This window comes from Lytechinus variegatus, chromosome 2 (genome assembly GCF_018143015.1).
Source record: "Lytechinus variegatus isolate NC3 chromosome 2, Lvar_3.0, whole genome shotgun sequence".
Lineage (NCBI taxonomy): Eukaryota > Metazoa > Echinodermata > Echinoidea > Temnopleuroida > Toxopneustidae > Lytechinus > Lytechinus variegatus.
In genome coordinates, this window is record NC_054741.1 from 3,605,093 (window position 1) to 3,659,223 (window position 54,131).

The 54,131-nt window shown below is 36.8% G+C and overlaps 2 protein-coding genes across 2 annotated transcripts; both read left to right on the plus strand.

The window, feature by feature from the left end:
• Positions 1-783: 783 nt before the first annotated feature.
• Positions 784-42,271, plus strand: LOC121407086 (probable ATP-dependent RNA helicase DDX27). Its single transcript, XM_041598013.1, has 18 exons — positions 784-905; positions 3,307-3,501; positions 12,847-13,057; positions 13,605-13,696; positions 14,563-14,668; positions 15,678-15,851; positions 27,300-27,450; positions 28,065-28,164; positions 28,319-28,460; positions 29,890-30,026; positions 32,771-32,869; positions 33,270-33,352; positions 34,277-34,371; positions 35,348-35,554; positions 37,054-37,142; positions 39,364-39,487; positions 40,364-40,472; positions 41,463-42,271. Exons 1-18 carry the CDS (start codon positions 819-821, stop codon positions 41,554-41,556), a joined length of 2,295 nt encoding a protein of 764 aa, XP_041453947.1. The 5' UTR covers positions 784-818; the 3' UTR covers positions 41,557-42,271.
• Positions 42,272-44,899: 2,628 nt separating this feature from the next.
• LOC121407088 lies at positions 44,900-48,149 on the plus strand. Its single transcript, XM_041598014.1, has 2 exons — positions 44,900-44,978; positions 46,959-48,149. Exon 2 carries the CDS (start codon positions 47,006-47,008, stop codon positions 47,594-47,596), a length of 591 nt encoding a protein of 196 aa, XP_041453948.1. The 5' UTR covers positions 44,900-44,978; positions 46,959-47,005; the 3' UTR covers positions 47,597-48,149.
• Positions 48,150-54,131: the final 5,982 nt, after the last annotated feature.

The following is a 54,131-nucleotide window of genomic DNA, read 5'->3' on the forward strand; positions in this document are numbered from 1 at the left end:
TTCATCGGTTGTTCGCTTCTTGCGACCAGAGAGAAAAAGGTGAAAAACTTGATCAAAATCGTGCAAATACACCAAATTTTATCCTTGTGATGAGAAAATGGAGGTAATGGAATACAACAAAGTCCTTCTTCTGCGATAAAAGTGGTACTTTGCGGAGAAATGATCACAAAATCAAGTCAGTTACTGAGCGGGGCCGAGCCGAGCACCGACACAGTTAATACACGCGCGCCTATGGGAATCGCGAGCTGTCGAAAAAACGCCTAAAATTACACTTTTTTTTTTATTTCAGCGAAAAAAAAGTAATAGAAAGTGAAGAACATTACCATCAGACCATATCTCTAGAAAATCTTTACAAGAAATTTCGAAATGACGGAAAAATAGACGCAAATTTGTGAGAAAAAAATCTCGTAATGGGTGGGACAACTCGGCCCGCGGTCCGAGATGTCCCGTGGTCCGAGTTGTCCCTGATTCAATATCACCAGGTATTCATTGACACTGCTGTTTACATGTATGGCGCATCATGATAAATGGGCGACACGAAATGAAACGGTTACTGCAAATACCCTGGCCTTCCGTGCAATCGGCTTCCCTGACACCATGGACCTAATAGGTCCATGCTGACACAGACCCTGATTGATTTTTTTATCAACAAGTGTGTCTCCATGCAAAGACTAGCACGTACTAACTCTGTACAAAACTTAGTGGGCCTTTAATTCAGTATCAGAAAACCACGTGTAGCATCATTCAGCGTGTACAAGTGAATAGCAGTACCGGTTCGGACGCATGCACGATAACAGATTGTGATAACAGGGAGCAAAATGGACCTCCCATTTGGTCTCATCGGCACTATTGGAGAAGATGACAACGTGTCTATTGACTCTGAAGAAAGTAGTAGTGATGAAGAGGTAGATATGTTTGTATGCAAATATTTTTGTCTTGTATTTTTTTAAATAGGTGTAAATTTGTAGGCCTATGTAATTAATATGTGATTTTTTTCTACGTCAATCATTTTTTATCGGTCCCATGCACCGATATTCACGTGAGGTGCTGAAGATCGGTGACGAAGTCGAAGTTCTTCTCCAAAAATATAGCCAGGACTCGGCTTGTAGAAAGTGAAAATCATTTACTAACTTGTGCTTACTATCTACGAAGCCAGGGATTCCATTGCATTCATCTACATGTACTGCCAAAAAACCTCAAACTTCATTTTCACCTCCGAAATAACGCAAGATTTCTAGTTTTCTACTTTTAATTTTTTTAAATAAAGAAGATCTAACCTTTACTTTTAGCTCTAAGTCTAAGGCCAAGTAAAAAAAGATAGTAGTTTATCGGGCGCTAATGCAGTTTCGCACCGGCCGGTTACCAGCATACCTCATCACCAATATTTGTTCCCAAATGTCATGACAAGTCTCTCAGTCACATTTCGATGTCAATATATCCACCACTTTTCAAAATATTGTGATCGGGAATGGCTGTATTTCGGCTTCGATCTCAACGTCGTTGATCGACATGGCGTAGACATCGCTTCGCAGATCGCTTGGATTCACCGTGCACCGTAATGTTGATATGAACTGAAGTTAGCAACCAAATCATGCGAAAATGTGGCGAACAAACTGCCAGCATGCCGCATGCGAATCTATGTTCGCATGATTTGGTTGCTAACTTCAGTTCATATCAACATTACGGTGCACGGTGAATCCAAGCGATCCGCGAAGCGATGTCGATCAACGACGTTGAGATTGAAGACGAAATACAGCCATTCCCGATCACAATATTTTGAAAAGTGATGGATATATTGACATCAAAATGTGACTGAGAGAGTGAGAGACTTGTCATGACATTTGGTAACAAGTATTGGTGATTAGGTGTGCTGGTAATCGGCCGGTGCGAAACTGCATTAGCGCCGTTTATCGTCCCGGTTTTTGAGAGCAGTGATGAGGGAGGTCCTTACTATTTGCTATCTTAATTTTCTTACTATTTTTTTTTTAAACAAGGAGGCATTTTCTCTGCCCATTTTTTTACATCAGTGATGAGGGAGGTCCTTGCTATTTACTATTTTTGGGGCTATTTTTTATTCAAATGATTCAGTTCTTCAGGTTTATAATTTCATGGAGCTCAATAAATCGCTCTCCTTATTTTTTGAGGAGCTCAATTGAGCTCCTCAGCTCAGAATCGCTCTCTGTGAGGAGCTCAAATCAATTCATTACAATACATGTAGGATGTAGCCCTATGATAAATTGTAGATTTTTCTTAAAATTGTATGCAATAGCTGTGTTAGCTATTAATTAATCTGTGGTGAAACTAGGCCTGGGTCACGTCATTACGTTTACAAGATGTCGTACGCACTCCTGCTAAAAAATAATGGAAAAAGAAATTGCTAAAATTTCACATTTTACATCTTAAAATTCATGAAATGGCCTTTTTTCCATAATTCCTTGAAATTTGATTTAGTTGATAACTATCAGAAAAATGAAGAATATTCACCTCTTTCCCGACTCTGATTTGCACTTACCCCAGTAAATATTGTAGTCCTACACCCTGTAGACTTCCATGGTGTTGCCATGAAAATCTACATATGGGACTACATGGGACTGCAATATTGACAGAGTTCACAGAGTCGGGAAAGAGATGAACATTCTTCATTTTTCCGATAGTTTTCAACTAAATCATAGTAATTTCAAGGAATTATGGAAAAAAGGCCATTCCATGGATTTAAAGATATGACATGTGAAATTTTAGCTATTTTTTTTTCATTTTTTTTTTAAGGAGCGCAATTTTTTGCTCTCCTTATTTTTCGCGCTCCTCAAAAATGAAGGTCTGATGATTGTCAGGCCGTGTCAAGCTTGAATTATGTGATCGATGCATGCTCAATATTGATAATAAATGAGTAGAAATATATATGATTGGAAATCTATGGAAAATGTATTATGCAATGAAAATCATATATGTATTACTATAGCGGTACTGTATTGTTGTAAAGCAAAATGTTCATCCACATCGATTTTCAGACAGCTGACAGGCGCCTCTACTGCAATTGGTCATTATCGCATTATGTTTGATTGATTGTATGAAAGGTTGATCATATGAAATGTTTTCTAGAATCTAGAATGTGGGTATTCCCTGCAACATAGAATTTGTAAAAACAAGAGCTAGGCATCTTGTAGTGTAACCTCTCAATGATGCATAAGTTTTACTCTTGAAACTCCTGGCTAGTTAAAACTGAGTTTGGTTACGTTAAATGCTTTCTTATCTTCAAGTTTTACAATCAAGCAACACCTTTGAATATATGTTCGTTCCTCATTGAAGGCTGCCCAACCAAAGAAGGTGACTGGTAAACAGAAGAAGAAAGCTGTGGATTTTTCTCAGGATTTTGAGTTCACTAATTCATTATCAGATGACGATGACCCGTGGTCAGCTGACCTCGTCTCTCACGCTTCATCTCAGAGGGTTTCAACGTCTTTAGAACAGAAAATAGCAAAGATAAGAAGAGACAGAAAAAAGGTAATTTCATTTTCTGCTGTCAATATTGTAGTCATGAATGTATTTGAAAAATCCTCCAAAAGTACATTTTAACATCTTTTGAACAGAGAATAGCAAAGATAAGAGAAATGTAAAATGTACCGGTATTTAGAAAGCCCAAAAAGTACATCATGTTGAAGTTATTAAATTTGATCTTTATTTGTGTATTAAAGTGAATATCATGATGTTTTTTATCTTGCATGTTCATGTATCTATGGTATCAATTCATGTATCTATAATATCAATGTTTTATCTTCTATCTTAATAGAAAAATATCTTTTGAATATTTATTTTTCTGGGTCGGGGTTGAAAACCTTCATAGTAAATTACATGTTTTCAGGAATCATGGCAGGCTGGGATTAAGATATGTTTCTCTGGTAGGCACATGATTCATGTATTTTTGGTCTTGTAGTGGCAAAACATATGAAACTAGATTTTAATTCGTCATTAGGACGAATTAGGTGGTCTGTCATGATTTTTCATTCAGTGTCGGCTGATGTTGTATGAAATGATTTTTTAGATATGATTCATAATCTTGATCATAGACATTCTAGGAATAAATTTTTACCATTGCTAAATGTGATTATTAATGTGGTGATAACAACCGTCATGATGACAATGATAATGCAATACGGTAAATACGACATGAAGTTTGGAGCACGTAAAATGCCTTAAAACTCCTCAAAAATTTGATACGATTTACCGAAATTGGCTTTCCAAAATTGCGCTATGAAAGGAGCCTTCTATTTCAGAGCAGCAAATTTTTAATCTACAGTTTCATGTTTTGTATGGAAAAACTTTTTAAAAATTGTTTATTCTGTCAACATTTTTTCTTTTAAGCTTTCAAACAAGAATTTTCACAATGTTCAAAACGTCTGGTAAATTTGAATTATTTTTAATGAGAAATTTTGCAATGCTACAATTTCACAGCATTCACTTCAAAACTCACTAGTGATGTATCTGATGAAAGAATTAAGTAGATTTTTTTTTTTTGGGGGGGGGAATGTTTGCAAAATCTAAACTTAAAAAGTTCCGGAAAAACTACGAAAAATGTCCTACACGAAAAACCGCAAAACCAGTGAGCTTCAAATTTACAGGAAGACCGTAAAATTGGTTAATAACACATTTTCTCAAAAAAAATCTCCAAAATTAGGCCCACAAAAATTTTGCAAAAACTTAAACAGGTCACAAAACATTGATGCTGCGGTCAAAAGTGAAAATTATTCCCACGTTATTTGTAGAGAATTGTTTCGACTACATCATATCAAAATTTGAGAGAAAACTGACCACTAATAAAAAAGATACAGTCAAATATGCATAAATACGTTGACGTATATTGCAAAAATGTGTAATTTTTATTTCTAACATAATTTTGTGGTATTTACACATTCTCCAAATGAGATATTTACTATATGCAAGAGCGAGGAAAAATTGGGGGTCAACGGACTCCTTGAAGAGCTACAGTGAATTTTATATAGGCATATTTTTGGCCACTTTTGACTTATTTTGCGAGTTTGCACGCGCGTGTAAGGCACATTTGAATTGACGCGCATTTGCGTATTATTGGTCGTAAGAGGCTGAATGAGGTATCAAATTAATCAGAAGATCATGGACGATGGACAGACACAAAATAAATGACAACTCGAAGAGGCATAGCGATGGTAGGAGCAAGAACGCGCGCGCACAGGTATACACATGAGTGTTGTGACATCATGAAACAGAAAACACTAATTTTTAGTTCCGACGCCATGTTGATGACGTCACGATGTTTTTAAGGGTCAAATGTGGCATAAAATCATATCTCCAATTCATACTCTATTCGAATAGGAAAAATAAATTGGGGGTCAACGGACTCCTTGAAGAGCTACAGTGAATTTTATATAGGCATATTTTTGGCCACTTTTGACTTATTTTGCGAGTTTGCACGCGTGTGTAAGGCACATTTGAATTGACGCGCATTTGCGTATTATTGGTCGTAAGAGGCTGAATGAGGTATCAAATTAATCAGAAGATCATGGACGATGGACAGACACAAAATAAATGACAACTCGAAGAGGCATAGCGATGGTAGGAGCAAGAACGCGCACGCATACCTGTGCGCGCGCAAATTTTTGACATGCTCAAAATGGCCTGAAACGTACCCAAACTTGACCACGGTTGATTTGGAAAATTTTAAAATTTTGACGCGCGCGTACGTGCGCGTCGTGACCTTTGCATGACCTCTGTTGACATGTCCTGATGACCTGTCATCTGAACTTAATATGGTGCAAATATGAATGATTTATGATGATTAGTTGCGATGATATGATCAATAATTTAATTTTACAAAATGGCGCCTAGATGACGTCATCAGGATTTGATGACCTTGAAAAGTTTCGTTTCGCGATTCCACAATAATATCCATACATGACATGAAAATCAAGAAATTTGACAGGCCCGATTTTGAGATAACCTGGCGACAAAATTTGGCAATAAAAATAAATAAAGTAAAATCTGACGAATATAATAGGTGATCTGTCATATTCATGACAGACCACCTAATAATAAAGGGAAAAAAAAAAAAAAAAAAGAGAGTCAAGCGAGGTTTGAACCACCGACCCTAGCGTTACCAGGCAGATGCGTTATCCAGTCGACCACGATCTTCCGGACAGACAGGGAGCGCAAAACAGGAAACATATTGTCAATGTAAATTGTTGCAAGTAGAAAAATGTCATGATGACAAACCTAGTACAAATTCCAGTTTTGAGAATAGTACAAGCTTTAAAATGAAACAATGCACATATTGTCTAAAGGGTACATTCTAAGGTAAAACATATTTAAAATTTGGCGAGAAAAGACCAATATTTACGTAATTAGAATCAATTTACATGAGTGTTGTGACATCATGAAACAGAAAACACTAATTTTTAGTTCCGACGCCATGTTGATGACGTCACGATGTTTTTAAGGGTCAAATGTGGCATAAAATCATATCTCCAATTCATACTCTATTCGAATAGGAAAAATAAATTGGGGGTCAACGGACTCCTTGAAGAGCTACAGTGAATTTTATATAGGCATATTTTTGGCCACTTTTGACTTATTTTGCGAGTTTGCACGCGCGTGTAAGGCACATTTGAATTGACGCGCATTTGCGTATTATTGGTCGTAAGAGGCTGAATGAGGTATCAAATTAATCAGAAGATCATGGACGATGGACAGACACAAAATAAATGACAACTCGAAGAGGCATAGCGATGGTAGGAGCAAGAACGCGCACGCATACCTGTGCGCGCGCAAATTTTTGACATGCTCAAAATGGCCTGAAACGTACCCAAACTTGACCACGGTTGATTTGGAAAATTTTAAAATTTTGACGCGCGCGTACGTGCGCGTCGTGACCTTTGCATGACCTCTGTTGACATGTCCTGATGACCTGTCATCTGAACTTAATATGGTGCAAATATGAATGATTTATGATGATTAGTTGCGATGATATGATCAATAATTTAATTTTACAAAATGGCGCCTAGATGACGTCATCAGGATTTGATGACCTTGAAAAGTTTCGTTTCGCGATTCCACAATAATATCCATACATGACATGAAAATCAAGAAATTTGACAGGCCCGATTTTGAGATAACCTGGCGACAAAATTTGGCAATAAAAATAAATAAAGTAAAATCTGACGAATATAATAGGTGATCTGTCATATTCATGACAGACCACCTAATAATAAAGGAAAAAAAAAAAAAAAAAAAAGAGAGTCAAGCGAGGTTTGAACCACCGACCCTAGCGTTACCAGGCAGATGCGTTATCCAGTCGACCACGATCTTCCGGACAGACAGGGAGCGCAAAACAGGAAACATATTGTCAATGTAAATTGTTGCAAGTAGAAAAATGTCATGATGACAAACCTAGTACAAATTCCAGTTTTGAGAATAGTACAAGCTTTAAAATGAAACAATGCACTTGGTCGCATTTCATAAGTTGGGTATGCAAAAAGGGTGGCGTATGAACAATTTTCCACACGGTGCCATGGATAAATTGTTGCTACATCACAGCATCTTAACCAAATTTATTGAGTAATATCTCATTTTGAAGCTAGAACTATAGGCTAAATATATTACTATGAATTAGATCAATACAATATCAGGAACAAAAACTATAGCACATTAAGTTTGAAGTAACAGGGGTGGCGGAGCGGTGGATGTGGAGCCGGTGGATGCGGTAAATGATAAAATGTTAATTAAACCTAATTAACAACTTACTATAATATGTAATATGACTGATATCCTCATATTTCTGGGCATTTTAAAGCAGGGAACAACTAAATGTCATAAAAATTTGACAATTTTGAAAATATGCAGCAACGGAATACATGTGTATGTCAGCTCTGATCTGCAACCTTATCAATTAGTAAACCGGAGAGATTTGGTTAATTATCTAATTTGTAATCTTAATTTTTAGTACAAATGTTGTGTATCATTGCAACAAACATTTCTACCCATGATGTTGTCATTTTGCCAAGCATACAAATACAGTGACAGGTATTTTGGGGGCAGAAATGTGAAATTAAATACTGTTAATTAATTAGTATAATTAACATGCATAAAATAAAAGATTATTATTTTATTTTTGGTACAGATTTAATCATTGATGTTTCAAGATTATAACTGCAAAATACTAGGGTGATCCAATGTTGCATTAACTTTTGACACCATTTTATGTGCAGCAGGTCCAATTTGAGAAAAATGCATTTCAAAATTCACATTTACATTGACATCTATGTAATAATTAGCTGTTAATTAGTCATTTTAAGGAAAAATAACGGTATTCAAAACTTAAAACTTTTTCATTATGTAGAGAATGGTAATAGCTATAACATATCAAATAATAAAATTTTTGACCATTTTTACCCTGTTCGCGAAATTGGACCACCTTATGACATGCGACCACATATTGTCTAAAGGGTACATTCTAAGGTAAAACATATTTAAAATTTGGCGAGAAAAGACCAATATTTACGTAATTAGAATCAATTTACATGAGTGTTGTGACATCATGAAACAGAAAACACTAATTTTTTGTTCCGACGCCATGTTGATGACGTCACGATGTTTTTAAGGGTCAAATGTGGCATAAAATCATATCTCCAATTCATACTCTATTCGAATAGGAAAAATAAATTGGGGGTCAACGGACTCCTTGAAGAGCTACAGTGAATTTTATATAGGCATATTTTTGGCCACTTTTGACTTATTTTGCGAGTTTGCACGCGCGTGTAAGGCACATTTGAATTGACGCGCATTTGCGTATTATTGGTCGTAAGAGGCTGAATGAGGTATCAAATTAATCAGAAGATCATGGACGATAGACAGACACAAAATAAATGACAACTCGAAGAGGCATAGCGATGGTAGGAGCAAGAACGCGCACGCATACCTGTGCGCGCGCAAATTTTTGACATGCTCAAAATGGCCTGAAACGTACCCAAACTTGACCCGCATACATTCGTAATTCCGAAGGTTCGGTTATTCCGAAGGTTCGTATTTCCGAAGGTTCGTAATTCCGAAGGTTCGTAATTCCGAAGGTTCGTTAATCCGAAAACGAAATAAGGTTCGTAATTCCGAAGGTTCGTTAATCCGAAAACGAAATAAGGTTCGTAATTCCGAAGGTTCGTTAATCCGAAAACAAAATAAGGTTCGTAATTCCGAAGGTTCGTTAATCCGAAAACGAAATAAGGTTCGTAATTCCGAAGGTTCGTTAATCCGAAAACGAAATAAGGTTCGTTAATCCGAAAATTAAATAAGGTTCGTATTTCCGAAAATGAAAATAATTAATTTTGGTAACAAAAACGATGTTGTCATTACAAGATTACACGATATTATGCAATGATATAGTAATAACGATCGATGATGTGTGTTTGGGCCAAAGCATGTATTTCATTAAGAATGGCGCCCTGATCAAGCATAGGCCAATTTCGATTTTATCTGAGCAATTGCTGCCTATAAGCAAATGGTTTAATTAAAGATGCAGGGGATCAAGTGTGTTGGAAGCGTGCGAGCAACCTCTAGATAATAGGATTTGTATTGGAGGGGATGTCATTTTTAATAACGACTTCTGCTGGTAATAAAAATAAAAATAATACTCATAGTGGTCCTTGTGAGATGTTGAAAGCGCGAATCGCAAGCTGAAACTAGTAGACATTTCATGTAACAAGACGTGAAGTGAGCATTCGGAGCATTTTTTGTAATCGTGAGAAAGATGTGTATCTTTCTAAAGAATTAATGCGAGGGCGAGCTGTAATTTGTTTATATACTGACCTGGGGCCCGTTGCATGAAATTTTTTAATATTTTCCAAAATGGGAAAGTTCCTTTTTCAAAATAAATATGCCGTTTTTCATGTTTTTTCGAAATAAAATACTCTTTTTAAAGTATACAAGTTAAGTTAAGTTTTCAGGCTGGAATATTGAAAAATTTCAGCTTGCGCTTTGAACTCTCATTCGATTTGTGCAATATGCATCCTAAAGAGGTCACTAAATGCTTTCTTTAACAGGTTCCTTTTCTGGTCAGTATGTTCAAGCTCGCGTTTTGCGCTCGTGTTAATTCTTTATTTAGATGCACATCTTTTTAATGACAGCAGAAATCTGCTCGGATTTTAAAAAACTAATTTTCATCTTTATTGAAATAACCTAAAGTTTAGCTTGTGATTCACGCTCGCAACACCTCGCAATAATGCCATTTTAAGAATAACTGACCACAAAAAACGTTATACAACTTCACCTTTGAATTTGTTTTACCAAGCCGCTCGCTCATTATATTCTCTCCCGAAAAATAAAGCCTAAATATACATTTTGCCATAATAAGAAGTCACTTCAAAAAAGTTATTCTCTACTTAATCACTATCAAACAGACAATGACTTCAAGCAGATGATAATCTTCAGGTGAAAATATCACCACAGTCCCAATTTTGACGTATGAGTTTCATTTTTTGGCTTTACCCCCAACAAAAATTCGTTCGGCCGCCCTTGCCTTCCCATCCTCATATGATAACTGAACGGCAACAGTGTCCCCCGCCCCCTCCCCTTGCCTCTGCCTCTGCTTTCCAGGTTTTCATTTTTCGGATTAACGAACCTTATTTTGTTTTCGGATTAACGAACCTTATTTCGTTTTCGGATTAACGAACCTTCGGAAAAACGAACCTTATTTTGTTTTCGGATTAACGAACCTTATTTCGTTTTCGGATTAACGAACCTTCGGAAAAACGAACCTTATTTCGTTTTCGGATCAACGAACCTTCGGAATAACGAACCTTTTTTCGTTTTCGGATTAACGAACCTTCGGAACAACGAACCTTATTTCGTTTTCGGATTAACGAACCTTCGGAACAACGAACCTTATTTCGTTTTCGGATTATCGAACCTTCGGAATAACGAATCGTCGGAATTACGCCACAAATGTTCGGATTAACGAACCCTTTTTCGTTTTCGGATTAACGAACATCGAGGTATAGGCAATTTACGTGTTTCGGAATTACGAACCTTCGGAATAAAGAACCTTCGGAATTACGAAGCTTCGGAATTACGAAGTGTAACCAACTTGACCACGGGTGATTTGGAAAATTTTAAAATTTTGACGCGCGCGTAGGTGCGCGTCGTGACCTTTGCATGACCTCTGTTGACATGTCCTGATGACCTGTCATCTGAACTTGATATGGTGCAAATATGAATGATTTATGATGATTAGTTGCGATGATATGATCAATAATTTAATTTTACAAAATGGCGCCTAGATGACGTCATCACGATTTGATGACCTTGAAAAGTTTCGTTTCGCGATTCCACAATAATATCCATACATGACATGAAAATCAAGAAATTTGACAGGCCCGATTTTGAGATAACCTGGCGACAAACTTTGGCAATAAAAATAAATAAATAAAATCTGACGAATATAATAGGTGATCTGTCATATTCATGACAGACCACCTAATAATAAAGGAAAAAAAAAAAAAAAAAAGAGAGAGTCAAGCGAGGTTTGAACCACCGACCCTAGCGTTACCAGGCAGATGCGTTATCCAGTCGACCACGATCTTCCGGACAGACAGGGAGCGCAAAACAGGAAACATATTGTCAATGTAAATTGTTGCAAGTACAAAAATGTCATGATGACAAACCTAGTACAAATTCCAGTTTTGAGAATAGTACAAGCTTTAAAATGAAACAATGCACATATTGTCTAAAGGGTACATTCTAAGGTAAAACATATTTAAAATTTGGCGAGAAAAGACCAATATTTACGTAATTAGAATCAATTTACATGAGTGTTGTGACATCATGAAACAGAAAACACTAATTTTTAGTTCCGACGCCATGTTGATGACGTCACGATGTTTTTAAGGGTCAAATGTGGCATAAAATCATATCTCCAATTCATACTCTATTCGAATAGGAAAAATAAATTGGGGGTCAACGGACTCCTTGAAGAGCTACAGTGAATTTTATATAGGCATATTTTTGGCCACTTTTGACTTATTTTGCGAGTTTGCACGCGCGTGTAAGGCACATTTGAATTGACGCGCATTTGCGTATTATTGGTCGTAAGAGGCTGAATGAGGTATCAAATTAATCAGAAGATCATGGACGATAGACAGACACAAAATAAATGACAACTCGAAGAGGCATAGCGATGGTAGGAGCAAGAACGCGCACGCATACCTGTGCGCGCGCAAATTTTTGACATGCTCAAAATGGCCTGAAATGTACCCAAACTTGACCACGGTTGATTTGGAAAATTTTTGAAATTTTGACGCGCGCGTACGTGCGCGTCGTGACCTTTGCATGACCTCTGTTGACATGTCCTGATGACCTGTCATCTGAACTTGATATGGTGCAAATATGAATGATTTATGATGATTAGTTGCGATGATATGATCAATAATTTAATTTTACAAAATGGCGCCTAGATGACGTCATCACGATTTGATGACCTTGAAAAGTTTCGTTTCGCGATTCCACAATAATATCCATACATGACATGAAAATCAAGAAATTTGACAGGCCCGATTTTGAGATAACCTGGCGACAAAATTTGGCAATAAAAATAAATAAAGTAAAATCTGACGAATATAATAGGTGATCTGTCATATTCATGACAGACCACCTAAAAATAAGAACAGATACAAATGAAATATATATCAATATAAATAATAGTATTGCTATGTAGTACTTCAATCAGGAAATTTTCATCCATTACTAGTAATAGATAAAAATATTCTTAATGTTTGTAGCATGGGATATGCTACAAACATAAATATTGTTATGTCCTTCCCCTCCATTTGATAGAAAGAGGCTGAAGAAAAGGACAAGAATAAAGAGAATCAAGGGGATGAGAAACAGGAAGATGGAGATGATGATGACGATGATGAAGACGATGATGAGGAAGAAGATGATGAGGAAGAGGAAGAAGATGATGTCCAGGGCTTTGATGACTTTGCTAAATGGGACAAGGTTAAGGTCAAGGCAAACAGTGAAAAGAGACTGAAGAGAAAGAAAGGTATGGCAACACTAGTAGTTTACAGTGCATCTCAGAAAAAATTGAAACTGATACTTTCTGAAATTCTGATTTTTTTTTAAATAGACCTTATGCATATGATGTCATAATCTTATAGTGCCCTCCCTCAGATAATATAGGATTTAGAAGTAAATGAGTCATAAGAAATGTGCCAGCTGCAGCTTACCAATGCATGCAAGGCAGTGGCGATGACTTCAGCCTCAAAGATGACGGGGATATGACGTCAATGCTTAAGGTCTATTGAACTGTATGCCAAATGACCTTTCGATGGTCTCTTTTCAAATTTTTTTAGTCACTCATGCATGGATAATGAATTTTTCAAACTGGATCAAATGAAAGTGGTGAAGTTCTAATGAGATTCATAGGTGTGTATTTGTTGGAAGCAGTGTACAGAGTATCGAAATGAAGTGTAACAATTTAACTGTTACTGATTTTACATGCACCACAGTCAGTGTTCGCAAGGTAAAGTTCTTGAATGATCTTGGAAATATCATCTGTCATACATTTGATAAAAAATATTTCTTTCAAGGAGAGGAAGAAAAACCATTCTTTGAGGAACTGAAGGATGATAACAAGGCTCTGTCGTTCACAGAGATGAACCTGTCAAGACCAATTCTCAGAGTAAGTACAATTCAACTTGAACAATGAAAATTTTATCTACCTTTTATCCAGGAAAAATAAATATTTCAAATCTGTAAAGTGAAGATGTAAATTTGTCTTTCACCTGTTAACGAGAGTAGCTAATGAACAGCCTGTCTTATAAGTAACATCTTAGATGCGATACATAAAATTTTAATTTTTGTTTGTATTTTAATTCATTCTCATAATATTGTACAAGCATGTTTTGTTGATAATAACAAAGAATAACAAATAATATTAATTGCAAATTTACAAACTAATAGATTGTATTGATGGAAATAAGTGAAAAAACAACTTGGAAATCAACATATGATTGAGAACTGGGATCAAAAGGAAGTTATGGTTATTATTAAATGAAAAATATTAATGAGCAGCTGTTCACTGAAAATCAGTTCAATGGAAAAACACTTTGCCAGCCATCAGAAACCTGTAAATCAGCCCAAAAACCTGTTTCTCAAAGTGGCCTTATTTTTCAAGATGGGTGGGGCTTGAATTACACAGGATATCTATTGCTGGATTATCTTGCCATAGAAATTTTTAAAGGGTTTTTCCCCTTATTGTGAGAAATGAAGTCCTGTCGCCCTTTAGCCAGTCCATCATAACTTCTAGACACGTCTAGTCTTAAAAAGAAAAGATGATATATACCATCCCTATCATCTCACAAAGGAAATTCAGTCTGCTGTGAATTGCTGAAAGCAAATTTCACTGTTTTCATCGACTTCTGTATGGACCAAAGGTCAAAGAAGTTGCCGAAAGGGGCATGATACCACTCAACACGTTAGGGGAATATCATAATGAAAAACTGGATAATTAACATAATCATTAATATTTTGACTTCTATGCTATAGGCTGTCAGCGGACTAAATTTTACTGAACCCACTCCCATCCAGTCAGCCACTATCCCTGTGGCTCTTCTTGGTAAAGATGTCTGTGCTTGTGCAGCGACTGGAACAGGTATGTGATAATAGGCACTCTGCCTGGGACGAATACTAAGCTTGACACGAATGTCCTTTTTATTATTTGATTGCTCAAAGGATGGACAATTAAATAGTTCAAACAATTAAGATTCCTGGATTATCATGAATTTAAAATTGACCTATTTACAAGACCTTCCATTGCTCGCACTGGAATATGCAAGACGACTCAGTCTTGTGTCCCAGTACAGTACCTAAGGCATGTACATCAACACAACTGAATGATGTACGATCGCCGGTGTGGCCATCATCGACGTGTGGTGAAAAAGTTAGTGTTTGGAATCCATTACTATCTTAGCATTAATTTGATTTGTTACTCTTGCACGTTGTTTTCAAATATGAAAGATTAGTGTTTCATGTAACATTTTCAGCATCTTGTTTGCTTACAGCTGTTATAAGCTACTGAAATTGTTTCGTCTGAGTGGTTGAGAGTAAACATGTCAACAAAAATTGCTAAGGCACTTGGTGAAATGCCTCAACTCTCTCAGGATCATATCTTTGTGTCAGTGTAGCAACGCCTTTAGCACCACACTTGCCCGCTCTTCACCGGTGCAGAAACGCCCTTCTACAATGCGCTCAACCAAGGGCGTTTCTACAAAAGTATGGTGCCAAGGGCGTTCCTGGAATGATACAACAATATGATCCTGATCTTACTGATACTGAAATCATTAGGAATTATTTTTTAATCATCTCTAAGATCTATGTTTGAAGTTGATAAATTTGCCAATCAAACTGAAAATGAAAAGTGAATTTGTGAATTAGTTATTACAAATGCTGTTTGATAGACTTTCCTTATGTTATTTTTTCAGTAATAGACTTTTTCATGAAATAGGGCAAGTTATGAGTTTGGTTTTTTTTTCAATGGCTCTAAATGTAATTTTCTGACAGCAATGTCAAAGATGCAAGTGTGAAAATATTTGTTAAAAAAGAAAGGTTATCTTGAGTCTTTTTTCTTAATAATGCTGTGTTTTTTCCTCTCTTTCTTGTAGGTAAAACTGCTGCATTCATTCTTCCAGTGATAGAGCGTCTGTTGTATAAGCCTAAGCAGGCCCCGGTTACACGAGTCCTCGTCCTGACTCCTACCAGAGAACTCGGAGTTCAGATCTTCAACGTCACAAGGCAGCTCTGTGAATTCACCAATATTGAATGCTGTCTTGCTGTTGGTATGTTTAAAGACAAACATTTTGCTCTGGGCCTGATAACGTAATGCTTATCATTTGATCATGGCCCCGGTTGGGGACTAAAATTGGATGGAAAGTTATATTTAGTGTGAATGATAATGTATTGTCCCTAATACTCCGGGGGCGGGGCATTATGGCCCCCTGTTGAATTTTTGTTGGTGCTTCCTAACGCCTCAATGTTTCGAAAGAAGAATTTCATGACTTTTTTCTCTGATCCTCCCGCACATTTTGATACCAAATTTATGGCGATCGGACCTACCATGCGGATGTCAGATTGCGTTTACCGAACACATGTCACTGAAATTTTGCTATTTCTCTATATGACTGTGTGTAACCCTATGGACAAAATCAGGAGCTTTTCCAATTTATGTAAATACTTTTCTAGTAATTATCATCATTGTTTCAAATAGTGTAAATATCACACACACACATCCGCACAGACACCCACACTCACACATCTGAAAATGCTTGATGAAACACAAAGAAATACATAAGAAAATTGAAAAACAATACAATACATGAAAAATAGTTACCACAACCTGACAATCTTTTTCTTCCAGGAATTGATGAGGGAGTTATGAAAGACATTTGTACCCAAAATTGCTATTTCTGAGGCTTTATTTAGTGAGAAATACCCAAATCCATGATTTCTCGCATAAATTAATTGATTTTAAAAAATTAAGAGGACTTATGTAAATTTAGCTGTACAACTTCGTAGATTACATAATTCTTGACTCTTTTGCAAATTTTGAGGCAATCGGGCAACCATGGCTGAGATCTCGGGGGGGGTTAATGGCCCCTCCTTGGTAATAACCAGCTTTTTAATACCACAGGAGTATAAGGGTTAATGGATCTAGGGACTAGAACTTGCTGTAATGCATGGAAATTGCCAAAGTATACAAAACCGACTACATTCTGTTAAAGATCATATGCACTGCATATGACTAAGTATGCATGTGATTTACAAAAAATGATTGGCTTGGTTTGATATAATAGTTGGTTGTACAGTGCGTATCAAAAAAAAGTTTACACTTTGAAAAAGCCCTGGGAATCGAAAAATATACAACATGTGGGTAATTTTTTCACATATTATCTTGGGTTTGGGTCTCATCTATCCAATGAAAGTAAAAGTTTTGACAGAATGTTACGCTTGAGTGAGCACTGTCCATTTTTGTAAAGCTCGCAGAAATCTGTTTGCGCAGAAATGCTCATTTTCATACTGTGTCAAGGGGAAAGGGTGAAATCAAACTTACCCTGCAAAACATTTCTCTTACATTTCCCTTGCATTTTTAGTCACTTGAAATAAAACGGATACATTCAAGCATTTTGTAACAATTTTGCCACCCAAATTGAAATTTCAACACTTAGTAAGCACAACCTTTACCCTATTTGTGCCAGCTGGATCTGGGGGCATAACTGAATCTGAACAAAAGTTTACATCAGACATCTCCAGCAATTTTTCACTAAGTTCTTATCATTTAAAGTGGGTTTACATTTCATTTTTCATTTGATACTTGTTTCTCCACACTTTTCCCAAGCTTGACAATGATTAACAAAATAAAAATCAAGCCTAAGCCATTTCATGTAAATCACAGCTCTGTGTAAGCAAATATCGTCACAATGGCCTCGGTGTGTGGGGGAGTGGTGTGGGGCGCAATGCACTCTTTGAAGTATTTTGTGCAAGGAAACAAAGGTAAAAGATATCCTCAAATCAATTTTACTAGCTAAATTCCAAGTGTTCTTCATGATTAAGGTCTACTTTTATTCGCATAACTATTTCAAAGTTCTGCGCAAATCATTTTTCACTAACTTTTCAAAAGTAAGTGGTGCTCACTCAAGCGGAAATATTTTTTGACAATTATAACGTCATTTGCTTAAATGGATCTGTACCAATGTTAAAATTTTGAAAAATCTTCCCGATATTACAAATGCATAATTTTACAGGATTTTTTCTAAGTGTAAACTTTTTTTTGATACGCACTGTATAGACACACAAAAAAGGTTCAACCCCAAATATAAATGAAGAAATACAAAAATACATAAATATATATATCATTAAATACATGAATAATCAAACAAAACAACAATAAAATTGTAAAGAAAATTGGAAATTAAAATTAGAATAAGAATTAAAATCAAAATTCAAATCAGCATTAAAATTGGAATAAATCAATAAAAAAAATTCAATTAAGAAAAAATAAGTTACGAAACGAGATATGAGTTTTTGTTACTGAAAGGTAGAATCAAACTTCTGAGAGTTAGGATACTTTTCTTCAAACTAGGGGAGGTCAAGGAGCCTAGACTTGGGTCACAAAGCCTATTATGTATATTAAGTGTCATCATTATCATCATTAGTAGCATCATCATTATTCATATATTTCAATCAAATCATGCGTGCGTGGCTCTCGTGTGGGAAGGACGTGTGCTTACGTGTGCTTACGTCCCTCCGCGTTTTTAAGTTTTTTAAGCCTTTGATTTGGATTTTTATCATATTTTTAATAAAGCAATTTTGTCAGGCAATATCTTAAAAGCATATCAAAAGCTTGTGTATAGTAATTTTTATAAAAAGAACATTTTTGCGGCGAAATTCTTCAGTTTTCTTTCCAACGAGTTCATCGGGCTCCGAAGCGACTTGCCACAGTCGGGGATCTAGCGACTCGCAGCGATTCGCCTCGCCAACAGTCCCGGCGGTCATCTAGTGGAGGAGAGCGGATTGTGATCTGTACACATCTCGGTGGTGAAAAGCAACGAAAGACTGTTTGTAATTTCGACACTTGGAAATTGGTTTCAATTCATTCTTTTGCCCGCTGTACTACATTGGACACTCATAGATAGGGTTTAAAGCATTTTTAGCTACATTTGTGAGAATTTGAAGCCGTATTTAATCATTTTAACTTGCTTCTTGTGTCATTGACTTTTGGCGGGAAAACGGCGGCCATCTTGAATTTTCTCCGTTTTGCCGAAGTCATCCGCTGGAGGGACAATATTCTTGCCAGCTTTCTGGGATGCAACTGAGGAACACCACATCAGGGAAGTAAAAATTATTATTATACTTCTTTGTACTTTATGCATGCTGTATTTGACTTTGACAGACAATATTGGAACCTGGCTTTGCATGTTCAATGTGAAGAGTGTGTGTCGTTGAGAGTCTCTACACTACAGCTTGCTACACGATGATGTCGACAGTCAATCACTGAATCAGCAATGAAAATGTGATTTTACACCACACCACGCTTTTTAGCCTGTGATTTAAAAAAAAAAAGTTTTAAAACATTTGGTCCTAACTGGACATCCCCCTTCTTTTTAAGAAAGACATTTTAACAAAAGGAATTGAACTTTTTAGCTTAAACTGTCCACAGACATCATTTTTGCAGTCGGAGATTGAAATGTTGTGATTGTGAGGACTTGTTTCATGTTAAATGCGTTGGAGTATCAGCCGCTGAGTATAAGAGCATTCATCAAGATAGTTTGCCTTGGATATGTTCGAACTGTAAACCGGAACCATGTGGGATGTGTGATGAAATGGTTACGAGACATGATAGGGGTATACAGTGTGATGAATGTAACAGATGGATACATGCACATTGCGGTGGAGTTGATGATGAAGCATACAGCAAATTGGAGGGGAAGAACTGTGTGTGGATCTGCCCAATATGTAGTGGAATGAACATTTCAGATTCACTATTCAATTCATCTGCCGAAAGTACCACCTCAAATATATTCTCTGTTCTGAAAGATGGTGATGATGGGAATTTGGCAGATTTTCCAGCCCAAGAAGCTCCTTGTAGATCTCAACCTAAACGAAAGACACATGGTCATTTAAGAAGGAGAAAACAGCAAAAAGGAAAAAATGTGATTAAGACAATGTTAATAAATTTCCAGAGTATCTGTAATAAAAAATCTGAACTAAAGGTCTTGTTAGAGGAGTTTAAACCTGACATTGTGCAAGGAACCGAGACATGGTTATCTTCTTCAATTCATAGCAATGAAATTTTCCCAGATGACTATGTAGTATTTCGACGGGATAGACAAGTGGGTCAGCATGGGGGTATCCTGACGGCATGCAGAAATGACTTGGTGATGTCACGTAAGGAGGAATTCGAGGGAGATGGTGAGATTCTTTGGACCCAGATTGAGCTTCAGGGTCGACGAACATTGTTGATAGGAACTGTCTATAAGCACAAACACGATGATAAAGATACAGTCAATGAACTGGAACAATCCTTTGGGAAAATAAGTAGGAAGGGAAAGCCTTATAACATATTGCTTTCAGGGGACTTTAACCAACCAAATGTGAATTGGGAAGAGTCAACGATTTTGGCAAATCATGCTGCCTCCAAGGAGACAGCCCAGGCTCTCCTTGAAACTACAACTGGATTTGATCTGACACAAGTTGTTAAGGAACCGACAAGGAAAAAAAATATACTTGATTTAATCTTCACAAACAACACTGGTCTTGTCAGTGATGTCAAGGTTATTGCTGGGGTAAGTGACCATGACATTGTTATAGCTGACTTGAATTTGCAAGCGAGATGGAAGAGGCAACCTAGGAAGAGTTATTTCGTACGAAAGAAAGCAAACGTGGAACAAATCAACTCCAGCATAGATGATTTAGGGAGAACTTACTCTTTATTGCAAGAAGCTTCAGTGCAAGAGAAATGGGATTTGATAGAAGGGGGACTGAAAAGAATCATGAAGGCTCACATACCACAAAAGAAGGCCGCCAAGGTAAACAGCCTCCCATGGTTTAACATACAGCATCACCGATTGAGACGAAGAAAACAAAGACAGTACAACAGAGCTAAACGTTCAGGGAGAGCTTCAGATTGGGATAACTTTGTCTTGACTCAGAAGGCCTTGCGAAAGTCGCTAAACTCAGCAGAGCGTGAGTTCGTGTCTAATAGACTTTCGGATGCACTGAGGGATAATGTCAAGCAGTTTTGGTCTTACATGAAACGACTTGGCAATAGTGAGACAGGTGTAGCAGATCTGATAGTTAATAACAAAATAATTAGTGATGGAAGAGAAAAGGCAGAAGTCCTTAACGCTCAGTTTGCAGGAGTATTTACACAGGAGGACTGTTCTAATATCCCGGAGTTGGGCACAAGCAACATCCCAGCCATTCCAGATTTGAAAATCTATGAAGAGGGTGTGCTCAAACAACTTCGGAACCTCGGTCCCAACAAAGCTCCAGGACCAGATCAGATTCCTCCTTGGTTCCTGCAGATGTTCGCGGATAAGTTGACACCTATTCTCACCAATCTGTTTCAAACATCAGTGGATACTGGCACCCTTCCCCGCCAATGGAAGGAGGCAAATATCTGTGCTGTGTTCAAGAAAGGAAATAAGCAATCACCAGATAACTATAGACCGGTTTCTCTGACATGTGTTCTGAGTAAAGTCCTGGAACACATTGTCCACTCCCACATCATGGACCACTTTGAAGACTACGGGATTCTGGTGGACTCTCAACATGGGTTCAGAGCGAGGCGTTCTACAGAAACACAGTTGATTTTAACAGTTAATGATGTGGCAAAAGCTCTTGATAGGGGAGATTCCATTCACATGGCAATATTGGACTTCACAAAGGCCTTTGATAAGGTTCCGCACGAACGCCTCCTTGGTAAACTTAATTATTATGGAATAAAAGGAAATCTCCTAAACTGGATCCGGGGTTTCTTGACTGGAAGGTCACAGAGGGTAATATGTGAAGGGAGCACGTCATCCTCCAAAGATGTTGTATCAGGCGTTCCGCAAGGAACAGTTCTCGGACCATTGATGTTCCTGACATATATCAACGACATGCCTGACAAGTTAAAATGTCAGGCTAGATTGTTCGCGGACGACTGTTTGTTGTATACCCCAGTCGCAAAAGAGGAAGACATGTGCAACTTGCAAGATGATCTTCGGTTGCTGGAAAAATGGCAAAGTACATGGAAAATGAGCTTCAATCCTTCAAAGTGCACCGTCTTGGCAGTATCTAAGAAGAAATCGCCTCCTCTCAGGGACTATATTTTTTGTGGACAGGTGCTAGAAAAGACAACGTCCCATCCTTATCTGGGGGTTCAGCTGGACAATAAACTAACATGGAGGGAACAAGTGGATAAAACAGCTAACAAAGCCCACAAAACCCTTGGCTTTCTACGAAGAAATCTATGGTTCTGTCCAAGGGATGTCAAAGTCATAGCCTATAAATCGTTAGTCAGACCAGTATTAGAGTACGCCACTTGTGCATGGGATCCTTATAAAGCTGATCAAATCAGAACTCTTGAAGGGGTTCAACGAAAGGCAGCCCGTTTTTGCTGTGGTGATTATAGCCGTGAAAGTAGCGTCAGTGGAATGTTAGAAGACCTCCAACTCGATACGCTGGAAAGTAGAAGGGAAAAGAACAGACTGGCAATGATGTACAAAATCCAGAATAATAATGTTGATATAAACAAAGAGGAATACATTAACTTGATCTCGACAAGAGAGACAAGGAATAATAGTGGTACTCGCATAGAAGTGCCATTTGCCCGGACAGATACTTACAAAAACTCATTCTTTCCAAGAACAATCAGAGCTTGGAATGACTTGAATCCCGATACAAAAAACAAAACATCAGTAGAAAGTTTTAGAGCAACACTCTAACCCACACGTGAGCAGCACGCTGGCGATTTGCAGACTACTGCCCTGCCGGTGTAAACTTCAGAAGGTTCACCATCATTATCATTACCAATGTCATCATCATTATCATTACCATCATCATGATTGGACTTTGGTGTGATATTGGGTAATTTTTGTTCTTAAAGAACCATTACATAACAGTTTACTAGATTTTTATGCTATTTTTTTTTCAATTAGAATAAGCAGCATGAGAAAGGTCGCAGAGTTGTATCGCCCTTTCTGTTAATCTTGCCAAATATCGGGACACAAATTTATTTAGATTATGCATGCCACAGGCAAAAATGAATTAAAAATGCACTTATTTTCTTATCTCTAATCCTCTAAATGGCAAAGAAATATTTTCAGTTGTTAACTGATGAGGGCTTTGTCTTACAAAAAGTTATGATTGATCCGATCAATCACAACTACGGAAAGCCAGTCACTCCCAAACATCTAGAGTGCATACATCCATTTGAAGTATTTTCTAAATGCTATGGAAAGCCAGTCACTCCCAAACATCTAGAGTGCATACATCCATTTGCAGTATTTTCTAAATGCTATGGAAAGCCAGTCACTCCCACACTTCAAGGGTGCATACATCTTTTTGAAGTATTTTCTTAATGCTATGGAAAGCCAGTCACTCCCAAACGTAGAGGGTGCATACATCCATTTGAAGTATTTTCTAAATTGCAATGTATATTCATACATTGTCTTGACAAATATGTGACTCCCCTTCATTTTCCATGGAAGCTGTGTACATTTCCCATGTGAAGAATTATGACATTAAAGGTATTGTTTAACTTTGTGAGCAGCTGATTTAAAAAATTATCAAACCAAGATGAAACATGTGTAAAAGTGTATGTATTAGAACTAATAAACCCTAAAAACAACCATTATTGAGAATGAAAAACTAAAACTACAAGGCAAACCCTGATTTTGTAAATAGGCTTCTTGTAGACACCTAAACAGTTCACATAAGTGTATGGGATGAAATGAAGATGGTGTTTCCGGTCACTTTATATTTCAATTTTGAAGCACTAAATAATTATTTTCGAACGCAATTTTCTCTGGGCTTCATTTTTGTAACATATCACAGACACAGGTGACAAGTGTGACCTTCTAGCTCAGATTTTTTAAAAGTCAAACCAATGTTAACCAACACTTTAATAGTTATGCATATTGATCAGATCAATCACAGCTCTGTGTGAGATGGGGCCCTGACATTTCTTTTTAGTTCTATATGCCACAGTAGATAACAGATATCTGATGTGAATTTGATGACTGTTAGTTTAAAAAATGTAAATACTTGCAGATTAATGCAAGGCCTTCACCTGTTTAGCACAAGTGATGCCCGGCAGGCTAAATCCATATGGATGTTGTCTTGTCTCTATTCCCTGTGTGTTGCAATCAAATTCATTATTTATATATTCATAGTAATCTGATGTTGAACCCCAGACAAGCCTTTTACTTACTGTTTGCATGCTAAGATGATTTTTGTATTCTAAATTTATGCTCTCTTTTTCTCAATTTTTTTTTTTTTTTTTTTTGGGGGGGGGGCATTTAAAGAAAACTAAGTACTAAGAAGTTTTACATTATTATTTTGATTGGAGATTAGTTTGTGCAGGGGGTTGAAATAGTACTCAAAAAGTTAAACGTCAATGGAATAGCATTGTATCATCCTGATCTTGGATTTGAATTAATACGTTTTAAAGACCAAATTGAAACAGATGGATGATTTCATTAAGGAGCTTATCTAAAATGAGCTTAACTATCAGCCAATTTGGTCTTTAATTATATATATTTTTGGTTCTGTGCACCTGAATAAATTATTGTTGAAAGGTATTTTTTTGTCTCACCTGCATAGCAGAGTGAGACTATAGGCGCCGCTTTTCCGACGCCGGCGTCAACATCAAATCTTAACCTGAGGTTAAGTTTTTGAAATGACATCATAACTTAGAAAATATATGGACCTAGTTCATGAAACTTGGCCATAAGGTTAATCAAGTATCACCAAACATCCTGCATGAGTTTCACGTCACATGACCAAGGTCAAAGGTCATTTAGGGTCAATGAACTTTGGCCGATTTGGGGGTATCTGTTGAATTACAATCAAAACTTTAAAAGTTTTTGGATCTGATTCATGAAACTTGGACATAATAGTAATCAAGTATCACTGAACATCCTGTGCAAGTTTCAGGTCACATGATCAAGGTCAAAGGTCATTTAGGGTCAATGAACTTTGGCCGAATTGGGGGTATTTGTTGAATTACAATCAAAACTTTAAAAGTTTTTGGATCTGATTCATGAAACTTGGACATAATAGTAATCAAGTATCACTGAACATCCTGTGCGCATTTTAGGTCACATGACCAAGATCAAAGGTCAATGAACTTTGGCCATAATGGGGGTATCTGTTGAATTACCATCATAACTTCGCAAGTTTATTGATCTGACTTTTGAAACTTGGACATAAGAGTAATCAAGTATCATTGAATATCCTGTGCAAGTTTCAGGTCACATGATCAAGGTCAAAGGTCATGTGAGGTAATGTTGTAAGTTAGAGCCATTACGGGATCGGAGTTCGGTTCGGAAGTTTTGCTCCTAAAATCGGAATCGGTTCGGATATCGGATCGGAAGATATTCAAAAACAAAATAATACATTAAAATTTGTATGTGGCCGGCGCGTGGACAAATGCGGCACGCTACACTGATGGCAGTATTTGTTTTGATCTCCGACAAAAGCGGAGGAAGAAGATGATGAGTTGTTTTGGTCTCCGACATAATCGGAGGAAGGAAAATAAGATAATGACGTTCCAGTGCGCGACACTACCGCCGATCAACGATAGGCCTCTTCTCTACAACATCGTGGTGATGGCGGAGTCCGTCGTGAACTTTTAGAGGCCGCATTACTTACCGAAAAGGACGCACTATTATCCAAAGTTGTTTACGATGATATTCACCTTCTCTACAATATCATAGTGATGGCGGAGGTAATCGTAAACTCTTAGAGGTCGCATGACCTCCCGAAAAAGACGCATTATTATCCAGAGTTGTTTACCATGATATTCACCTTCTCTACAACATCGTAGTGATGGCGGAGGTTATCGTAATCTCATAAAGGTCGCATGACCTCCCGAAAAAGACGCATTATTATTAAGAGTTGTTTACCGTGATATTCACCTTCTCTACAACATCGTAGTGATGGCGGAGGTAATCGTAAACTCTTAAAGGTCGCTTGACCTCCCGAAAAAGACGCATTATTATCCAGAGTTGTTTACCATGATATTCACCTTCTCTACAACATCGTAGTGATAGCGGAGGTAATCGTAAACTCTTAGAGGACGTATAGTCAGATAGTCGTAAATATTACCGCGCATGTCAGCGTGTTCAACTAAATCTTATTTGCCTCCGCTTAAGATCAAAACATATCGTCTTTTCGTTGTTTTTCTTCCTCCATTTTTGTCGGAGATCAAAACAAATTATCATCATCATCATCGTTTTGTTCTTCCCCGATTATGTCGGAGATCAAAACAAATCATAATCTTCTCCACCTGCCTTTCCGCTAATATCGGAGATAAAAACAAATCATAATTTTCTTCCCCTTTATCTTCTTTTCCTTCCACCGCTTTTGTCTGAGATCAAAACAAATCACCAGCGCATTTCGACGGCAAACATGTCGCCACGTGTTTTTTTGTTGTTGTCTTGTTATGTTTTGGTTTTTCCGATCCGATTTTTCCCCACTGGTCAAAAATCGGAGTTCGGAAAAATGTAGAAAAAAGGGGGAAATCGGATCGGATCGGGAATTGGAATAAAAATCGGTTACAGCATTAATGTGAGGTCAATGAACTTTGGCCACATTGGGGGTATTTGTTGAATTACCATCCTATCTCTGTAAAGTGTATTGGTCTAGTTCATAAAAGGTGGAAATAAGAGTAACCAAGTATCACTGAACATCTTGTGCGAGTTATAGTAGTTTTCAAAGTCAGCACTGCTGCTATGTTGAATTGCGTGATGCAGGTGAGACGGCCAGAGGCATTCCACTTGTTATTTCTTTGTATTTACTCTTATTGTGTAATGCTAAAAACTGTTATAAAAAGAATAATCTATCTTTCTACTGTTTTGATATATAAAGCTGATATACCACAACCTATTAAAGTCAAACAATAATCTGCATTTAAAAATTCCTGGGTCCTAACCCAGGGTGCAACATTTTTATCATAGTAATCATGTTAATATTTGCTGATTTTAATTATTCATTATTTTCCCTCTGTTTTAAAACCACAATCATACATGCATGCCCAAAACACAATGTATGCTGGACATCAGTTTCCAAGAATGCATTATTTTCTTAAAATGATGATCATATGCCCATCATGATTTTTTTTTTTGGGGGGGGGTGGGGTGACAATAATATCTCTGATTGATAAGATATGTTGAGACTTTCTTAAACCACAAATAGGAGAAGATTCACTTTGTACTAGATATCCTTGAAGAACAGTCCCTTTCAACTTACTGCACATTTAACCCAAAGTAGACTTGGCCATTTTGACGCCTAAGAATACGGGGGGAGGGGGGGCTGATTCAGCCCCTCAGCCGTCGATCGCAGGATCGCGATGAAAATTGGCATTACCCATGGCATAATCTACAAAACTGTGTGGTCTATAACAAAACTATGAGACCCCCCACCCCGTGCACTCTACAGTCTATAGCATGACAGATATTATACATCATTTCATGAATGGCACTGATTCGATTTGAACCTCTTGTTTTGTTATTAATTTTTAGGTGGTCTTGATATCAAACTTCAGGAGGCTGCATTACGGAAGGGTCCTGACATCGTCATAGCAACACCAGGTCGTTTGATTGATCACCTGCATAACGCTCCAACGTTCAGTCTTGGCAGTGTGGAGGTTCTTATTCTTGATGAAGCAGACAGGTAGAAATTGTGTAATATATGGACTTATTTCATAAATCTAGGATATATGGGTAATCAAGTATCAATGATCATTTGGCACGAAATTTCAGGTCAAATTATCGAGGACAAAGATCAACGGGTTCAATTCACTGTGACCATGTTTTTGTTTCAATATGGAAGAAAAAACTTAACCAAGGTAGATTTTGATTCTTCAAGGTCATTTTGAAAGTGCAAGTCCCTATTCTTGATAATCGAGTATTAATAAATGAATGAGTCTAATTTCAGGTCACCTGGGCAAGGTCAGGTCAATTTGGGGTGTAAGTAAATTTGTATCATCTTCAAAGATTGATAAGGAGCTTTAGATTTCTCGTCCATAACACAGAATCCTCTGATTTGGAAGACTTGGCCTTACTGTGCATGAATGAGATGAAGGCCATGGTATTCGGGAGAGGATTTTCATGTAATTTGCTAGACTGCCAAAATATAAAGTTCTCTTGTGTGTTGAGGCTTGCGATGTCACCAAAAAATCTTACTGGCAGAGAACAAGGTCATGAAATAATAGAGCTCCTTCGTACAATTTAGATCAGATTACCAACAATGCATTATTTTCATGTATTCTCAATTTTGTCTTCTAGGATGTTGGACGAGTTCTTTGAGGAACAGATGAAAGAGATTATTAAAATGTGTTCCGTAGCAAGACAGACTATGCTCTTTTCTGCAACAATGACTGATCAGGTAGGTTTATTGCCACAATTACACAAATAAAATAATAAACTGGTCTCTCATCATTCATCTATCTATTGAAATTACATTATCTTGACAGTGCAAGCTTTAGAGAGTTTTGCAAATCATTTTATCTGCATTGGGTTTTTTTTTTTTTTCATTTTAGGTCAAAGACCTTGCCATGGTGTCTTTGAAGAATCCAGTCAGGATATTTGTGAATGAGAACACGGACGTAGCATTTAACCTTCAGCAAGAGTTCATACGAATCAGAGAGAACAGAGAGGGCGACAGAGAAGCAATTGTGTCTGGTAATGATAACAATAATACTTATTCACACATGGTAGATTGCATGTTTCAAGTATGGTTTATTTCTCCTCAAGAGATCAGGTATAATACATAAACCATGAAAAAGACAATAAATAATGTATAAAAAAAATAACAATGTACATTAAATAAGTTATAGAAAAATGAGGAGGGAAATGGCCAAAAAAGGAAGAAACCTTGTGATAGGCCAACCTTTTTCAAAAAAGTACCTGTGCACTAAAGATATAGGACAAGTATAAATAAAGTAAGAATAAAATAGCTTAGAATGAAGATTGGTACGCATACAGTTTATACTTGACACTGAATTCAGAGGCTAATAATCTGTTGTATTAGTATTTGATATTGAATATTGTTGTTTGCATTGGTTTCATCTGGAATTTGCAATATTCTTTTTCACTGAGTTGTTCTTTATTAAAGACAATATGATGATCATGATTGTATGTGTAGGATTTGAAGTGGAATGTTCACCCTGGTGCCATGTTTGCTTTTGCAAAAGCAGAAAAATAATAGGAACGTATCAATGAAAGTGAAGGGAAAATCCTTCCAGAAATAAAAGTTATCCATGAAGAGTTTTAATTTATTGATGTCACTAGCAAACAGCTCCCCCATATATCACATCATATCTTATATACACAATGTATAGTGTGTTCTGGAAGATGGCACAGTACTTTGAGGGGGCCCATCATGCCCTCCCATTGTCATTTAAGGGTTGAATATTTGGTTACACTTCGTAATTCCGAAGGTTCGTAATTCCGAAACACGTCAAATGCCTATACCTTCGATGTTCGTTAATTTGAAAATGTAAAAGGGTTCGTTAATCCGAACATTTGTGACGTTATTCCGAAGGTTCGATAATCCGAAAATGAAATAAGGTTTGATGTTCCGAAGGTTCGTTAATCGGAAAACAAAAAAGGTTCGTTAATCATTTCGTTTTCGGACTAACGAACCTTCGGAATTACGAACCTCACTTCGTTTTCGTGCTGACAAACCTTCAGAATTACGAACCTCATTTCATTTTCGGACTAACGAACCGTTGGAATTACGAACCTTCGGAAATACAAACCTTCGGAATAACGAACCTTCGAAATAACGAAGCTTCGGAATTACGAATGTACGCAGAATATTTATGGAGGATACAAATTACAATAATGCAGCATTTGATTCATTGCTATGAAATGCTCCTCAGCTAACTTCTCTGAAAATATCAGTGAGGGTTGGGTTATGATAGGGTTTTGGGTTCAAAATAATGTGAGCATGAGGGTAAAAGATAGGGTTAGCTTTGCAGTTCAGGCTTTACGTTTGGCCACGTGTGTAGATGTTTGATAAGAACATTTTTTGCAGGAGCAATAACTGTCATAGAACCCAAATTACAGATATTGCTTAACAATTTTTGTTTTCATTTATATCCTCTAGCACTTTGTTGCCGAAACTTTCATGATCACTGTATGGTGTTTGTTCAAACCAAGAAGCAAGCTCATCGGCTTCACATTATTCTTGGATTGCTTGGGATCAAGGTTGGTGAGCTTCATGGAGACTTGTCACAAGCCAAGGTAAGACCATATCCATAGCAGAACTGCCAACCATTACATTTTCTCTGTAATTGTTATGTTTTTGCAACCAAATTACGACTTTAAGGTTTTTCTTCATGACTTACAGTCCCCCCCCAAAAAAAAAAACATTGTGTAATTGATTGACTGTAGTCTTGATATTGATCAGGTTTTCTTTCCAAGTAATGTGCATTGCCTTATTTTCTGCTGCATTTAGAGTCATTTGATTTGCTGAGCTTCAGTCCTGAACTCTATTAGATTTGTCCGTAGGACTGCCTCATCACAGGAAGAGTGAATTGTTCTATACGGAGGACGTTGGATTGGATCAAGAAAGTTACGTTCAAGAAAATGTAAACAGACAAAAGAAATCATATAATTCATCTGGAGAATATCTCCTTGGCACAACAGATGCGGTTGTGTACACTCCTTTTTGTTTTCGGGAATCGGTGGTTGATTAGTTCATTTCAGTTCAAACTAAGCTTTTTCGGTATTGATATTTTCAATACCGGTATTACTAATAGCTTCAATACCGGTATACCGACTAATACCGAGTAAATTCCCAATTTATTGTGCAAACAGTGTCCAATGTTTGTTTAGCCCTGATATGGCCTCGGATAAAGAGGGGATGCTTGTGGTCAGCTGAGGAATGCTCAGCATGGTCCATTCTCATTGACAAAAACTTTCTCTTTCTTTACCAAAAGTTATACGATCATGCTTTCTCCCCAACGAGAGCTGTGAATTACCTGTGCATGTGTGCAAAATAATCTCAGCAAGCACATGGTACGAAACCAAGTCAAGTTGCCAAATGCTGCACCGCACAAACTCACTGAGCACTACTTTGCTAAACGTGTGTACATGCCCTAACTTCCAAGCACCAAAATTCCCTGCTAAAACTGTCAAGGATATATGCGTGATTTTCCCTTCACCGATCTGGCCCCACTCATTCACATTCAGATTCGCCCCTTTTGTTTACCACTCACATCAACACGTGTTCGTCGAAGGTTCAAAGTTTGTTGACCTCAAATTTTGACGTCTCGTAAATAACTTTTCTTATAAATGTCCATTGTGTTGAACCCCACCCCCTCTTGTGAATCTCCACGTTGTCTAAAAGTAAAGCCCTCCCAAAAAGTTAAGAGCAGTCCGAGAAAAAAAAAACTTGCATAAAGAAAAAAACAAGTGTTAATCCCTGTGGTTTGTCTATCAACGCCCCAAGCCAAGGTTGATACTTTGTTGAAGCCCCGCAATACACCACGTGGTCAAAAGGCAGGCTAGGGGGTGTTTCAAAAAGAGTTTTGTCAGTGATTTTGTTTGTGTAGAGGGATGTTACAAGCTAGGAAACCCTCGCATGTGATTGGCGGAAAGCAAATCTGTTGTTGAAACCACTGAAAAAAACTCTTCATGAAATGCTCTCCGTCTCGGTCGACTTCGTTGTTTACTGTAGCTGTGTACACGAGTGCATGGAGCTGAGCCGACATGCACCCCAGTATCAGTAGCGGTGGGGCCGAGGCCTTATGCAGCGGCTAACGGAGCTCAGACAGTAGTTAAGGGGCGATGTATTCATTTCGAGGTTAGATTATTGGATTCTGATTACATTAAATACGTTGAGAGAGCCAAAGAACTTATTGTTTTGGCTTAATTTTACTGTAAAAATACCCATAAACGACAATACAGAAGAAAATACCGGTATGATATTTTCAACTTTTGGTATGACGGTATTTCGGTATTGAAATTTCAACGGCGGTATCCATACCGGTATGACTTTCATACCGAACGGTATTACTAATACCGGTATATCGAAAAAGCTTAGTTCAAACCACAGATCTGTTGTACAAGGTCCTACTTGGATTGCTCTCTTGAATTAGTTTTTGCGTGCTTCTCAATTTTAGAGATGAGATTAGTTAACATTGGTTCAAAACACACAAGTGTTTTGCAAGCTTTTAATTTGGTTGCTCTCTTGCTCTTTCCTTGTATTTCTATTTTAGAGATGAGATTAGTTTACATCGGTTCAAACTACAAAAATATTTTGCAAGCTTTTAATTTGGTTGCTCTCATTATTTTGCTCTTTCCTTGTATTTCTATTCTAGAGATGAGATTTGTTAACATTTGTTCAAACCACACAAATGTTGTGAAAGCTTTCAATTGGATTGCTCTCTTCATTTTGCTCTTTCCTTGCTTCTCAATTTTGATGCCAAGTGAGAACAGTAATGGCCACACCTGCAGAGCCGTGTTGTAGACATGATCATCTGTGATGAAGATCAGAAGAAATATTCAAATGCTGTGTCCAAGTCACTGTTTTCTTGTATAGTCAAGTATCTTGGAGGCATTTGTTGGTCACTCAATGAACAGTCGGTCAGCCGGTTGGTCTCTAAAAAAAAGACATGGAAAACGTGTATGTAGTGTGGGCATTAATAGTGATTTCAATTGGTATAATTCAAAACTAACTATTTATACCATAACACACAGTTGATGAAAGACCATACATATTGGTAGTCAGTTGGTCCTCCTTTTACTGCCTTTTAATCTGTTTTGGCTGGAGAGAATGGAGATGTTGAGGATGTTTAAAGAAGATCAGATATATATTTTCATATTGTCAGTCAGTTAGTTCCTCCTTTAAACTGCCTTTTAATCTGTTTTGGCTATAGACAATGGAGATGTTAGGTATGTTTAAAGAAGATCAGATAGATATTTTCAACTTGTTAGTCAGTTTGCTCCCCCTTTAACTGCCTTTTAATCTGTTTTTGCTATAGAGAATGGAGATGTTGCGGATGTTTAAAGAAGATCAGATAGATATATTGGTGGCTACCGACCTTGCAGCTCGTGGACTCGATATCGAAGGTGTAAAAACGGTAAGTGTTTTTATACCATCTCCTTACTCATCAGTAATCTTAACTAGGTTTGGTTATTTTGATATGTTATAAGCTGGAGAGAGGGGTGTCCGAGCCACAGGCACCACCCTAAAGATTTTGGCTCTCGACCACACGATCGTGCCGAAAATTGGCTCATATTTCTTCCGTGGCATAATCTACAAAATCGCATAAGCAATTTTTTTGAAAAAAGAACTGTATAGTTCCATACTAATTTTTGAGAAACAGAATGTGAATTTGCTCTGTACAGCTGTATCTTGCCTTTATCCTCAAGAAAATTGAATAATTTTAGTGGAAAAATCCTAATTTTATAAATATACAAAATGCAAATTTTCTCTGTAAATGTGAACCTTGCATTTTCTATCTGATTGGTGTTTTACAGGTTATTAATTTCACGATGCCCAATTCTGAGAAGCACTACGTGCATAGGGTGGGAAGGACAGCTAGAGCTGGTCGGAGTGGCAGGTAGGTTATTGTGAAATAATTGGACTGAAAATCAGATGTGGAAAGAAAGATAGCACATTCGTAATGTAATGTCTTTACAAAAATTATTTTCTTAACTTTAGTTCTGGGGAATTTTTAGTCATATCAGCTTGATCAATAGCGTATCCAGCATCAACAATGAAACTAAGAAATGTATGGGCCCATGTACAAGCATAATAGAGTCACTATTGTCCCCAGACACTGGGCCCCTGAAATGCTTTGTAGGGTCTAATGCTTTGTAGGATCTGATGCTGGATATGCTTTTGTTGATGGTTAGTAAGACACGTGTGATTCTATTTCTGTTATTTTCTTTAATTTGGTGTTTTGATGTAAACCAATGGACTATTTTGTGTGAGTGTTTTTCTCCTGTTGATGGGTCTGTATCAGGGATGACATGGGGGTATGTTGATGGTTCCATGACAATTGCTCTGGCGACATTTGCTCTGGTGACAATTGCTCCGCTGTAAAGCCCACACACTAATGGAATGACCAACTTTAACCCTGGGTTTAACACTAACCCCTACCCTAAACCTAACTTTATTATTTTGCATCCGATTTTGATGAAATTTTCAGTGTTATGCTTGTTGAATTTTTCTCTTCTTATTCAAATCAAGTTTTTGTTGGGGTGTCCTTTAATTATTCGCTAATTGCTGTCAGCCAATCAGATCTAATGATTTACAGTAGCTTATAACAGTAATCATAGTGAAAATCATTTGTTTCATGCAATGATCTCCTGTTCCCTAATACTCTGCTTTCTTCCCTTTTTCCCTTTTTATTTAATTTTCTCTCATTTCTTTGTTTTTTTTCAAAATCAGATAAAAAAATAGGGGAAAGTCACCCCCTGCCCCCCCCCCCCTTTGTAGTGTAGCACATGTTATTCATATATTGTATTGTTCTTTGATTTAGATCAGTAAGTCTTGCTGGTGAAAAGGAGAGGAAGATGCTGAAGGAACTCGTCAAGAGGGCCAAAAATCCAGTCAAGAGCAGGATAATACCCCAAGGTTGGTCCTTATAGATAAAAGCCATTTGTGGTAATGATCTGAAAATGAGTTTGAACAGAATCCAATGAATCAACACCCAGTGGCCTCTATTCTGAAGTTCAGATTAATTTATTCCATGGTCAAACACTGTTCTAAATTATGGAAATCCCAAAATGTACAATGCCAATGCTGCTGTATGATTCTTATCTTTAATGTACTCTTTCCGCCTGGTTTTGCCATAACACCTTCACATTTTTTGCAATAAAACCACTGAGCACATTTCTTGACAGCGCTACTCGCTGAGTTTTTACTTTCAAGTCTTACGCAAATTTTAAAACCAAATTTGTGAGGCCTGGGTACGCAGTTACAAAATTGCGCAACATTATGTAAGCGCATGTCGGGACTAAAAAGTGCTCAGACGGGATTTCCGGTACATAGTCTACACAAGATGTGTTTTCAACTTCACCCTAATTTAACTCGCAAATTTGGTCTTAAAAGATGCGCAAGACTTTGAAAGTAAAGTGTCGGCGAGTGGTGCGGTCAAAAAAATTTGCGCGACGGCATAGGGACAAAAGATGTCGGGGGGGGGGCGAATTGGCCTCCCCAGTTAAATAATGATTAAGTTCTTAAAGAGTGATTATTTTTTACTACTATTGACCACAGTCATTTAATCTGATTCTATTTATGGTTTGAAATAATGTCATGGACAAGTTTTTTCAAATACAAAATCGAATTAAAATAGATCAAAACAGAGAAATATATAAGAAATCGATTACGAAATTGTTCTACAGTAGGAATGTTATTAAGAATATTTTGCTTTCAAGGAGTTGTATTAGTGATTTAGAGAAAAAAGTGTAATTGGCATTTGTAACTGTTTGCTAGTAGAAGCCTTGTATGAATACTGTTGCTCACTGCAATTACCCAAGTTTGGTGGTAAGAGTAGAAATTTCTAAGCCAATACATCAATGTCTATCTTTTCTTTGCATCTCATTCCTAGGTGTGGTGACCAAATACCGGGACAAGATCGCATCTCTGGAGGAAGACATCGAGGAGGTGCTGAGGCTAGAGAAGGAGGAGAAAGAGATGAGGACTACGGAGCTCCAGCTCCAGAAGACAACGATGATGCTCCATAACCAGAAGGAGTTTCTAAACAAACCCAAGAGATCCTGGTTCCAGACCCACAAGGAGAGGATGCAGGAGAAAGGTGAAAAAAATATTATGATAATTGGGTTATTATTAATATTATTATCATTATTACATGTATTTGATTATTATACAAATATTCTTGTCATTTGATTGGTTGAAACCCATTCAATATTTGATCCATTTTGTGCTGCATGCATATTTTATTTTCCTTTGCACAGCGACCATACATATTTTATTTTTCCATTGCGCGGTTGAGCTCTCTCCCTCGGTATGCATCACTGAGCATGTGTGTGTGTGTATATTTTGTATACCGGTATGTGTGTGTTTGGGCGCATCAAAGTAAGCGCATCAACAAGACTGGCTATGCGCACTTTTGACTCATAAATCAAAAGAATGAACAATTGAATTCATACATGGGGTTGAGTAATCATTTCATCAGAGAAAATGAGTTGCTGGACAAATGTGAATATATTTTTATTCTATCTGCATTTTTCTTCTATTTTGTCAAATAACACGATTTAGAAGAGTCGTATAAATCAAATGATGCATGTCTTCATTCGTCCATTATGCCACCTATCCACTCTCATTGATGCTGTGTTCACCTCGTTGCACTCGGCCTAACTGCTTCGCGATGGATTGAACAGAGCCTCAAGTGAGGATAGATTGCATGGTGAACTTGTGTGCATGCATCATTTGTATTATAGTAGTAGTAGTAGTGTTAGTAGGTAGTAGTAGTTAGTAGTAGTAGTTAGTAGTAATAGTTAGTAGTAGTAGTAGCAGTAGTAGTAGTAGTAGTAGTAGTAGTAGTAGTAGTTAGTAGTTAGTAGTTAGTAGCAGCAGCAGGTAGTAGTAGTAGTACAATAATTATAATTTGACCCCATCCCACTTCTCTGGTGTGGAAGGCCTTTGCAGAAAGAGTTGGGTTTAAACGCAAGCCAACAAATCAATTGCAAGTCCCAAATGCGCGCTGTTGATTGGTTGAAAATCAAGTTGGGCGTGATTTTTTAGAGTTGCGATTGATTGCAACTCTTTCTGCAATGGGCCCCTGGACCCTGTCTTGAGAAAATTAATTCAAAAGAAACTCAGACTAGGATTGGTCTATGAAATATGTGATAGTTATGAGATGGGAAATTTAGATCAATTGCACTTTGATTTTGATTTGAATCCTATGCATCTCTACATGAGATGGGTCCCTGGGCCCCGTTTTACAAAGAGTTACAATTGATCCAATCAATCTCAACTGTATGGAAATCCATCCATGCCATAATTTTCTCTACAGAAAATTTGCACAATCTCCTTAGTAAACAAAGAGAATCACTCTGAATTTTCAAGGGAACGATGAATGTATGTATAAACATATCTAGAAAATATTTCAACAAACATACTTTTTGGATGTTGACGTTGCTGGCCGTCCATAGTTGTGGTTGATCGGATCAATCGTAACTCTTAGTGAGATGAGGCCCTGATCTACGCCTCTAATAAAAGTGGAATATGACACAAATCCCATGTGCATCATAATTTTTATTTTTCAATTCTAATTTCACTATCTACTGGTAGCTTCTTTGAGATTAGATGCGGGTACCAAGCCTGTTGCTAGTGCTAAGCACAAGACCAAGAAGAAGAAGAAGAAGAGTTCGGAAATGACAGTAAGTACTACATTAATCTAGCTCTTTAATTTACATATGTTGCCCTGCATGTAATTTATTAATTCATGACCTGGGCCAGGGGCGTCGATCCATTTTTCAGATTGGGGGGGCAAATCATGAATCAATTTTCCAAAGGCGCTCGATCACACAAACACACATATTATGTGTACATATATATATGTATACACACACACACACATATATATATATATATATATATCCCGCATTCAGAAGTGAATACCACGCGCGACCATGGGGTCTCGAAAAGCACCCTAAACACGTAATTTCCATATTCTGAAAATGCACCCCTTAACAAGTATTGGCGTGTGAAACCCTACCCTTAACAAGTATTGGAAACAAAACGACACTCTTGGCAAATATTCCCTGAAATGAACCCCTAAACAAGTACAGGAATGTTTTATTGTTACGGGTCCTTCGGTCGTCGGCTTTACCTTATTTGGTTTAGTACGACCCCATCTTCTACACCTCGCGCAAATCGGACTCTAAACACGAAGTGTTGGGGCAAAAAGGACATCCTTTATAAAACATTTGAATTTTGTTTTATCATCCCCGCAAATTCGACCCTAAACACGTAATTTTCCTAGCAAAATAGATACCCTTTTTTCATTATTTTTGTGTTTTTGACACCCTTATCACGTTACGTACGTAACGTGCCCTATCGTGAAAAAGACCTCCTTTTTACGTGTTTTTTTGGTCGCGCATGGTATCCACTCGTCAATGTAAGTGGCCCCTCCGGGATATATATACTTATCTCACCAGCAGATTAATGCGAGCGCGAAGCGCGAGCTGAAAATTTTGATATTTCGATCTGAAAAAAAAAATGAGTTTAATGGACGTTTTTAATAAAGAACAAGATATATATATCCAACAAAAGATTATTGCAAATCGAAGTGGGAGTTCTTTTGAGGTTTCGAACTGAAAACGGGACCATATTCATGGAAAGTATTGGTTTTTGTTACAAAAATGATGCGAGCGCGAAGCGCGAGCTGAAATTTTTTGATATTCTTATCTGAAAAGTGGACATTTTGAGCACGATTTAGACGAACAAGAACGAGTTGTGTATCTCAATCTCGCTTGCTGATTTCTGTGTAACATTACAATCTTATTTTATTTTTAGCACATGCGGAATTATTGGGGGGGCAAAATGATATGTTTGCCCCCCCAATATTTTCATTGGTGGGGCGATCGCCCCCCCTGCCCCCCATAATCGACACGTCTGACCTGGGCTAATTTAGTTTTTATTATGTATTCGCCTATGTTCCTTTCTTTGATTTTGAATATTGAATAAAGTGATAAAAAAAATGTTTACCAAGTATCGGGTGTTGTTAATCACCCAGGCCTGTATTCTGAAGTCGGGTTTAACTTAAACTCAGGTTTAAAGTTGTGATTTAAGTATGGATAGCTAATTGTTACATAAATCACTAACAGTAGAGATGAAATATTTCACCTCATTTTGGTTCTCAAATCATTCATAATTGTGTCTGAGGTATAAATCGATTAATATCTTCACTATCGATGAATCGGGAAAGAACACAGTAAACATAAGAAACATGCAACTTAATAAAAAATTTGACACTTTTGGCTTCCCATAATTTTAGCACAGAGTTAGACCATGGTGTAAGTTCATCATGACTTCAGAATATGGGCCCCAGAGTTGAATCAAGCATCAGCATGACATTAGCAATAGAGGGTACTAGATATGAAATAATGCCAAATGTGAATTTTAAATGCTGACAAAAATGCTATGGCCAATACATTTCTGTATCATTGGAATTTGAAATGACAATATAGTATAATTCACATTATTGACCCTATACCCTGGCGGAAATCCCAGGGGGGGACGTGTCCCCCCTACTCAAAATAGTAGGGGGGACACAATATCAAATGTCCCCCCTACTATTTGTGGTCTTTTGTGATGGTAAGGAATTCATCATTCAAAATCGAAATAAAACATGTATTTTAGGACAAAATGACCTTACTTTTGTGATGATAACCCTTTTTTTTTTTTTGCTTATCAAATTCATTTTCGTCTAAATGACCTGAAATTTGGGGTGATAACTTCTTTTTTTTTTTGCTTGTCAAATTTACCAGCCCCTTGTCCCCCCTACCTTTGGGAGAGATTTCTGCCCCTGACCCTATACCATAGCTTTAGCCAGTCTTTGAATTGATATTCTTATTTTAATGTTTTTTGTGAATTTAGCCTGAAGAACGAGTGGATTTTGAAGTGCTGAAAGCCCAGGAGTATGCCTTGCGGGTAGCCAAGAGAAATAGAAAACCAAAGAGGATTACTGCATTCCCTGAGGATGAACCACAGTACAGAACAGGTGATCATTGTGATGCTGCTGCTGCTGATGAAGTGATGATGATGGTGGTGGTGGTGGTGGTGGTGGTGGTGGTGATGGTGGTGGTGGTGATGATGATGATGATGATGATGATGATGATGATGATGATGATGATGATGATGATGATGATGATGATGGTGTTGGTGGTGGTGGTGGTATTCATGGTGATAAATTTTGATAATAATCATTTTCTTCATTGTGATTATCATGATGATTATGCCAACAATTGTTGTGATTATGATGATCATGATGATGACAGAGAGCATGGTGATTATAACGATGATGACGAGGATTATGATGCAACAATCATGGTGACTGTGATGATGGTGAAGATGATTATGAAGATTTTGTGGTGATTTATCATTCTTTAATATTTAATAACGCACATCATACTATAATTGTTGTTTTGTAATGTATCTATGAATTTCTAAAAGGCATTTGATCGTAACATGCATTTATTTGTTTTATAAATAGTGTTACTGATAGGATTGGTTAGATTTGCTTCAAATTATTATGTGTGCATATCCATTCCAGATTTTAGTAGTTCTTAGTAATGATTTCATCTCAACAATAAAATGTATATGCGGCCTTTGCCTTTAGTTGAATCTCTTTGGACCGCAAAATTTTTTGACTTAGGTGAAATTCAACTAATTATTGTTCCTAACACTTGTTTTGCATATCTTGTCTTAAGTAATACATGGAGCTGGGCAATCATTCCCCTCGTGGAAGGTTGGCTTATGCAGTCTGTTAGGTTTATAAACCATTTCCTTGTAATATTTGTTTCACCAAACAATTTCAATGTAATATTGGGTTTTTTTCAAACCATTTCCTTGTGTTTGTTCATTTGATCTGGAACAGGTCCTCCACCAAGTAAGCGACAGAAGAAAAACAGATCACAGCCGAGAACATCATTTGAGAAGGAACTGACAAGCACAAGTCGCTCATCCATCAAACAATTCAGGAGCAAGTGAGTATTTGTTAGGTCAAAGGTCATTTAAGAGAGCTGGACCAGCATGTGCAAAAGCCTGTATTCCCCTCCCTTCCCCCTCTAAATAAAATCTTACTTTATTTCCAATGACGTATATACCGTCGGAAAATATGACATTGTTTGGATAAGTCACCCAGAGTAGAACAAGGTGACTAGCAGATGTTATGAAATGCCAATGGGAATTGCCTTATGGTAGGGTCATTATCTCTCTTTTCATCGGCCTGACAGTTACAAGAGGTTAAGCAGGCGTTTGCTTTCCCCCTAAAGATGTTTTTGTTACACGCACTTCTAATGCTTTTCACAAAGTCTGGGGTCAGTAAATAATAATTTACTCCCAATGAAAGCTGAAGCCCTGATGACTTCAAAGGTCAACTCCACCCGAGATAAATGTTGATTTGAATCAATAGAGAAAAATCCAACAAACGTAACACTGAAAATTTCATCAAAATTGGATGTAAAATAAAATAGTTCGGACATTTTTCAGTTTTGCTTATTTTTCACAAGACAGTTATATGCACGACCCAGCGACATGCAAGTGAGAGAGTTGATGATGTCCCTCACTCGATATTGTTTTTATTATTTGAATTACACAATATTTCAATTGACTGAACCACAAAATGTTTAAACAGTGGTAATACCACATATTCATGGAATAATGAATTGTGTTACAAAGGACAAGGAGGAGTCATATAGAATATCTCATATAATAAAATATAAAAGAAATAGTGAGTGGGTGATGTCATCAGTCTGCTCATTTGCATACCGACCAGGATGTCCATATAACTCTTGTGAAATTAAATGAATATAGAAAATATTGTAACTTTATTTTACATCTGACTTTGATTCAAATCAACATTTTGTTGGGGTGGACTTGTCCTTGAACTTGTGATGTAGATTTAATAACCATTTATATGAAGCATGGCCCTGTACTTGTTACTATTGATGTTCATGTCATTTTTTTAATTATAGAGCGAATGAAGCTAAAAAGATGAAGGAGAGAGGGAAGCAACACTCCAAGGGATCGGGAAAAGGAAAACAACAATTCAAAGGAAAGCGGAGATGAGATCAGAAGAAAGAAAGCTCCCTTTAAAATTATGAACAAATTATACTCCAAGACAGAACTTGTTCTCTGAATTATCTGTTCTCATGCAATTGCCAGTACGTGACCTTAGTTTGCAGATACTATGGTTGTTGAATCATGTTAAAATGGTCTGAGTTTCAAGACTAGAAGAGAGGAATGTGTACTGAAGCTGTTCTGCCCCTGAGTAAAGACAGCAAGTTCAATCATGTTAAACTTCACTCTGGACCCACTTGTGAATTTAAGTGTTGAATAGGCTTTGTGCCTTCAGACTATCTTGATCACGCCTTATGCATGCATAACAATAGATCATGCATAGACTCTTGATGATAATGAATGAAAAGTGTTAGCATTTCTATAGTACTGTCCTGATTATCATCGTCCCCACCATCAGTGTTAAGAGTACATTCACGCTCTTTGATGAAAGGAAAGTACATTCCTCAAATGGAAACTTTCCAGGTTGTTATCTGTTATATCTAAAGAAATGATAGCAGATGATTTTTCATCTCTTGCCTGATACCCATTTGTGTTGTGTTGGGAAAAAGAAAAATAAATTAAACAGAATGGTGTAAGTTTGAAAGAAATCGGACAAGCAATAAGAAAGTTATAGTTGCTTTAAAATTGAGGACACTAATACTAAGTAGATTTCAAATTGGCAACTGGGTAAGTAAATTACGACAAGGGGCAAGGACAACTTTCCCATAGGCCATGTACTTAATTATCAGTGATTTGTGGTTTTCTCCCAATTACCCATTCCCCTGGGGCAGTAATCTCAATATAACCTAAGTAGTATATTGTTTTATGTCCTCACGAAAGATAAATACAATTTGAAATAACACTTTTGGGAAAAATGACATTTTAGCCATAATATGTATTTGAGTACTTGGGAGAATAGCCCTTGCCTTACATCACTCTGACATTCCATATGTGACCAATTTGAAATCTCCATGGGTATAGTGATTACCAATATTTACAACTTTTAAGAATTCATAACTTTCTTGTTGTTTGTCCAATATTGTTCAAACTTTTACCTATCAACTTGTCTGACTTTTCTTTTCCTTATAAAAACAAGTGATTATTTGGGTTGGATTCCCCTTTAACTTAGTGTCATCGTCATCCTCTAACATTTTATTTAAATACTTGTTTCTGAATGGCAGAGGATCAGTTGGTGTTTGACTGTTACTATGGTTATTGTCATATGAAATCACCTCTCAGTGCTGGCAAGCAGAGGCCTGTCATGTCCCTTCCCCCACACCCCCACCCCAGTCCGTAATGTCCAAGAATTATATGAATTGATATGAATTATAATAAATTGGCCACCCATGTCCACCCAAACCCAAAAAATTTATCAAAATCAGGTGTAAAATTGTGGCATTTTGAATTTTCGCCTAATTTCACAGAATAGTTATAGCTTGGCATGGTGGTGTGAGAAATGTCAAACCAATGTTGCCACCCACTCATCTTTTGTATTTTCTCTTTTTTTTTGTATTTAATTGTTTGGAAATGTACTGTGTAACAGTTTGTCATTTTACTCGTTACAATGTGAATGATTGATTCTTTCTTGAACATTTGGAATTGGCCATTAATGTTTCCATTTTATGATCAAATGAAAAGCTTCCTTATCTATGAAAATTGAAATATTCTATCATTTATATAATAAAATATAAAAGAAATGGTGATACATATCCAGTTCTTGAAGTCCAACAAATGGTTCTTAAAGTAAGTGGTCAGTAAATAAAAATTGAACCATGCCTTTCTCAGATCATGTCAAATCTTGTTTAAATTAATGCTAAAGTTTTGTGATTTTTACCTATCATATTTGAAATATTCCCTTGTTAAAAAGATGTGTATACTAAATTCATACTTCATTTACAGTTGTTTTATTCATTTTGCTCAGTAGAAAATATGGGTACGTGCTCTTTGATTGAAAGGTTGTGGATGGATCAGCCCATTGTGAAATGGAGAAGTAGAGAGAGGGGAAGGAGAGGGAGGGAGAGAAGAAAAGGATAAGAGAGAGGGGAAGGGGCGAAAAAACAATAGCAAGATAACGAAAGCAGAGAGGAAGATGAAAAATGTGAAAGGTCAGGGACAGATGGAGGGAAAAAGGGGGAGGATGAAAGAGACTAAAAAGGAAACAAAATTAAAAGCCAGTGTGTGAAAAAATAAAGATTCTAACTTGTTTATTTCATTCCTGAAAAAATAACAAAAAACACAGTTAAGAAGAGCTTAGAAAAAAATTAGTAATGAATTATAAATTGGATGATAACCCAATTTTTCAGCAATGCTGATATAAAATGACTGATTTCCTTAATGTGCATGGGACTTTGATGTAACTAAAAGTTACCATAGTGCATAATTACAAGAAATTAATATGAAAGCATAAAGAGGGGTACAGGAAATAGAAGAAGAAAGGGAAAAGGAAAAGAAATAAGGAGTAAGTGAACGCGATGCATGAAAAGAATATAAACCGATGATTAGAAAATCATTGAAAGGGATACAGGAAAGAAAGGGAGAAGAAGTAGGATAAACGGAATAAGAGAAAATGTGATGCGAATAAAAAATGCCATTATTTTGTTTTGAAAATATTAAAGTAGAAAAGCATAGGTGTAATGATGACGTACAGAGAAAGAGGAAGAAGGACACGAGGAGAAGAAAGGACGAGGAAAAGTGAAAGGTATAGGAATTAAGAACGGGGAAGATGATGAAGATATAAAATAATAAGAAATGGGAAGAAAATGATTGAAAGAGAAGGGGGAAGGGCAATAGCTTTACCATCAAAACGTGCGACCTGATCCAAAGAAAACATACCGTCATAAACGTCTTGGGCAATGGATGACAGGATTTAAATGAGTAGGTCAAACCTTGCGCATGTAGATAAGGTGATTTTAAATGATTTTAATGTATTTTTCACCATTATCTTTTCCACGATGTTATTTGGTTGCCATGGCAATGACCAAAGATGGTCCTTGCCCCCCTGGTAGGCGAAACAGGGGCGCCAGAAAAAAGAGGAAGAAAAGAGAGGGAAATAAAATAAGGGAAGAAAAGAGGATTAAAAAAGGGGGGGAAGATAGGGGAGAGAAGAGGGAAGGGGATAATCGACCTTGGCCGGTATTTATGCATTTAGAACAAGCATAAAAGCAACCTATAATTAGGGGAAATTAAGATTGTACATGTTTTTATTTTTAAAAAAGTACTTTTCTGGGGGAAATGAGCAGTTACCGTGGCAACAGGCTATTCGCAACATGCGTTACATAAGAAATATATTATATTTGGCATTTTACTTATATATAAATACTTACATATACTTTCTCTACCGGTATGTCTCCCTCTCATGTCAGCCTTTAATTACGCGGAAATAAACCTCGACTCAAGCTCGACCCGGTAGCGTTGATTTGTTGAGAGCAAAGGTCTGTATTTCATGTTTCCAGTAATGTCATGATTTGTGTTCATCTTTCAATGTTAAATCCTCATACTGCATTGACTTCAGTTTAGTTTAAATGTCCGATCAGCTTCAGTGTTATTTATCTGGTGTGTGAAGAAAAACATCTAACGTTAGACGGTGTCCGTGACACTGCTAATTGTCCCACGTGTTGACTTTTTTGTGATGTGTTTGTGAGAGTGGCATTCTGTGCGTTCATACAGTCGAGCGTCCTTGTTCATTGAATGATTGTTCTCTTTTTCTTTGGGACAAATGTGTGGTATTTTGACACTGTCAGTTTCCATTACAACTGTTCATCCTATTATGTACAGACAAGTAATCTTTCTTTTAAGCCTACTGTCAGTGTAGACTGTCGATCTAGACGCCGTTATAAATACGAGATTAATTTTTCACGCTTGGGTTTGGGCGGCAGCCTCAAAACATATTCACAGGTTCTTGAATTTGCGCTGCTTTCTTTATAATCACAAAGCCACTTCTTCCCCATATGTGAATGGATTTTATTAACATTTCAGCAACGAAATTGTATTTTCTGATCATAAGCGTCGTAATTCAGCATTGTTTTGATTTTGAGATTTTGTGACATTTAGCGCAACATTTCTTTGCGGGATGGACATCGGGGAAGGCAAAATGGAGGTGCTACTGGCCTGGTATAGACGGTCGAGCACTGGGTAAACACCGGGGGGATTATGGCTGTTCAAAGTGCATGGCCATGGGATCAATCAACAAATATGGGCGATCGACAAGACATCTTCTTAAAAAGTAAACAGATCTAGATCTAAACACTCGGCACCAATCAAACAGCAAAAGCAACCTTTATTTTTCAAGCAAAATCATGATTTGAATAATGATCTGCGACTGTTAAAAAAAAAGATCACATTGGAACAAATTCTCGCAATGCATATATGATTTTGGAGCTCAAGCTTGCTCGCTTAAATTTCACCCTCTATAGGTTAAATTATGCAGTCTCTTTGCCAAAATGATACAAGCAATTGAACTGCAGTACAAAACTGGCATTAAAATTTTTGTAATTTTCGCTCACCAATCTTGCCTAGCCTTGAGGACTTGGTGATGATATTTTAAAATATTTTGACATATATTTTTTCATTACAAAGTCTTGAAACCCTCCCTATAAGTATAAGTGAGACCTATACAACCGGATGGATTTCCCCAGGAAATCCATCTTTTAAGATAGAAGTCACAGAAATTTATTAGATTTTATTTATCTATACAAATCATACGCCTTATGCGTATGAAGGTGAAAAAAACTGTTAGTATAAATATCTTACCAGACCGACCTCGTGTAGATCCCTTGATCCATTTGTAAACACCGCAAATACAATAGGCTTGACCCTTGAACTGCCTCAATAAGCGATGTTACAAAATCCCATTTTGAAGATCAATTATAGATAAAAATTATTATTTAACATATAAAATTTGAAACTTGATTATAAATAATCATTACTACAAACAATCAATGGCTCATACTGCTGGTTTCTCTCAAGGCATGAGACGTAGCGTAGAATATATATATATACTGGTATATTTTTTTTTTGTAGCTTTGCATGATTTCCAAAGATCAAATAAAAGTGTTATCATCAGCAATAATAACCTGTACGTGCGTTATCGAAGGTATTGCATTTATTGGTCCCCATATGAAATAATCATAGGATTTGAGTGCACAGTGAATTTAGACATAGATTTAAAACTACCGATGAGCTGAATTTAGGTTGTGAAATTTATTTGTGCCACCATCTTGCGAAAACCTCAAAATTTCATTGATGATAATATTACATGTATGCATGGGTGTGAACATACATGCTGAAAGATGGTTTTGACATGTTTCTAGAATTTAGCAATTTCAGTTAGAATGGCCTTCATATTTTCTCCTTCCCAATTTACCCAAAATTTGTCAGTAATTTCTGTTATAATGTATTCTTTCATTTTTCAGGAGGAAAATTTGAATCTATCAAGGCAAAGAACTTTGAGTGAGGAAACATGGAGTTGAGTATTGCTGTATCAGATTTCATTCTATGTTTTTCTTCGTTTGGGACGGCTGTGTCCATTCTTCCCATCACCACATTCGGAGCATTTGGTTTCTTAATCATGTCTGTAGCAGCAGGCTTTGGATCTGCACGCTACTCTATGTCCTCCCCCAGTGAGCATATAGTCTCCTGCCATGCATCCATGAGCTGGCTAGCAGGAACTTTAGGACTTGCACTGATGGCCGGAGGATTCTACCGTAAATATGGCTCTCGTATCCTAGCAGCGCTGCATGTTGGTGTACCCACCATGTATGCTATCCTTAAATTTGTAATCGCATTCGACGCTGTGGTAGATACTGCCCTCACGACATTCATTAGCTCATCAGCTGTCCTCTCGATTGGTATCTATAGCCTTATACAGAAGAATCCCTTTGGAATGATGGGAGCATTTTGTTACATGATGGCTGCTGCCGTAGGGACCAATGGAGAACTCTTTGGTATTAAACGAGTGGATTGGTTCCACTATCTACTAGCGTTTGGCGGTGTGGTGTTGATGAGAGCTTTCCACTTTGAACTTCCCGTAGAGAAAGAAAAAACATCGTGAGAATTCTCAATCATTCCCAGCTTGTACTGATTCTAGTTGTATTCCACTTTTGTATTACCTATTTCCATTTTATATAAAGACATTATGTATGCCTGAGTCAGTCATGCTGGAACACCGGAATGTGTTCCATCGATTGGATTCCTGTACTATTTTCCCATTCCAATGTTCCGACACATTGAGTGACAGCAGCACATTTTTGGTGCTATTGAATTCTATGACAGATTAATATGGTATTCTTTAATTTTTCACAATTCTGCCAAATAAAGACACCATCGGAATCTGGAAAGAAAAGTTCTGTCATATTAAGTCTCATTTGAACTTCATTAAATACGTTTGTATGAAGAATTGAAACATTACTGTAATAAGTTTGAATGTGATTTTTTTTCTATCTTGTATAGAGAAAGTAAAGAAAGTGATTATTGTACCCTTTGAACTGTTAGTACTATTGAAGCATTTTCTTGTCAGAAAATTGATATTTATTGTACCTGACTTGTATTCTGAAGTTTGTTCAAGTTCACAGAATTTATATTTAAAAAAACCCTGAATGGATAACCACAAGTAAAAGAACTATTTAAAACAGCCTATCAGAAATGAACAATACATAGATAAATAGTACTATGAAACGTTTTGATTTTGGGTGCCTCTGTTCCTTGCAACATACTGTACCAGCAAACAATTAAGAAATTCCTATTAAAAGAATCGGTGTATGGAGCAAAATCAAGATCTCTCTGGTCATTACCTTGCATGGTGAAAACTAAACATACAGTACATGTAATAGCAATAATAATCTAAATTATTCTTGTTTCGGCTGATTGGAAGTTGTGAATTTTAGTTTTAAACAAGATTGAGTTTGTAGGTATCACCTTATTTCACCAGAATGAAACAATTGAGAACAGAGCAATATTCTAGGAATGACCAACTGGATTTCATTCAGCTACCTGTACAGTATCTAAAATCCCACAACTGTTGATTTTGTTTTCTGAACCTATTCTTTGTATTAGAGTGAATCAAAGAAAGTCAGCTGCGAGTGGTGTATTTTATACTTGTATGTGGTGCATTGAAACCCAAGGTAATGTTATAACATTGACAAGAGGCAGATTATTAGAATTCAGAATATAGAGAGTATATATAATACAGTGGCCCTTATTCTGAAGTCGGGTTTAACTTAAACTCGGGTTTAAAGTTGTGGTTTAAGTATGGGAAGCCAAAAGTATCAAAATTTTTACTAAGTTGTACGTTTCTTATGCCTTTACTCTGCTCTTTCCTGATTCATCGATGGTGAAGACAATCATCTATTTATACTTCCTAGATAATTATGAATGATTTAAGAGCCAAATGAGCTGAAATATGATATCTCTACTGTTAGTGATTTATGTAACAATTGGCTTTCCATACTTAAACCACAACTTTAAACCTGAGTTTAACTTAAACCCGACTTCAGAATACAGGCCATTGTCTTTAATTGAGTGAGATTTATTGGTAGACAAGTGATAAACATGTATGTGATGAAATGAATGTTCAGATTGATTGCATAATGATTATTTACTTTAATCCACTTCAATGTGATTATATGATCATATTCTGTGTGATCTGCAATGGTGTTAATCTAAGGGAATGTTGCAAGAAAATATTTGCAATCAATCACAAATATTATGATGCAATTTTACAATTGATAGATCAATTCTAGCTGTAGCAAATCAAATTACACTCCTTGTTTTTAAGGAGCAGATTAGCAATCAATCATGAATTTACAATTTATTGCAAGACATATGACTGATTTGTGGACTGAAAATAGACTTGCAATTGATCGCAATTTTCTTGCAATGCCCCATGAGAATGTTGAATATTATTTTCACTTCATTAATTCAGAAAATGATAACACCTCCAGAATTTATCTGTGACTTCTGTTTTATTTTTCTGGTTTCATGGAAAAATACCCATTTTTTTTAAATATCCTCCAGAAAGAGGAATAAAAATGACAAATCATTTTTGTCTCACCTGCATAGCAGAGTAAGACTAGGTGCTGCTTTTCTGATGGCAGTGGCAACATGGGCGGCGTCACCATCAAATCTTGAAATCTTTAACCAAGGTTTAATTTTGTAAATGTCATCACAAGTTAGAAAGTATTTGGACATGGGTAATCAAGTATCACTGGACATATTGCCCAAGTGTCAGGTCACATGACCAAGGTCAACAGTCATTTAGGGTACAAAAAACTTAGACCATGCTGGGGGAATCAACATTGGAACCTTAAGCAAGGTTAAAATTTTGAAATGTACACGGTTGGGCTTCATTACTTTCTTCAAAGTTAGAACATTGAATTTGCCCTTTAATGCTGAATCAATTGACATTCTCTTATAAAAGATCTTCATTTGTAGAAAACATAATTTTATGCATAATGTGAATTTGAATTGTAACCTCTTTCATCGGGCAGATCCAGCTTTCACCAATTATAGTGGGACTGGAAATATTTCTTTCATATTTTCCCTGATAAGCCATTAAAAGCTGATTTTTGTCACGCCTGCAAAGCAGAGTGAGACTATAAGCACTGCTTTTCCAAAAGCGACGGCACCAACATTGAAATCTTATCAGAACGTTGAGTTATTGAAATGTCATCATAACTTAGAAAGTATATGGACCTAGTTCATTAAACTTGTACATAAGGATAACCTAGTATTACTGAACATTCTACCAGGTCACATAACCAAGGTCAAAGGTCATTTAGGGTCAATGAAGTTTTGGCCATTTTGGGGGTACATGTATTAGTGATTGATTGGCGATCCTAACTTTGAAAATTAATTGATCTAGTTCATGAAACCTGGACATAAGGGTAATCTAACCGAACATCCTGCCTGAATTTCTTGTCACATGGCTGAGATCAAAGGTCAAATTGTTGAATTGACATCATAACTTTGAGAGTTAAAAGATATATTTCATGAAATGTAGCCATACATGTAGGGGTAATCAAGTATCACTGATAATCTTGCACGGGTCTTAGGTCACATGATCAAGGTCAAATGTCATTTAGGGTCAGTAAATTAGTATGTTATTATATGAATGGTGGGTTTTTTAAAATAATTATTTGATAGTCTCCAAAGTCATCACTGCTACTATATTGAATCGCGTAATGCAGGCGAGGCTGCCAGAGACGCTCCACTTGTTTATCATATATACGAATCATTGTGCATGATTGTTAATCTTAGATCTTTTCAAGGTCAGCACTGCTGCTGTATTTTGTAATGCAAGCAAAACTGCCAGAGGTGTTCATTGGAGAATTGTTACTGAAATTCATTGCTACTGTGCATTTTCACTGAAAATGGGCTGAAGCGTATTTTTAGTTTCATAGTACATAATTCTATTTCATTTGAAGCCATTTCTTGTCAGTCAACATTTTCTTCTGTAAATCGAGGTCAAGTATAAGGTATACATCTTAAGTACTATCATTTGAATGGAAAGGTTTTCATACACATGCACACATATATTGTTTTATTCTTGTTTTATTTTCTTACACTGTAGTTCAGGCATTTCAGGGTCATGATGGAAAATACAAACGAAATAAAAGAACAAAATTGAAACTATGAAAATGAGAAGTAAAATAATTGACAGGAGCTCAGGATAATTTTGTGTTCACCTCAGGACATTTGTTAGGTAGTCCTTAGGGGTCTTTGGTGTGTCTTTTGTTTTAGTATTCATTGCTTTCCTGCTTGGATTAGAGGGGTTAATCAATTATTTTGTAGTAGAAATAAATATTTCCCATTTCATTTTTTCTCACAATTTTAATAGATTTTGTGCATGTATATATTGTGTTCTATTTGTATATTTTCCTATAAATCTTATGTTTAGTGATTGTTTGATTGATATTTGTGATGTATTTTAAAAATCTGTTAATCCAGTGATATTTTCGTGTTTCTTCATTAGCTTATGTTGGACCCTTTGGTATTATGATATAAAAAGTATCTTTAAATTAGTTTAAAATTATGTCATGTTTCAAAAGTCTCAGGACAATTTCAGAAAAAATATCTAATTGAGGTAATTTTGTTGTTATGGCAACAAGACAAGCTATAATTGGAATCTTGGTATTGATTGGCTGCTGAGCCCTGTTATCAAGGTAGTTTTGATAGCAAAAGTTACTATAATCTCGAGATCTTTATGAAAGGGCCCTACATTCATGTAACATTACATATGTACTGTCAGTTACTATACCCTTTTTACATGGTTACTATTATGTACTGTTGATTGCATAACTAATATTTTTACAGATTACAAATCAATATCTGCCAGCCCTTTCTTAGCTCTATTTATCCCTCTAAGTAGATTGTGATGCCTTCTAAATAGGCAGTGCTGCACCATCCCGAGTTTGCTAAATCTCGAGATTTTAGCCCGATTGGCCCTCTTCGCAAGTAATCCTGTCTCCACCATCGCAAGAAGAGCGATTCCTGCTCGAGCAAGGCATCGATGCATTATGGTCTGATGCCGTGAATAAATAATCCCGAGAGCGTCTGCACCTACGAATTAGCGCGATAATTCGTAAAATAGAGCGCTATTTTGCAAATAAACCCAAGACTGGGGATTGCAATCTCGAGATTAATCCTACGAACTAGCGCGATAATTGCATCTCCATTGCAAATAATCTTGAGATTGTTCAGATCGGGATAATTTGCCGGATCAGAAATAGCGCGCTAATTTGAAAACTCGGGATGGTGCAGACGGCCCTACTGTGTCATGGAATGGCTGTAGAGGCTAATCCTCCATTACCATTTTTTTAGACAGGTGGGGCAGACAAAATTTCATGTTTATAAGTCAGTAGCGTTTGATTTTCTCAATGAATTTTCTCCACATACATTGCTATACATGTGTGTGAGAGTAATACTTGATTTACATGCTTATGAAGATTGTGTGACATGATTTTTTGTAGAAAAAATAAAACAAAGACATATAAGCCTAATTATAAACAACTCTGTTCTGGAAATTTTATGTGTGCAGTTCTTGTACTTTTCCGGAGGGGGGAGGGGCAGTCGAATTATATTGATGGAGGTTTGCCTCATGAAACCCTGAAATGGGGGTCTATAGAACTGACTATATGGGTAAATATTCACTTTGATCAAGAGTGCATGTACATGTATGGCAGTGATTCATAAAGCTGCTTTTCTGCACAACTACATGTGAGCTGCAGACTTTCAATTATCTTCATTCTTATAAGTTAAAAGTTGATTTGACCTTGGTATATTAAAATTTTTGTTATTAGCAATCATCTAAGTTTGAAAGAAATGCTCCAAAACTAGATTCCCAGACTAGATTAGGATTATATCAAGAAATTCACCCCGTTATATTAAACATGATAAATTTGAGGTAACAGGTGCATGTAATTGTACACCAAAATGGGTCACCAGTCAAGCATGAAGTCAAGTATAATAAACAGCTTTATGGAACTGACAAGATATATTTGTGTTTATGCATGGAACTACTAGCTCATGGTTTATGGTTAGATCTTACAAGTGCCTTACAGAGGGGGGGGGGGTAGGGGAGGGGCTTAGGTTGCTCACCCCCCCCCCAAAAAAAAAAAATCATGACCATGAAAAAAGGAACAAAGAAAAGGGTGAAATACAATGTCATATTCTGAATATTATGTCATGTATGTCTTAGATACACATACTGGTTTCCAGGAGTGTCTTGGTCTGAGTCCAGTCAGGCACTACTCCGACCTTTCCTCCAACTAAAACACCCTTTGTCTTGGTTGTTATAAGAGAAATATCTTCAGAATTTTAATCCATGCAATGATAGAGTCCCACGAGGATTTCACTTCTGATCAAGGAAACCCTGGATATGCCCCTGATGAGAATACTTATATATTCATGCAGTAAACCATTTAATGGAAGTATAGATTTCAACAAACAATTTTTCCTTGTATATGTTGATCTTATTATGCAAATATTATGGTGAAATTTACTTCATAAAAAAAAGAAACAAACAGAATGTATAGATCTATAGGCCTAATTAAAGATTGAGGAAAGTTGTCATATCTGACATGTCACATGAAAACAAAATGTTAATGAAGGCGTGTCCATCCACAAGAAGCGGCACTTAAAAAAAAATACAGAGTTCATGGAGTAACTCGACATTAATAAGAGATCGACTAACCTCACATCCCCTCATATAAGTCCTACAAAACTCTTCAAAGGATTATCAAGTGCTTTTTATCCAGATGTCATAAGAGAATCTCAAGTTTGTTTTCAAGCAGGTCACACAGGAAAAATGCGGAAAAGGTGGATTTTCAGAGGATTAGACATGGACTAAACTAATAATGTAAGAGAACATGAGGTATAAAAAGAGAAGGAATTTGGGTAGCATATGGGTAATTTACAAGTGAAAGGTCTACTATAGTAAAGGGAGTACTCTATCAGGGTGAACATAATATGATAAAGTAAAATCAGACAAAAACTGAAAATGTCATCACTAAAATTCAAATTTATTCAACACAAAAACTTTTTTTTTAAATCGGACATGTAAACATTATGTATGAACATATGAAATGATA

Excerpts from the sequence above, each read along its gene's own strand:
- LOC121407086 (XM_041598013.1), top strand. The coding sequence starts at position 819 with ATGGACCTCCCATTTGGTCTCATCGGCACTATTGGAGAAGATGACAAC. Across the intron at positions 28,165-28,318 it reads CTGCAACAATGACTGATCAG|GTCAAAGACCTTGCCATGGT; the intron begins GTAGGTTTATTG and ends TTTTCATTTTAG. Across the intron at positions 32,870-33,269 it reads ATATCGAAGGTGTAAAAACG|GTTATTAATTTCACGATGCC; the intron begins GTAAGTGTTTTT and ends GGTGTTTTACAG.
- LOC121407088 (XM_041598014.1), top strand. The coding sequence starts at position 47,006 with ATGGAGTTGAGTATTGCTGTATCAGATTTCATTCTATGTTTTTCTTCG.